Genomic DNA, 72,089 nt, shown 5'->3' with positions numbered 1-72,089 from the left:
GGCTTTTATAAGGTGAGCGGGAATGGGGTCCGAAGGACAGGTGGATGGGATGGCACTTGTGAGGAGGGAGGAGATCTCCTCTGAGGATACTGCTGGGAAGGATGGGAAAGTAGAGGAGAGGGTTGTGCGGGGAGGAGGGGTGAGGCAGAAGGGGGAAGAATGACTTTGGGGAGCTCAGACCTGATTGTGTTAATTTTCGTGATGAAGTAGGTGGCCAGATTGTTGGGGGTGAGGGATGGGTAGGGGGAGGAACAGGGGGCCTGAGGAGAGAGTTGAAAGTACAGAACAATTGGCAGGGGTGACGGACATGGACGTCAATGAGGGAAGAAAAATAGTTTTGCCTGGCGGAGGAGAGGGCAGAGTTAACGCAGGAAGGGATAAATTTGAAATGGATAAGGTTGTCTTGTTGCTTGGACCTTCTCCAGCAACGCTCAGCAGCTCGAGCATAAAAGCGAAGGAGGCGAACAGAGGCAGAGATCCAGGGCTGTGTGTTAGTGGAGTGAGAGTGGCGGAGGAAAATGGGGGCGAGTGAGTTGAGATGAGTAGAGAGGGTGGAGTTGAGAGTGGTAACCTGATCATCGAGAGTGGGAAGAGAGGTTGGGGGGCAAGGTGGGGAGAGATGCTTTGGGAGAGACGGATGGGATCAAGAAAGCGGAGGTCTCTGTGGGGGAGTAATACAGATTTGCAGGGAGAGAGAGTGTGAGAGAGGACTCAGGTGAGAAGGTTATAGTCTGAGAGAGAGATTTCAGAGTTGGTGAGGGAGGAGATAGTGCAGCGGTAAGGGATGACAAGATAGAGGGTGTGACCAAGTTGGTGAGTGGGCGAGATGAATCAGAGAGAGGACTCAAGGATAACACCAAGGATCTGAGCCTGTGAGACAGGAAGGATGGTGGTGTTATCTACAGTGATGGGAAAGTCAGTGGTAGGTCAGGGTTTGAGAGGGAAGATAAGAAGCTCTGTTTTGGGCATGTTAAGTTTGAGGTGACAGGAGGACATCCAAGTAGAGATGTCTTGAAGGCAGGAGGAGATGTGAGACTGGAGAGAGGGAGAGAGATCAGATCAGGTCTGTAAATGTAATCTTGGGTGTCATACACACAGAAGTGGTAGTTGAAGACACAGGAGCAAACGAGTGTGAGTGTGGGTGTAGATGAAGAATAGAAGCAGTGTGGCTCAGTGGAAAGAGCCTGGGATTTGGAGTCAGAGGTCATGGGTTCGACTCCCGGCTCTGCCACTTGTCAGCTGTGTGACTGTGGGCAAGTCACTTAACTTCTCTATGCCTCAGTTACCTCATCTGTAAAATGGGGATTAACTGTGAGCCTCACATGGGACATCCTGATTACCTTGTATCTACCCCAGTGCTTAGAACAGTGCTCTGCACACAGTAAGCGCTTAACAAATAATAATAATAATAATAATGTTGGTATTTGTTAAGCGCTTACTATGTGCCGAGCACTGTTCTAAGCGCTGGGGTAGACATAGGGGAATCAGGTTGTCCCACGTGGGGCTCACAGTCTTAATCCCCATTTTACAGATGAGGGAACTGAGGCACGGAGAAGTTAAGTGACTTGCCCACAGTCACACAGCCGACAAGTGGCAGAGCTGGGATTCGAACTCATGAGCCCTGACTCCAAAGCCCGTGCTCTTTCCACTGAGCCACGCAAATACCAACATTATTATTATTATTAGAAGGGGACCCAGAACTGAACCTCGAGAGACCCCCACAGTTAGGGTATGGGAGGCAGAGGAGGAGCTTGTGAAAGTGATTGAGAATGAAGAGCCAAAGAGATAAGAGGAAAACCAGGAGAGGACAGCATCATTCATTCAATAGTATTTATTGAGCGCTTACTATGTGCAGAGCACTGTACTAAGCGCTTGGGATGAACAAGTCGGCAACAGATAGAGACAGTCCCTGCCGTTTGACGGGCTTACAGTCTAATCAGTGAAGCCAAGGTTGGATAACGTTTCCAGGAGAAGGGGGTGGTCCAGTGTTGAAGACACATGAGAGGTCGAAAAAGATTGGGATGGAGTAGAGGCTTTGGATTTGTCAAGAAGGTTATCATTGGTGACCTGCAAGTGTGTCAAAAAGACACACTCAGTGTAATCCAAACCCAGAGAGATATAGAGTTGGACCATGCAGCCTTGATTGGCTATGGTCTTCTCTGGTCTGTGTAGGTTCCACAGCATCTGTGGGACAATGTTGGTGATGAAGCTGTGGTCCATGATTGAGAGGTTGGAGAGGAAGAAGTATATGGGGGAGTGAAGATGGGGTTTGAAGCAGAAAAATAGGATGATGGTCGGGTTGTCCAAGAGGGTGAAGATGTAGTAGGTCAAGATGAGCATGAAGAAGATATATTCTAGGGAGCTTGGTTGGAGAAGCCCAAAAGGATGAACCCATCTGGGGTACTCTTATTGGTGGGATTCATTAGGCCTCCTTTCTTCTAGTTAACCATTCACTGGCCATTCTGATGATGTAGTAGGAAGAATGTTAATTAAGCCTATTGTCAATCATGGGATTTCAGCCTGTAGGAGCATGGCTAGAATTCTAGTATTTTAGGTGGGAAATAGAAAGAAGGATAGAGCAGAAAAGGAAGAAAGATAAAAAGACAGATGAAAAGAGAGATGATTAGCTAGGTAGACAACTAGCTAAAGAGCTATAGATGGACAAATTTCCAGTGAAGATACTTTTTTTTTTTTACGGCATTCATAAAATGTGCCAGGCACTGACGAAACACTGGGCAGATTCAGGATAGTCAGGTTGGACACAGTCCATGTCCCACATGGGGTTCACAGTCTTAATACCCATTTTACAGATGAGGTAACTGAGGAACAGAGAAGTTAGAGACTTGCCCAAGGTCACACAGCAGACAAGTGGCAGAGCTATGATTAGAACCCAGGTCATTCTGGCTCCCAGGCCCCCTGCTCTAGCCACTAGAGAACACTGCTTCATGATTCTTGTTTAGATTCTTACATAACACTGTAGCAGTACAAGTTCATATATTAAATTAGACCTTTTCTGGTTAATCTACATACCATTATAAGTCATAATACAGTTACTCATAATACAGTTATAGTTATACCTGTAAAGTGGTTCCTAATTATCCAAATCCCTTCCCGTGTGTATGCTTGTGTGTATGTGCATCACCAAATAGCAGCTACCATGTGACTGAATCAAGGAATTTTGATGAGGTTTTAAAGTTACCCTGAGGATTGTGCTTATATACTAATCTTGGCTTCCAGGTACTTTATTGTGTGCTCAGTGTAAAATGAGACTAGACCTTAGTTATGTTAGCTAATGAATACTAGGTATCATTTGTTTATTTCGCATCATCAGCACTGCAAAAACAGTCTTTATGGCCACAGTGGTTGAGGTAATTGAGTATCTACTGCTGGGTAGAGGAGGCAGAGAAATCAGCAACAAGACTTCCCCATCTAAGCCCTTGTTTCCCCTACTCCATCTCCACTCTGCTTTCCCTATGCACTTGGAACTGTCCCCTTAAGGACTTGATATTCAATTCATCCTCAACCTCACAACACATATTCATAATTTATTTTAATGTCTGTCTCCCTTTCTAGACCATATGCTCCTTATGAGTAAGGAACTTGTCTACCAACTCTGTTGTGGAGTACCCTCCTAAGAGGCTAATACAGTGCTTTTCACAGAATAAGTGCTTAGTAAATACCACTGATTGATAGACTGATTGACAGTATTTACTCCAGTGCTTGGAAAATACTGAGCACTTAACAAACACTATAATTAGTAGTAGTAGTAGTAGTAGTAAAACTGAGAGAAGAGTACCTGGCCTGCAGAAAAAACCTCTACACACAGTAAGTGCTCATTGATTGATTGATTGATTGACTAATTTAGTCGCTTTATAGGATTTTACCATGAGTGATTTCATCTTTGAATACAGAGGGTAATTCTATCCAAATCTACTAAAGCCTTGCATATTCAGAGTCATGTATCCTAACCCAAGGGCCAAGGGATTGCCCAGCTCAAGATATGAGCTTCAGGAGACAGATAGGAAACTCATTCTTCCTTTTGTTCAGCTAAGAGTGCTTTAAAGGTGATGACCATAAGCGGGAATGAAGAAGCTACTTATCCTTTTTGTTTTGTTTTATATGTTATTTGTTATGTGTTTATTCTGTGACAAACACTGTTCTAAGCACTGGGATAGGCAAAAGTTTATCAGGTTGGATACAGTGTCTGCCCCTCATAGGGTGCACAGTCTAAGTAAGAGGGAGAATAGGTATTGAATCCCTACCTCTGTGCAGATGATTCCCAAGTCTACATTTCCAATCCTTATCTCTCTCCTACTCAGCAGTTTTGTATTCCCTCCTGCCTTCAGATATCTCTAATTGGATGTTCCACCAACCCTTCCAACTTAACATGTCTAAAACAGAACTTCTCATCTTCCCACCAAAACCTTGTACCCACCCTTTCCCATCATTCTAAATAGCACCAATCAATCAGTCATATTTATTGAGCACTTATTGTGTGGAGAGCACTTGTACTAAGTGCTTGGGAAAGTACAATATAACAGAGTTGTTACACACATTCTCTGCCACAGTGATCTTCAGTCTAGAGGGGAAGGCAGACATTAATATAAATTAATTAATTAAAGATATGTTCATAGTCACTGTGGGACTGAGGTGGTGCATGATGAAAGTGAGCAAATCAGGGTGACATAGAAGGGAATGAAAGAAAAGGAAATGAGGGGTTAGTCAGGGAAATCTTGGAGGAGTTGTGCCTTCAATAAGGCTTTGAAGGGGGAGTGGGGGAGATTAATTATCATCAGATATGAAGAGGAAGGGCATTCCAGGCCAGGAGCAGGAAGTAGGCAAGAGGTTGGTGGCAAGATAGATGAGATCGAGGTACAGGGAGTAGGTTAGTATTAGAGAGGAGTGAAGTGTGCAGACTGGATTGTGGTAGGAAAGCAGCAAGGTGAGGTAGGAGGGGGCTAGGTGATTGAGTGCTTTAAAGACGATGGTAAGGAGTTTCTGTTTGATGCAGAAGTGGGTGGGCAACCCCTGGAGGTTCTTGAGGAGTGGGGAAACATGACCTGAATGTTTTTGTAGAAAAATGATCCGGGCAGCAGAGTGGAGTGTGAACGGGCCTGGGGAGAGACAGGAGTCAGGTAGGTCAGCAAGAAGGCTGATGCAGTAATCAAGGTGGTATAGTATAAGTTATAAGTGCTTGGTTTAACATGCAAACAGCAACCACCATCCTCCCTATCTCACAAACCCATAACCTTGGTGTTATCCTTGACTCATCTCTCTCATTCAACCCATATAGTCAATCTGTCACTAAATCCTGTCAGTTCAGGCTTCACAATATCTCTGAATTCCCCCTTTCCTCTCCATCCAAACTTTTTATTAAGTTCCATCGAGTCATTTCTGATTCATAGTGACTCCATGGATATGCTTTCTCCAGAACGTCCTGTTCTCTGCCATAATTCACAACCTTTCTAATGGTTCTTCCATTACCTTTGTTATGGTCTCTAACCATGTAGCTGCCAGTCTGCCTCTTCCACATTTTCCCTGGACTTTTCCTAGCATTAGTGTCTTCTCCAGAGAATTAGCCCTCCTGATTATGTGTCCAAAATATGCTAATTTAAGTAGAGTCATTTAGCCTTCCAAAGACCACTTAGGTTTAATTTGCTTCAAAATCCATTTGTTTGTCTTTCGGGCAATCCATGATATTTGCAAAAGCCTTCTCCAACACCACATTTCAAAAGAATCGATGTTCTTTCTATTCTGTTTTTTCACTACCCAGGTTTCAGATCCATACATTGTCACTGGAAACACCATAGAGTTGACAATATGTGTTTTTGTGGCAATTGTTACATCAGCACATTACATGACTTTTTCCAGACTCTTCATAGCAAATCTTCCTAACATTAATCTTTGGTGTATTTCTTGACTACTAGTTCTTTATTATTGATTATCGATTCCAGGAGAGACAAATTGTCTACTATTTCAGTCCAAATGTGCTAAAATTTTCAGTTGTCATGATCTTTGTTTTCTTAACATTCAAATATAGGTTCATCTTTTTGCTCTGTTCCTTAACTTTTAATAATAGATCCTTCAAATCTTCTTCACTTTCTGCTAGTAGGGTTGTATCATCAGCATAATGAAGATTGTTTATATTCCTTCCTCCAGTCATTACTTAGCATTCATCTTCATCCAATCTGGCTTCTCTCATTAGGTATTTAGGGAAAAGGATGAGGCAATAAGATGCATCCTTGTCTTTGTCTTACACCCTTTCTAATGGGAAACCTATCTGTTTCTGTTCTTATTGTAGCCTCCTGTTTATCTTACAGATTCCATATTAATACAATTAAATGGTCCAGCAAGCCCATTTTCCTTAATATATTCCAGAGTTTCTTGTGATCCACGCAGTCAAAGGCCTTACTATAAACAGTAAAGCACATGCTGATTTCCTTTTGATAGTCTCTTGTCCTTTCAATTATCCAGCAGACATCAGCAATAATATCTCGCATCCCTCATCCTTTCTGGAATCCTGCTTCAACAACATCTTAACTGCTACCATGCTAATCCAACTTCTCATCGTTTCCTTGCCTCCTTGCCTCCAGTCTCTCCCCACTTCAGTCTTCATACTTCATTTTGCTGCCCAGATCATTTTTCTGCAAAACTGTTTAGTCTCTGTTTCCCCACTCTTCAAGAACCTCCAGTGGCTGCCCATCCACCTCTACATCAAACAGAAACTCTTTACTATAGAGCCAGAAGCACTCAATCTCCTTGCCCGCCCCTTCCTCTATCTCCTATCATCTCTATACAAAATGCCACCCAAATCTACATCTCCTCCCCTGTTCTCTCCCCCTCCCTTCAGGCTCGTATCTCCTCCTGCCTCCAGGACATCTCCACCTGGATGTCTGCCTGCCACCTAAAACTCAACATGTCCAAAACTGAGCTCCTTATCTTCCCTCCCAAGCCCTGTCCTCTTCCTGACTTCCCTGTCACTGTGGATGGTACAACCATCCTTCCCATCTCTCAAGCCTGCAACCTTGGTGTCATCCTTGACTCAGCTCTCTCATTCACCCCACACATCCAATCCGTCACCAATGCCTGCCGGTTTCACCTTTACAATATGGCCAAGATCCACTCTTTCCTCCCCATCCAATGGCTATCATACTGCTACAAGCTCTCATAACATCCCGGCTGGATTATTGTGTCAGCCTTCTCTCTGACCTCCCTTCCTCCTGTCTCTCCCCCCACTCCAGTCTATTCTTCATTCTGCTGCCCGGATCATCTTTCTGCAGAAACGCTCTGGGCATGTCACTCCCCTCCTTAAAAACCTCCAGTGGTTGCCTATCAACCTCCGCACAAAACAAAAACTTTTCACTCTGGGCTTCAAGGCTCTCCATCACCTTTCCCCCTCCTACCTCACCTCCCTTCTCTCTTTCTCCTGCCCACCCTGCATGCTCCGCTCCTCTGCCACTCATCTCCTCACTGTCCCACCGTTCACGCTTATCCTGAGGTCGACCTCTGGCCCACGTCCTCCCGCTGTCCTGGAATGCCCTCCCTCCTCATCTCTGTCAAATTAACTCTCTTCTCCTCTTGAAAACCCTACTGAGAGCTCACCTCCTCCCAGAGGCCTTCCCAGACTGAGCTTCCCTTTATCCTTCTGCTCCCTCTGCTCCCTCTCTGCTCCCCCTCCACCCTCTGCTCCCTCTCTGCTCCCCCTCCACCCTCTGCTCCCTCCCCCTTCCCCCTTCACCTCCCCTCACCTAAGCCTCCTTTCCCTCTGCTTCTAGTCCTATCCCTTCCCCTCCTCTCAGCACTGTGCTCATTTGTATATATTTTTATTACCCTATTCATTTTGTTAATGAGATGTACATCCCCTTGATTCTATTTATCGTGAATATGTTGTCTTGTTTTTGTCCATCTGTCTCCCTTGATTAGACTATAAGCCCGCCATTCGGCAGGGATTGTCCCTATCTGTTCCTGAATTGTATATTCTAAGTGCTTAATACAGTGCTCTGCACATAGTAAGCGCTCAATAAATACTATTGAATGAATGAATGAATAGTACAGCCCAGCCCGCACACTACACTCCTCTAATAGAGAAGCAGCGTGGCTCAGAGGAAAGAGCATGGGCTTGGGAGTCACAGGTCATGGGTTTGAATCCTGATTCTGCCACTTGTCAGCTGTGTGACCTTGGGCAAGTCACTTAACTTGTCTGTGCCTCAGTTACCTCATCTGTAAAATGAGGATTAAGACTGTGAGCCTCACATGGGACAACCTGATTATCCTGTATCTACCCCAGCGCTTAGAACAGTGCTCTGCGCTTAACAAATACCAACATTATTATTAATGCCAAGCTATTCACTGCTCCTTGATCTCATCTCTCTTACCACAGGCCCCTCCCACACATCCTGCCTCTGGCCTGGAATGTTTTTGCTCTTTATATGTTAGACATTCACTCCCCGCACCTTCAAAGCCTTATTAAAATCACAACTCATCCAAGAAGGCTTCCCTGTTTAAGCCCTCATTTCCTCCTCTCTCACTCACTGCTGCCTCACCCTTGCACTAGGATTCACACCCTTTATTCACCTGTTCCTCAGCCCCATAGCACTCATATACATATTCATAACATTTATTTAAATTTAACTTTTGTTTCCCACTCTAGACTGTAAGGTCAATGTGGGCAGAAAACTTGTCAACCATTCTGTTATACTGTACTCTCCCAAAGGCTTAGTACAGTGTTCTGCACACAGTATGCACTCAATAAATATGACTAATTAATTGAATGATAGATTGATATCATGATGGGGAGCCATGAAACAGTTAGTTGAAAGAAGCACCACTAAAATTTCCTAACACAGGCAAGTTCCCAGGGGCCTCATTAAGCCTCTGCAAGGTGAAACCCCAGATCTCCTCACCCTAAGACTTGTTAGCAAAGATAATGAACTCTCCAATCGCAGACCTGTGGGGCCTGTTAATTAGAAGATAATTGAACACTGTGTCATTATTGCAAACCAATGACCGAATCCAAATAAAAAAAATGTGCTGAAATCTCTAAGACACCTCAGGGACAGAAGCACAAACCTTGGAGGTTACCTCCTGACATTAGTAGCAGGAATAGCAAAACTACTGCCTGTGCTAGGAACACTTGGTTCAAATGTGTGATCAAATGTAATTAAAACTTCTTGCTCTTGCAAGCATGACATCAGCTCTATTGCTAAGCAATGTTGGGTCTCTGAGAGCCTTTATTACAGAAGTTATGTGAATCAAGCAGTTTGTAAGATATGTTGCACTCAGAAAGGAGCTCAAACAGTATCATTACTCCAATGATACTGCTCTCTAGACTGTAAGCTCATTGTGGGCAGGGAATGTGTCTGCTTATTATTGCACTGTACTCTCCCAAGCACTTGGTACCATGCTTTTTACACAGTAAGCATTCAATAATAAACTGACTGACAGACTCCAATACTCACAGAGACAAAGAGATTGATTTTCCCTGATATGAAGGATGTCAAGCCACCTTTACAGTATAAAAGTGGGGTAGATGGATTGGGAACACATCCCCATCTCCATTCTGTCCTAATAGGTGACACTGAGGATGAAAGTAAAAGCATTTTCTATCAAAGATGGGATTGTGGGGAGTGGTATGGAGTCAGATTGCCACCATGGGAAGATCCTGGTAATACCCCAGCAGGGGCTGGAGACAGGGCCAGGAGCTGCAGTCCCCCTCCATCCTGGCCTATGTGGACAGGGTTGCCACCCCCTGACATCCCAAAGTAGCACCATCACTGTGGAGAAGCAATGTTAACACCTAAATGGCCATTTGAGAATTCTTTCTTTTACCAAAACCAAGTTTCAGTCACTTTTGGGTTACTCCTACCCTTGGATTATAACTTTATCCCATGCAACCCAATGAACCTGCATTTTTACATCTTCAGAACAATGCTTTGAAGAGCTTGGGCCTGGGAGTCAGAGGACCTGGGTTCTTATCCTGGTTCCACCACTTGTCTCCTTGGAAACCTTGGGCAAGCCACTTCATTTCTCTTTGTCTCAGTTCATTCAACTGTAAAATGGGGATTAAATACCTATATTCTCTCTCCTAATTGGACTGTAAGCCCTCTTTGAGACATAGACTATGTTCACTCCTTATCTCATACCTACCCTAACACCTTACAAATTTGTGCATTTATTTGTTATATGCTGTTATTTTGATTGAACAGTTTATTGCATTTTTCATCCAATCAATTCATTCAGTCATATTTATTAAAACACTTACTGTGTACCAAGCACTGTACTAAGTGCTTAGGAAAGTACATAACAACAAACAGAAACATTCCCTGCCCACAGTGAGCTCACAGTCTAGATACAAGCTCACAGTTTAAAGAGCTCACAGAAGGTATTCATTGAGTGCTTACTCTGTGCAGAGCACTGCACAGAGCACCTGGGGAATATAGTCCAACAGAGTTGGTAGACTCATTCCCTGTCCACAAAGTTCTTTTCTTGATTTATTTTGATTTCCCGTTTTGTAAATATTTTTCAGTCTGCCTCCCTTGTTAAATTGTGAGCTTCTTGACTGAAGAAAACATGCTTGTTCTGCATTGTATAGTCCCACAGATTTAGTTCAGCACATTGCACTCAGTAATCATGCAGTAACGATCATTAATGCTACACTAAGACTTCTACAAGGGAGAATTCCTGTTCCTTCAGTGGGGGAGTGTTGCCTCTAATTCAGTATTTGTCAGAAAGGCAAAATCCTTCAGATTTTGTACTATTCGGGAAATATTTTGGAAAGAGCTTTCCAGTCTTTTTCCATATCCCTGTGGTTGGTGAACAGAGTGGTCTAAAGGAAGGAGCATGGATCTAGGAGTCAGATTATTTGGGTTTTAAACCCAGCTCAGGCACAGACCTTCTGCTGTTTGACTTTGGACATGTCATTAACATCTCTGTGCTTCAGTTTCATCATCTTCAAAATGTCAGTAAATGTCTACTCCCTATCTCTTATATTGTGAATCCTGCTTGGGCCAAAAACTATGTCTGTTCAGAATTTCTCAGAATTCAGTGCATATGTTATGAGGATAAAAATGACTTAAATAGTATGTAGGCATTTTGGAAATAAAAGCATATATATTAAATAATTATTATTGTTATTATTGCTATTGTTGTTTTGTTGTTATTGTTCATTCTTTTTCACTGTTACTGATACCTCCTAGGGAACTGGACCCCCTATGATTCCCTGATTCCCTCCCATCAGCAATATCACCCCAGCCCATCTCTACTAACAGACTCGTTGTAACTCCACTTGTGCAGCACACAATCTAAGCTTTATTTTACTCACCTGTGCCTCATGACAGCACAGCCTTCTTGGTTACAGGCCACCAGTGGCTCCCCAGCGGGAAGTTCCCTGAACAGCCCCTTTGAACAGCTGCAAGGGTCACAAATCATCTCCTTATATCCCCGCTCCTCCATAGCCACCTCCATTTGAGACAGCCTCTTTGATTAGCCATTTTCCCTCTAGCAAAATTAGAGCCCCCTTTTTCCTTTCTTCAGTAAATCTGCCTTGTTCATAGCATTGTTCAAATAAGACAACCATCCCATTTTCAGTTTCATCTTGGCTCAATTGGTATTCCTAGTCAAGCAGGGCAGGTGTCCCATTCTCTTGATCACAGAGGGAGGTAAACATTACGTTCTTGTTTTTATCTGGGAAACTGGCCTTGTTCAGTTCCCCAGTGTAGAAAACCAAGCAGAGGAAACATATCCTGTTCTTAAGGGCCCAGCATCACCTCTTTGTCTTTGGCTCACAACATAAGCCCTCCTGGGGTCACAGAGGACATCAACTCCTAAACCTCAAGATCTGCATCACCTCCTGCACTCCTGGAGTCCCTGAAGATCCTGTACTTTGGTATGATGAAGAGCTTTCTATGTGCTAAAGCTCTGCACTGACTATTTGAGTAGCTATGAGATAATAATAATAATGAAGGCATTTGTTAAGAGCTTACTATGTGCCAAGCACTGTTCTAAGCACTCGGGTAGATACAAAGTAATCAGGTTGTCCCACATGAGGCTCACAATTTTAATCCCCATTTTACAGATGAGGTAACGAGGCACAGAGAAGTTTGACTTTCCCCAAGTCACACAACTGACAAGTGGCAGAGTCAGGACTAGAACTCATGACCTCTGAGTCCCAAGCCTGTGCTCTTTCCATTAAGCCATGCTGCTTCAGGGATCCTCCAATATACTTGTGGCCCTTCGGGAGCTCCTTTTCCCACCCTTACTCAATCTCCCCAAAAAGTATCAGTATAGTGTTTTCTCACTCTGATTCATTCATTTATTCAATCATATTTATTATTTATTGTGTACAGAGGACTGTACTAAGTACTTGGGAGTGTACAATATAACAGTAAACAGACACATTCCTTGCCCACAGCAAGCTTACACTCTGTAAGCTTCTGTCACTCTGGGCATAACAGAAGTTTGTTTGGGCTGTTTGATAGACTGCAAGCAACTGTTCTGGGAGTGAGGTAGGCTTTATAGTTATTTAGAGCTCTTCAGATCCAATCTTAGTTGTCCCTTTTGGAATCAACCATTTATATTTATTGAATTGCTATTTGGAGAGCATTGTACTAAGCTCTTTAAGGATAGTAAAAGTAAAAGACATGTTCCCTGACTTTGGAGCTTATAATTGAATGGGGGAAACCTGAAAGATACAAATTATGGGCAAGCAGTTGAAGTGAAAGAAAAAATAATGCTACAATTCCATATAACAGAAGTGTGGTAGGGTAAGTTAGAAAGCCACTAAAAATTAATTCAAGTTGAGATATACGTAAGTTCCATGGATAAGTGGGTAGACATGAGCTCTATCTATCTTTCTTCTGCCTACCATCTTCTAACTGTGGGGGTCCCTCATGGTTCAGTTCTGGGTCCACTTCTGTTCTCCATCTAGACCCCCTCCCTTGGAGAGCTCATTTGCTCCCATTGTGTCTACCATTTCTATGCAGATGATTCTCAAATCTATAACCAGCCTCAATCTCTCTCCCGTGCTGCAATCTCTTATCTTTCCACCGAAACCTTGTCTTCCCCATGAATTTCCCATCACTGTAGACAGCACCACCATTCTTCCTGCCTCACAAGCCTGTAACCTTGGTGTTATTCTTGGCTCATCTCTCTCATGCTGTTTTAGTAGAATTTATTAAGTGCATATTATGTATCAGGCACTGTTCTAAGTGCTGGGATAGATACTAGTTTACCAGGTTGGACACAGTCCATGCCCTACACGGGGATCTCAATCTTAATCCCTGTTTTACAAATGAGGTAACTGAGGCATAGAGAAGTGAAGTGAGTTGCTCAAGGTTACAAAGCAGATAAGTGACAGAGCCAGGACTAGAAACCCAATTCTTCTGACTCCCAGGTCCATGCGCTATCCACTAGGCGATGCTGCTTTTGATTAAATCTATATCCCAGCTCTGCCACTTCTCAGCTGAGTGACTTTGGGCAAGTCACTTCACTTCTCTGTGCCTCAGTTTCCTCATCTTTAAAATGGAGATGAAGACTGTGAGCCTCATGTGGGACAACCTGATTACCCTGTATCTACCCCAGCGCTTAGAACAGTGCTCTGCACATAGTAAGCGCTTAACAAATACCGACACTGTTATTATTATATGTCAGTTCAACCTTTATGACTGCTAAAATTTGCCTTTCCTCTCCATTCATACTGCTACCATGCTACCTTGCTAATCCAAGCATTTATCCTATACTGCCTTGATTTCTATATCAGCCTCCCTGCTGGCCTCTCTGCCTCCTGTCTCTCCCCACTCCAGTTCATACTTTACTCTGCTGCCTGGATCATTTTTCTACAAAAATGTACCTCGATCTCATCTATATCGCCACTGACCTCTCCTCCACATCCTACTTCTGGCCTGGAATGTCCTCCCTCTTCATATCTGATAGACAATTATTCTCCCAACCTCAACATCTTATTGAAGACACATCTCTTCCAAGAGGCCTTCCCTGACTGAGCCCTAATTTCCTCTTTTCCCATTCCCTCTGCATTGTCTGATTTGCTCCCTTTATTCACCCCTCCCTCAGCTCACAGCACTTATGTACTTATCCATAATTCATTTATTTATTTACATTTATGTCTGTCTCCACCTCTAGTCTGTGAGCTTGTTGTGTGCAGGGAATGTATCTACCAACTCTGTTGCATTACACTCTCCCAGGTGCTTAATACCGTGCTCTGCACACAGTAGTGCTCAATAAATACATTGGTTGATTGATTGAGGCAGGTTTTCTGTTCCTACTTGAGAAATACTTTAATGATGATTCCCAGATTCTGTGAGAGATGAAAAATGACCTGCCCAGATTGGAAGAGATGGCACTCTTTGGAATCCTCTTGACCCTATTTGGCAACATAAGTATCATCTTCCTGCTAACCATGGATTCCTTACTCGGCACCTCCATGCACGTCTTCCTGCCAACCTCTTCTTCCTACATATCTGCTTCACCAGCAGCTCCATATCACATGGAGCTCAGACAAGACCATCTTGGACCTAGGCCATGCTACCCAGCTTTACTTTGTCCTTGCCTTTGTTGGAGTGGAATGTGTCATGCTGGCGATAATGTCCTGCAACTGTTATGCTATCATGTGCCAGCCTCTGTGCTACCCTGCCATAATGCTCCTGTGACTCTGAGGACAGCTGGAATACTTGTCCCTGATTGAGTGGGCTGATCACTGTATTTCCCCATGTGGGCACTGCTGATCGGGTCTCTTCCTGTGTGAGATGCCTGTGCTGATTGGAATAGCTCGTGTCAATATCATGTCACTTGTAGAGTTGGCCTTTGTGCTGGTCATTTTGATCATCCTTTCATATTCAAAGACACCACTGGTAGTGAAGTTCATTCTTGTGTGTCTGAGAAACTGAAAAGTCTATCTGGGACCCCCAGGCCCTGCCACATTGTGCATACAAAAGGCTATCCCAGAATGTGTTATTTTGGTCAATGTTTGCAGAGCTTGGCACTGATTTCTCATTCATCTTCTTGTCCCTAGTTCCAGACTAATCTTTGACTAAACTCCAGAACTTTGTTGTTTGTGACCTTGTCTTGCCACTAATAATCACTTTGACCTGATAATGATACTGAAGGAACTGTTTGAGGAGTCGGTTATAGCATCTCTGTGGGGTCCAGGTCTCACAGAGATATAACAAAGGTTGGGCGACACGCCCACTCTCTAGACCTTCAGTTTGTCCGGATCCTGATACCATGCTGCCGGCAAACTCTGTTTGTTAGTTTCCCTAAGAATGTATTGGCTTTCTTATTTGGATTCTCTATTTCCTTGTGTATCATTGTGTTGTTGGTCACTGGGCTGCCCATTTAAGAGAATTCTGTCACAGCTTTTAAGACTGTATTTCCAATATGAATTTTTGGGTGTGTATATGGATTCCCTGGTGAAAACTGTTACCTCACCTTCATTTTCTTCTGACATCATCATCCAGTAGCACCTGGTTGATTTGGTGAAGCAGTTTACAATTACTCATATATCTCCCTGCATGTGAGCTTCTAGGGCGCAGTCATCTGCATGCAGCAATTTTTGAATGACTGTTTCCAGGACTTTGGATGATTCTCGAAGTCTGTTCATTCATTCATTCGTATTTATTGAGTGCTTACTATGTACTAAGCACTTGGCAAATACAATTCAGCAGTATGAGTTGGAAGAGTTTCCACAGGTGTGAAAGTGTAGTTTAACTCCTCTAGACTGTAAGCTCACTGTGGGCTGAATGTGTCTGTTTATGGTTATATTGTACTCTCCCAAGCACTTAGTACAGTGCTTTGCACAGAGTTAGCACCCAGTAAATATGATTGAAGGAATGAATGAACACCTGTATTTAAGCCTCTAGTTACATCCTCCAGCAGGGCTGCATAGAAAAAGTTGAAGAGGTCCAGACTCCAACAGATTCCTGCTTTCCTCCACTGGCATTGTGGAATGGTTCAGACAGGGCTCCTTGTCATAAAGCAGTTTTGAATCATTATGAACTTTCCAGGGAATATTAGTTTAATAATCTCCCAAATCTGCTGACTTTATCAAATTCTTTGTTTAGGTATGTGAAAACTGTTGTGCCCCACTGCAGTCTGAAGCCACCTTGTGATTCTGGTCAATGTTATTCTGTTGCAGCTGATCCAGGAAGACTCTGGCTAGGATCTTTCCAGCAATGGAAATTATTGCTGCCATCTGATTTTTCAACTTTCTCCTTAAAGGTGATAATGATGGTGTTGATAGTGGCAACTTTGAGATCCTGTGGCATTTCCTCAGTGAAACAGGCTGAGGAAGTGTTTATGCAAGCACTTAAGTAAAGTGCCCCTCCGTTTTGATGATCTCATCAGGTAAGTCGTCTGGTCTAGGTGCCTTTACATTTTTCTTGGCTTTAACTACTGCAGTGCCTTCTTCAGTACAAATTCACATCCTATGTTTTCACATTTGAGAGGTTCTGTATGTTTTTCAGGGCCTCATCTTCAACAGTAGAAGGTGTGTTGAGGAGGATGTTGAAATGTTCTTGCCAACTTTCAGCATTCCCTCCTTGCAAGTGATGAAACTGGAGCCATCTTCACTCTTTGCTCATGTGATGGCATGCAAAGAAGCACACAATGCCCTTAGAAAAATATAGAAAATTTTAGTTTCATAGCACTGGCTCTCTCAAGCCTTCATAACCTACGAACTGTTCCTTAATTGTGTTTGCAAGTAATGGTGCCTGTTTCTGAAAACCTCTCTCCTGTCTGAGTTCTTGGACACAAGAGACTATTAGTGCAGTTGATGTTTCTCAGAAAATAGGCCTTTTAATTCTGAGTCATTTGCATCAAACCAATCTTAGTGCCTTCTCTTGGGTTTACTTAGTGTATTTATAGCTGTCTAGAATACAGTATCATAGAGAAATATTCATTCAGTATACCAATCAATCAATCATATTTATTGAGCACTTACAGTGTGCAGAGTGCTGTACTAAGCACTAGACTTCATTCTCCAAATTTATTTTGGGGCCTGGAGAACCATCCAGATGCATCTTGTTCCACTCAGGACACATGCCATGTCAGGGTTGGGGAAAGGCAGGAAACTACTTTCCCAAGTGCTTAGTACAGTGTCCTGCACACAGTAAGGGCTCAATAAAAATGATTGAATGAATGAATGTTTGAGTAAACAATTCCTAGCTGGCATGACAAAGTCCCTAGTCTTTACCTTTGGTGACTGCCCCTAGGAAGGTGGTTAAGATTCTTAAGTTCATGTTTTTGTTTTAAAGAGAAACTATTGAAAATGGAAATCCTATTTTTTAATTATTCTGTAAATAGAATTTTTAAAAATCAATATATAAATACAAAAGGGGTCATTTAAATTTTAAACAATAGCCCAATATCATGGAGTAAGAAATATGCTTTCTAATTTGTATTGCCCAAGCCTGTATATTCATGCAACCTTATTAGGGAAGCAGCCTGGCCTAGTGGCAAGAGCATGGGCTTGGGAGTCAGAGGACCTGGATTCTAATACAACCTCTGCCACTAGTCTGCTGTGTGACCATAGGTAAGTCATTTTGCTTTTCTGTGCCTCAGTTACCTCATCTATAAAATGGGGATTAAGACTGTGAGCCCCAACCTGATGACCTTGTATCTACCCCAGCGCTTAGAACAGAGCTTGGTAAGCACTTAACAAATACCACAATTACTATTATTATTAGACATGTTCTTGCCCACAAGAGTTTACAGTCTGGAGGAGAGATATGGACATTAATATAAATTAATAAATACCTTAGTAGAGATGGGGGCATTTGGACAGCTTTGCCAATTTTTTTAAAGACCCAAACAACACAGTGACAAATCACAATCTGTCTCACTTACGATAAATCCAGTTATAATCCAAAGTAAGAGAATGAAGTGAATACCAATGAATGACAACTCCAACTCCAAGAAGGCTCCACTCTCTGATGATAGTTCCCAGTAGGTACAGTAAGGTAGTAGAGAATATGGGGAAAAGAAGTCCAGTCCTTCCCCCTCTTTCAGGCTGACAGCGAGGCCTTTCCTCTCTCCTCCTCACCCCCCAACACACAAACACACACACACACACACAGGAAATGGCAGCAATGTCCATCTAAAATGGAAGTGAGGCAGTGGCTGCCCCTAGGATTCCTGCCAATTGCCAAAATGGGGGCTGACAACTCTCTCTGCACTCTTTATAATAATAATTATAATAATAATGTATTTATTAAGCATTTACTACATGCCAGGCACTGTTCTAGATACTAGAAATTTTCTTTAGTGTTTTTATTACCAGAGAGCTCTCACATTAGTTCATTTCAACCCTCACAACATCACTGTGAGGGTAGGGAGGCAAGGCAGGTATTATTATCCCCATTTTACAGATGGGGAAACTGAGGACAGATGGGAAAGCTAAGTGACTCACCCATGGTCACATGGCACTTTAGGAGCAGAACTTCAAACTTGAACCCGGGTTCTCCAGCTTCTAGACCAATACTTTGCTGCTTCCCTTCGGGATTGGTTGTGAAGAGTTCTGACCAAAGAACCAATTATGGAATTTTGAGAGGTGGCACAGGCACAGCAGGAAAACATCTGTTGAAATGTGGGCAGCAAAGACACCATGTGACCTCTCAGCTGCCTTTGACAATGTCGACCATCCCCTTCTCCTCCACACTTTATTCCACCTTGACTTCACGGACTGCATCCTCTCCTGGTTCTCCTCTTATCTCTCTGGCCATTCATTCTTGGTCTCCTTCAAGGGCTCCTCCTCCTCCTCCTCCTCCCATCCCCTAACTATAGGGGTTCCTCAAGGGTCAGTTCTTGGTCCCCTTCTGTTCTCCATCTATACTCACTCCCTTGGTGAACTCATTTGCTCCCAAAGCTTCAACTATCACCTCTATGCAGATGACACCCAAATCTACATCTCCTCCCCTATTCTTTCCACCTCCCTTCAGGCTCGTGTCTCCTCCTGCCTTCAGGACATCTCCACCTGGATGTCTGCCCGCCACCTAAAACTCAACATGTCCATAACTGAGCTCCTTATCTTCCCTCCCAAACCCTGTCCTCTCCCTGACTTCCCTGTCACTGTGGACGGCACCACCATCCTTCCCGTCTCACAGGCCCACAACCTTGGTATTGTCCTTGACTCTGCTCTTTCATTCACTCCATACATCCACTCCGTCACCAAAACTTACCAGTCTCACCTACACAGCATCGCCAAGATTCACCCTTTCCTCTCTATCCAAACTGCTACCTTGCTGGTACAAGCTTTCATAATATCCTGACTGGATTATTACATCAGCCTCCTCTCTGATCTCCCATCCTCCTGTCTCTCCCTGCTTCAGTCTACTCTTCATTCCTCTGCCTGGATTATCTTTCTACAGAAACGCTCTGGGCATGGCACTCCCCTCCTCAAAAACCTCCAGTGGTTGCCTATCAACTTTCACATGAAACAAAAACTCCTCACTCTTTGCTTCACAGCTCTCCATCACCTTGCCCCCTCCTACCTCACCTCACTTCTCTCCTTCTACAGCCCACCCTTTACACTCTGATTCTCTGCTTCTAACCTCCTTACTGTGCCTCATTCCCGCCTGTCCCTCCATCTACCCCTGGCCTAAGTTCTACCACTGACCTGGAATGCCCTCCCTCCTCACATCCACCAACCTAACTTTTTTCCCCTCTTCAAAGCCCTACTGAGAGCTCACCTCCTCCAGGAGGACTTTGCAGACTGAACCCTCTTTCCCTGTGCCCCTAGTCCTCTCCCCATTCCCTTTACTCCCTCCCTCTGCTCTACCCCCTTCCTCTCCCCGCAGCACTTATTTGCATATATTATTTATTACTCTATTTTACTAATGATGTGTATATATCTATGATTCTATTTATCTTGATGGTATTGACACCTAACTACTTGTTTTGTTTTGTTGTCTGTCTCCCCCGTTTAGACTGTGAGCCCGTTATTGGGCAGGGATTGTCTCTGTTGCCAAATTGTACATTCCAAGCACTTAGTACAGTGCTCTGCACACAGTAAATGCTCAATAAATACAGTTGAATGAATGAATGAATGAATAAAGAAGCAGCCTGGCCTAGTGGATAGAGCATGGGCCTGGGAGTCAGAAGAACCTGGATCTTAATTCTGATTCTGCCACTTGTCTACTTTGTGACCTTGTACATGTCACTTAACTTCTCTGTGCCTCAGCTATCCCATCTGTAAAATGAGGATTAAAACTGTGAGTCCCATGTGGGATGGGGCGGTGTCAATTTTGATTTGCTTGTATCCACCTCAGTGCTTAGTATGGTGCCTGGCGCATAGTAAGTCTTAACAAATACAATGAGGAGCAGTGTGGCTTCATGGATAGAGCATGGTCCTGGGAGTCAGAAGGACCTGGGTTCTAGTCCTGGCTCCACCACTTGTCTGTTGCATGACCTAGGGCAAGTCACTGAATTTTTCTGTGCCTCATTTACCTCATCTGTAAAATGGGGATTATGGCTGTGACTCCCACGTGGAACATGGACTGTGTCCTACCTGATTACCTTGTATGTATCCCAGAGCCTGGCACATGTCAACACCTTAACAAATACCATAAAAAAGGGGTAAACAAAGCAACTGCTTTCTGGGTCAGGCTGTTACACCCCAGGCTAGGTACTACTCTGTGATTGATTTGGCTGCAGGTATGCTTTGCATGTAGAAAATATGGCCATGTGCTGAACCCCTGCCTTCCTACTTGCTTTTTATATACAGTGTCTCAGCAGAAACATGATAAGCAGTGATGAAAGAGTTGAAGTGGCACTGTTCTAAATCAGAAGAGATATAAATCAATTCCTTCACCTAAGGTCTGGGTCTGAGACTGGGGCTCATCCACCATTATTGGCATGAAACTTTATCATCACCATCATCATCATCATAATGGTATTTAATTGTACCTTCAATTTATTCATTCTGATAATCATCAATCACTGGTATTTACTGAGCACTTACTGTGTGCAGAACACTGTACTAATCCTCTGGGAAAGTACAATACAGTAGAATTGATAGACAAGACTCCTGCCCAAAAGGAGCTTATCATCTTTGGATAACTAGAGCTTGTCTTGTCGTATGCTGTTGAGTCATACCCGACCCATAATGACTCCGTGGACACATCTCCCCCAGAATGCCCCACCTTCATCTGCAGTCGTTCTGGTACTGTCTCCACAGAGCATTCTCCGTAAAAATGAGGAAGTGGTTTACCACTGCCTCTTCCACGCAGTAAACTTGAGTCTCTGCCCTCAACTCTCTCCCTTGCTGCTGCTGCCCAGCATAGGTGAGTTTTGGCTTGTAGGAGATTGCCTTCCACTCACTAGCCACTGCCCAAGCTAGGAATGGAATGGGTAGGCCTCTGCTTGACTCTCCCTCTGGAAGCCGAGACTGGTAGAGTACTAGAAACTCCCCAGGAGTGATCCTGAGAGGGTACTAGTGCTACTAATATCTATTTATTAGTGGTATTAGTGGTTGTAGATATTTTTCATGTCTGCTTACCCAGTTATAGTGTGAGCTCCTTGTAGGCAGTGGCACATCTTTTGCTCTGTTGTCCTTTAGCGAGTACTTAATATAAAGCATTGTACTGAATAAGAACTCCTCAGCCTCCTCCACTTCCTCTTCCTATTGCTACTACTCCTATTAATCAATCAATTCCAATTACTGAGAACTTACTCTATGCAGAGCACTGTCTTACGCACTGGGGAGAGTACAATATAACAGTCACATTCCCTGCCCACAGTGAGTTCACAGTCTAGAGGGTGAGACAGACATCTGTCTGTGCTGTGGGGCTGGGAGGAGGAATTAATAAAGGGAGCAAATCAGGGCAGAGCCAAAGGAAAAAGGAAAAGAGGGCTTAGTTAGGGAAGAGATGTGCCTTCAATAAGGTGAGAAGAGTAATTGTTTGTCAGATATGAGGAAGGAGGCCATTCCAGGCCAGAGGCAGGATGTAGGCGAGAGGTTGATGGTGAGATAGTTGAAATCAAGGTATGGTGAGTAGGTTAGCATTAGAGGAGTGAAGTGTGCAGGCTAGGTTGTAGTAGGAGAATAGCGAGGTGAGGTAGGAGGGGGCAAGTTGAGTGAGTGCTTTGTAGCCAATGGTGAGGAGTTTGTGTTTGCAAAGATGAATGGGCAGCCACTGGAGTTTTTTGAGGAGTTGGGTGACATGGCCTGAAAAAGATCCAGGCAGCAAGAGTGAAGTATGGACTGGACTGTAGAGAGAGACAGGAGGCTGGGAAGTCAGCAAGGAGGTTGATACAGTAATCAAGGTGGGATAGGATGTGATTGGATTAGCATAGTAGCAATTTGGATGGAAAGGAAAGGGTGGGTTTTAACGATGTTGTGATTACTACGATTAGTTATTGATTCATTCATTGAATCATATTTACTGAGAACTTACTGTGTGCAGAGTACTGTATCAAGTGCTTGGAAGTACAATTCTGCTGTAAAGAGAGACAATCCCTGCCCACACTGGGCTTGCAGTCTAGAAGTGGGGAGACAGATATCAAAACAAGTAAAAGCCATCAATATAAATAAATAGAATTATAGATATGTGCATACATACGTAAGTACTGTGGGGCAGAGAGCAAAGGGAGCAAGTCAGGGCAACACAGAGGGGAGGGGAAGCTGAGGAAAAGGGGAGCTTAGTCTATGAAGGCCTCTTGGAGGAGGTGAGCCTTCAGCAGGGCTTTAAAAGGGGAAGTGTGATTGTTTGGTGGATTTGAGGAGGGAGGGAGTTTCAGGCCAGAGTTAGGATATAGGCCAAAGATCAGTGGTGGGACAGGCAAGAATGAGGCACAGTGAGAAGGTTGGCACCAGAGGAGTGGAGTGTGTGAGCTGGGATGTAGAGGAGAGAAAGGAGGTGAGGTAAGAAGGAGCAAGGTGATGGAGAGCTTTGAAGCCAACAGTGAGGAGTTTTTATGTGATACAAAGCTTGATAGGCAACCACTGGAGATTTTTGAGGAGGGAGGTGATCTACCCAGAACGTTTCTGTAGAAAGATAATCTGGGCAGCAGGGTGAAGTGTGGACTGAAGTGGGGAGAGACAGGAGGTTGGGAACTCAGAAAGGATACTGATGCAGTAATCCAGTCAGGATAGGATGAGTGATTGTACCAGCATGGTAGTAGTTTAAATGGAGAGAAAAGGGCGGATCTTGGCAATATTGGGAAGGTGAGACTGGCAGGCATGGATGATGGATTGGATATGTGGAGTGAATGAGAGAGCAGAGTCAAGGATGACACCAAGGTTGTGAGTTTGTGAGACAGGAAAGGTGGTTATGCTGTCCACAGTGATGGGCAAGTCACATGAAACGCACAATCTAAAAAGGAGAGTATAGGATTTAATTCCCCATTTTAGAAATGAGGAAACTGTGGCACAGAGAAGTTCAGTGATCTGTCCAAAGTCACACAGTGGACAAGTGGCAGAGCCAAGATTAGAACTCAGATCCTCTAACTCCCATGCCCATGCTCTTTCCTCTAGGCTGTGCTACTTCCTGCTATGTTACACTAGCGTCTTCTCCCAGTTGCTAATCAACCTATGGGTCTCAGAGGAAACAATTAGCTATGGGTGATGAACTCTGTCTAAAAAAGGGTTGGCCCCGGTGGAATGTCTTCTTCTGGCAGTGATATATTATGACTGTAGACAAGCCCTGGCATTACCTGATTAACATGAATCCAAGGATCTGCTCCAGATGGTGCTTATGATCTGGGGCATCAGCCTTTCAATTATTTGGAGTTCTGTACTTTTACTCTAAACCTTCAGAGGGGCTGGAACTAACTTCAGGACCATTTCCTGTGTGAGTTGCCATCATGGTCAAGATGACATGTTTGTACACCACAGACATTGAGATGATTGTCTTTACTTTGGCCTCATCATTGGTCTGACACCTCTTATTCTTGCTCTAGTCTCATCTATCTATGTTGCCCATATCTCTGGTGATGATTCCCATATCTTTATCTCCAGCCCTGATCTCTCTTATTTTCTCCAGTCTTGTATTTCCTCCTGCCTTCAGGAAATCTCTATTTGGATGTGCTGCTGACACCGCAAACTTAACATGTCCAAAAAAGAAAACTGCTCATCTTCCCACCCAAACCTTGTCCTCCCCAGGAATTTCCTCCTACTGTAGAAAGCACAACCATCCTCCTTCTCTCACAAGCCCATAAACTTGGCATTATACTCAACTCATCTCTCTCTCATTCCACCCCCATTAAAGCGCCACCAAATTTTGTTGGTTCAACCTTTACAACATCACCAAACCCTTTCCTCTCCATCTAAACTGTTACCACGTTAATCCAAGTACTTACCCTATCCTGATTTGATTACTGCATCAGCCCCCTGCCTGACCTCCCTGCCTCCTGTCTCTCCCCACTCCAGTGCATTCTTCACCTTGCTACAAAAATGTTTTTTTTCTACAAAACCATTCAGTCTATGTTTCCTCGCTCCTCAAGAACCTCCAGTGGTTGCCCACCCACCTCCACATCACACAGAAACTCCTCTACAATTGGCTTTAAAACACTCAATCATCTTGCCTCTTCCTATCTTACCTTGCTGCTCTCCTACTACAACCCAGCCTACACACTTTGCTCCTCTAATGTCATCCTACTCATTGTACCATGATCTCATCTATCTTGCCATCTGACCTCTCACCCCCATCCTGCCTCTGGTTTGGAACATCCTCCCTCTTCGTATCGGACAGATGATCACAGCACGTAGGTAGTCACTGGTACTTATTGTTTACTATGTGCAGAGCACTGTACTAAACACTTGTGAAAATGCAAAGCAAAATAATTAACAGATGTATCCCTGGTCATAACAAACTGACAGTTTAGAGGTGGAGGCAGAAATTAATATGAATAATCCAAAATCCAAAGTAATTTATGATATGTAATTTAAAGATAGATATATGTGTTGTGGGGTTGGGGGTGGGGTGAATATTAAATATCTAAATGCCACAGATTCAAGTGTATAGACAACATAGAAGGCAGAGCAAGCTGGGGAAAAGAGGGCTTAACCTGGGAAGGCCTCTTGGAGGAGCTGTGACCTTAACAATGCTTTAAAAGTGGAGAGAGTGGTGATCTGGTGTAGCCTAGTTCCAGGCTAGGGGGAGGTTGGACAAAAGGGGTCAGCAGAGAGATAAATGACCTCTATCGAGTGTAGAGGAATGGAGTATGTGGGCTGGGTTGTAGTAGGAGATCAGGGCAAGGTGATTGAGTGCTTTAAAGCCCCACTGGTAAGGAATTTCTGTTTGATGTAGAAGTGGAAGGGCAGCCATTGAACGTTTTGGAGGAGTGGGGAGAGGTGGACTGAATGTTTTTGTTAACAAATGATCCTCACAGCAGAGTGAAGTATTGACAGAAATGGGGAGACAAAAGGCCGGGAAGTCAGTGAGGAGGCAGATGCACTAGTCAAGGTGGAGTAGGATAAGTCCTTGAATCAGCATGGTAGCAGTTTGGATAGAGAGGAAAAGGGTATATTTTAGCAATGTTGTTAAGGCAGAACCAAAAGGATTTCATGACAGATTGAATATGCAGGTGGAATGTTAGTACAGTGCTCTGCACAAAGTAAGTGCTCAGTAAATATGACTGAATGAATGAATGAAATAGATGAGTCAAGGACAACGCTAAGGTCACAAGCTTGTGAGATAGAGAGGATAGTGGCATTGCCTATAGTGATGGGAAAGACAGGGGAGGAGAAGGTTTTGGGTGGGAAAATAAGGAGTTCACTTTTGCAAATGCCAACTGGAAGTGTCAGCAGGACATCCAGATAGATATGCCCTGAAGGCAGAAGGAGATGCGAGATTGCAGGGAAAGAATTGGAAATGTAAATTTGAGAATCATCTGCATAGAGATGGTAATTTGAAGCCACTGGGTGAATGAGTTTTCCTTCCGAGGGAGTGGGGAAAGGATGGGGAATAGAAGGGGACCTAGCACTATGGCTTGAGGGATCCCTACTGTCAGAGGGTGGAAGGCAGAGGAGGAGCCAGCAAAAGACAGTGAGAAGGAGCAGTCAGAGAGATAGGAGGAGAGCCAAGAGACGACAGTGTCAATATATCCAAGGTTAGATAAAATTTTAAGGAGAAGGGGGTGGTCTACAGTGTCAAAGGTGGCTGAGAAGTCTAAGAGAGCTAGGACAGAGTGGCGGCTGTCAGATTTAGTGGGAAGAAGGTGATTGTCTTACCTTAAAGTGGGCTGTTTCTGTGGAGTGAAGACAGCAGAAGCCAGATTAGAGGAGATTTATTAGAGAATTCTCATGTCTATCCATTTCACTCTCCCACCTTTCCAAGACGTGTGTGAAAGGAATTAACTGTGACAAGGATATTTTCCAGTTTTCTTACTGAGTGGATGTGGGTGGGTAACAGAGAGGATCTTCCACCTCCTGCATTTTTGAGAGCACCTGCTAACCTTCTCCTGGTGTCAAAGGGGAGAATTGAATCCATTTAGTAAATACTTTTTTTGGCCTGACCTGAACCCTAAAGATGCTATACAAAAGACTTGGCATGCACGATAATAATAATAATGATAATGGTATTTGTTAAGCACTTACTCTGTGCCAAGCACCGCTCTAAGCTCTGGGAGAGATGCAATAATAATAATGGTAATAATAATAATAATGGTATATGTTAAGTGCTTACTATGTGCCAAGCACTGTTCTAAGCACTGGGGGAGATACAAGGTAATCAGGTAGTCCCATGTGGGGCTCACAGTCCTCATACCCATTTTACAGATGAGGTAACTGAGGCACAGAGAATTTAAGTGACCTGCCCAAATTCACATAGCTGATAAGTGGTGGAGCTGGGATTAGAACCCATGACCGCTGACTCCCAAGCCCATGCTCTTTCTACTGATCCCTGTCCTTAAGGAGTTTACAATCAAATAGGGGAGAAAGACATTGAAATAAACTCATTTTAATTTTATTAAAATTAAATGATAGGGAGGATCAGCAGAGTGTAAGGATAATAATAGTTGTGTGGTATTCATTAAGTGCTTACTGTGTGTCAAGCACTGTACTAAGTACTCCTGACCCACATCCTACCTCTGTTCTGGAATGCCCTCCCTCCTCAAATCCGCCAATCACACTTCTCCCTTCAAAGCCCTAGTGTAGACTCACTTCCTTTAGGAGGCCTTCCCAGACTACACCTCCTCTTTCCTTAGCTCCCTCTCCGTTCCCCATCATTCCGACTCGTTCCCTTTGTCTACCCCCCTCCTCGCCCCACAGCACTTGTGGTGCATATCTAAAATTGTGGGTGCACTTGTGGGTGCATATCTATAATTCTATTTATATTAATACTTGTTTACTTGTTTCAATGTGTATATATCTATAATTCTATTCATTTATATTGATGCTATTAATGCATGATTATTTGTTTTGATGTCTGTTTCCTCCATTCTAGACTGTGAGCCCATTGTGGGCAGAAATTGTCTCTCTTTGTTGCTGAGTTGTACTTTCCAAGCCCTTAGTACAGTGCTCTGCACAGAGCAAGTGCTCAATAAATACAACTAAATGAATGAATAAGGGAAAGTACAATATAATCGAGTTTGAAGATGTGACCCCTGCCCACAAGGAACTTACAGTCTACAGGGGGAGAATGACATTACAATAAATTGCAAATAGGGAAAATAGTAATATATTAGCTATGTTCATAAGTTTCATGGGACTGGGGTGAGTCTCAAAGTGCTTAACTGGTACGCAGCCAACTGCATAGTCAATGCAGAGGAAAGGATAGATAGGAGAAATTCATTCATTCATTCAATCACATTTATTGAGCGCTTACTAAATTATAGACAAATACACATCATTAATAAAAATGAACAGAATTATAATTTTAAATATGTAAATATATATACAAGTGCGTGGGTCAGGGAGAGGAGGAGGGTAGAGCAATGGTAGCAAGTCGGGGCAAAGGGGAGGGGAGGGAAATGAGGGCTTTGTCAGTGAAAGCCTATTGGAGATGTGATTTTAGGAGGGTTTTGAAGGTAGGGAGAGTGGTAGGGAGAGTCTGTCTGATATGAAGAGGGAGGATGTTTCAGGACTGAAAGAGGATGTGGATAAGGGGTCGGTGGCAAGTTCAATGAGATTGAGTGGAGTGTGAGCATTGGGTTGCAGTAGAAGATCCGTGAGGTAAGGTAGGAAAGGAAGAAGTGATGTAGTGCTTAAAAGCTAGTGATGAGGAGTTCCTATTTGATATGGAGGTAGATGGGCAAACATTGGAGATTTTTTGAGGAGTGGGTTGATATGGACTAAATTTTTTTCAGAAAATTATCCAGGCAACAGACTCAAGTATGGACTGAAAAAGGGAGAGACATGAGGCAGGGAGGTCAGTGAGGACACTGATGCAGTAGTAAAGGTAGGAAATGATAAATTCTTGGCTCAGTGTGGTAGCAGTTTGGGTGGAAAGAGAAGGATGAGTTTTAGAGATGTTGTGAAAGTAGAAGTGACTGGATTTTTTTGACTGATTGAATATATAGGTTGAATGTGAGAGTTGAGTCAAAATAATGCCTAGGATACAGACTCGTGAGACAAGGTGAATGATGGTGGTGTACAGCGATAGGAAATTAAGTGGGTGGGTGGGAAGATGAGTTCTGTTTTGGATATGTTTACTCTGAGGTGTCTCGGTTCATCAAGAGAGAGACAGAACAGATAATCAGGTCGGATAGAATACCTAACCTACATAGGGCTCACAGTCTTAATCCCCATTTTACAGATGAGGTAACTGTCACAGAGGAAATGTGAGAGTGCGAAGGACAGCAATCAAGGCTGGAGAGGAAGATTTGGGACTCATCCATGTAGAAATTATAGTTGAGCATTCAATGTAATAATGTCGGTATTTGTTAAGCGCTTACTATGTGCAGAGCACTGTTCTAAACACTGGGGTAAATACAGGGTAATTAGGTTGTCCCACTTGGGACTCACAGTCTTAATCCCCATTTTACAGATGAGGTAACTGAGGCACAGAGAAGTTAAGTGACTTGCCCACAGTCACACAGCTGACAAGTGGCAAAGCAGGGATTCAAACCCATGACCTCTGACTCCCAAGCCCAGGCTCTTTCCACTGAGCCACGCTGCTTCTCTGGGCCACGCTGCTTCTCTGTGTATTCATTTATGGGTTCTGATTCCACTTTCTTTTCTCCTTTGTGGAGTCCCCCTGCACTCCTGGACAGCATTGTCTAAGATGCTCCCCTACCCGCTTTGCCATTTTTCTCTTACATGCTCAATAAATCCTCTCGATTGATTGATTCTTGTTTTCCCTGATGTTCCCACTATTTGTAAATATTTGATATATCAGTGTCCTCCAATAAGTTGGAAGCTCCTTCTGAGGCAGGTGATGTGACTTTGCTCCTGCTCTACTTTCCTAAGCACTTAGTATGGTGCAATATTCTAAAGGTGGCATTAAATAAATGTCCTTGATTCCCATGTCCCCTTACACATTTCACTCCTTTCCTAGAGTCACTCCATTTCTAGTTCCTCTGACTCCAATGCCCGGGATCTTCCCACAAGGCCATGTTCCTTTTCAACTGTGCCTTGTTTAACTATGATTACTTTATTCCAGATCCAGGATTAAGATCATGTGCCTACTGATCCCCACAGAGAGAACAAAACATTCCCAATCTTGAGCATAGTTACAATTTGGGGTCTCGTGGTGTTCTTGGACAGGAATGGGTTTTCAAAGCTGGCATGGGTTGAAGTTACCAGGGAAGCTGATGGTTCCCTGAGTTAATAAAGGTGGGGACTAGGAGAACAGCAGAGACTGGAGGGGTTATGGGAATGAAGACAGTACAAATTTATCTATGCTTTGACTTTGTCCAGAAGGAGACATTCTGAAAACTTTGTGCTCAGGTGAATTTATTCATCACTAGTGAGTGATGAAAGGTTTCACTGAAAAGTGCCATCCCCTCCCTGTGGACTTCCTCTCCATGTATCACCCAAGTTTCTCAGCTCTGGACACTGTGATTAGTGAAATAAATTGGCCATGTGAGACCTCCACTCCCCATTTCCTCAGAAGTCAAAAAAACTCTGTCCCAGATATTAAGTAACTTTCTGTGGGAAAGGAGATGGGGTAATATTATCTTCAGCAAAGCTTGTATTTCCCTCTGCCCTAGAATCTAAACATTGAGGAAGTATCTGGTCTCTGAAACAATGCAAGGGTATCTCTTAGATACAGTTTTGGGTGGAAAATGCACTCCTTATACATTAAATATCATCCGATCCAATTTGCTGCCCTTAACGTCTTTCCTTAAATTGGAGGGATCCCCTCTTCAATTCTTCACTTTTCATTTCCCACTATCACCTTAAGGGCAACACTCATTACCAGAAAATTGAAGCCCACTCAATATGCATTGCTAAAATTAACCAGTGCAACCATCCAGAGTTCTGAGCCTAGATCTTCTTCTCTATGATCACCACAGAGAAATAAGCTATCAATTGTTCAGGAGGAGAGAGAGAAACAAGGATCTGTCAATCTGCTGAATTGGGTCAGTTTTTCTCTCCAGGAGACAGTGGTGAATTGAGGTAGGTATCTGGGATCTGAAAATGTGGTTTCTTTGGGGGTATCTTTAGAGGGGAGGGATGGATCAAGGAAGAAATCCAATTCCAGAACAAAGTTGATATCTATTATAATTCCTCTGTTGTGATTCCAAAAGAATTTAGAATCTTTTTCCATGTCAACAGAATTTGCTTCTCCCCTCTACTGAAAGGCAGGAGAATCATTTCCATTGGTTTGTTGGGGCAAATATGATATACTCTGGAATGGATTCGAGAGAGGAGAAGGTTGTGTGTGTGTGTGTGTGTGTGGCTTCAAAGCTCTCCATCACCTTGCCCGCTCCTACCTCACCTCCCTTCTCTCCTTCTATAGCCCAGCCTCCACACTCCACTTCTCTGCCAGTAACCTCCTCAGTGTACCTCATTTTCGCCTGTCCCACCGTCGACCCCTGGCCCAAATCCTACTTCTGTCCCGGAACATGCTCCTTCCTCACATCCGCCAAACTAGCTCTCTTCCCCCCTTCAAAGCCTTGAGAGCTCACCTCCTCCAGGAGGCCTTCCCAGACTGAGCCCTTCTTTTGCTCTGCTCCTCTTCCTTTCCCCATCATCCCTACTCCCTCACGCTGCTCTACCCCCTTCCCCACCCCACAGCACTTGTGTATATTTGTACATATTTATTATTCTATTCATTTTATTAATGATGTGTATATATCTATAATTCTATTCATCTATTTTGATGTTATTGATGCCTTTCTACTTGTTTGGTTTGGTTGTCTGTCTCCCCCTTCTAGACTGTGAGCCTGTTGTCTTGATTCTATTTATTGCCATTGTTCTTGTCTGTCTGTCTCCCTCGCTTAGACTGTAAGCCCGTCAAAGGGCAGGGACTGTCTCTATCTGTTACTGATTTGTACATTCCAAGTGCTTAGTACAGTGCTCTGCACATAGTAAGCGGTCAATAAATACTATTGAATGAATGAATAGAGAATGAATGAATGAATAGAGAAGCAGCGTGGCTCAGTGGAAAGAGCATGGGCTTTGGAGTCAGGGCTCATGAGTTCGAATCCCAGCTCTGCCACTTGTCGGCTGTGTGACTGTGGGCAAGTCACTTAACTTCTCTGTGCCTCAGTTCCCTCATCTGTAAAATGGGGATCAAGACTGTGAGCCCAACGTGGGACAACCTGATTCCCCTATGTCTACCCCAGCGCTTAGAACAGTGCTCGGCACATAGTAAGCGCTTAACAAATACCAACATTATTATTATTAATGAATGAATAAATGGAGATTGTTTCTGTTGCCAAATTGTACTTTCCAAGAACTTAGTACAGTGCTCTGCCCACAGTATGCGCTCAATAAATATGACTGAATGAATGAATGATTGTGTGTGTATAGGTGCACGTGTGCATGTTTGTGTGGGTGTCATTGTGCAAATATGTTTACAATGCCAACCCTCAGTCTATTGCAACCTGCTGTGTTGAATCCACCCATTCTGAACTACAACAGTTAAGCTCAAGGTGTCATAGCTTTTCAGAGATGTATTATTAGTTTATCCTCTCTAAGGAAAGTGTATCGAACATGACACGTTTATATTGCTTCCATTCTTATCTTTCTACTTAATCAGTTTTTGAGTGCCATTGTTTCTCTTAATGGTAAGCCTCAAAATTGCCACACACTGAATCAAACTCTCTTGTTGAAGTTGCGCAGTGTCCGTAGGGCTGGGAGAAGTGAGCAGGTTGTCCAGGCACGATTTTAGGGTATGGCACGGTTTTCCAGTCCCTCTGGGTCCTGCAATCTCAGGATTTACTCTTCATAAAGAAATGACTGACTGACTGTAAGAGCTCAATATTACTAATGAACAGCAGAGATATAGAGTGTTTTAGGAATTTAAGATGTTTAACAGACTTGGGGTTTTTTTTTACTCTCTTTGTTAAGCGCTTATTAGGTGACAGGCACTGTAATAAATGCTGGGTTAGACGCAAGCTAATTAGGTTCGACAAAGTCCAATGCCCCACATGGGTCTCACAGTCTTAATTCCCATTTTTCAGATGAGGTAACTGATTCACAGAGAAGTTAAGTGACTTGCCCAAGGTCACCCAGCAGACAAATGGTGGAGCTAAGATAAAAACCCAGGGCCTCTGACTCCCAGGTCCTTGCTCTTTCCACTACACAATGCTGCTTGTCACTTTATTTAGTACCCATTCCCACCCTACATTCACAAACCAGATGCCTGCACTCACCCAGTACCTACACACAACAGAACAGATACTTAACTGGAGTGACAAGCCCCTTTATTGCAGGAATTTGTGTCTTCCGACTGGGAAATTGGTAATATCTCTAATGGCAGGGCAGCAGCTTATCAATCAGTCAATAGTATCGATTGAACACCTTCTTACTGCAGAGCACTAAATTAAGTTCTTCTGAGTATACACAAAAAGGAGTAGACATCATCCCTGCCCTCCAATAACTGTTGGGAGATGCAGGGAAGCATGATTAAAAATAATGGGAATGAGAGGAGTATAAAGTGAGAAGAATAAAGGACTTGGAACAGAACAGAACACTGGGGGATTCCCACAGTTAGTGGACAAGAGGGAAAAGAAGAGCCAATGAATGAAACAAAGAAGGTGAGAGCTGAGAAGTTAGAGGATAATAATAACAATAATAATGATAACTGTGGTATTTGTTAAGCACTTACTATGGGCCAGGCACTGTACTGAGCACTGGAGTGGGTACAAGCAAATTGAGTTGGACAGAGTCCCTGTTCCACATGGGGCTCACAGTCTCAATCCCCATTTTACAGATGAGGTACTGAGGCATAGAGAAGTGAGGTGATTTGACCAAAGCCATAAAGCAGACAAGTGGTGGAGCTGGGGTTAGAACCCATGACCTTCTGACTCCCTGGCCCGGGCTCTATCCACTTCATCATGTTGCTTCTTATACCCAGATAATCACATTAGCTAAACTAGTCTGATAGGAGTTTAAGGAAGAGGAAGCTGTCAAGAGTACCAAAAGTAGCCACATGGACAAAGATGATTGTGAGAGAAAAGACCTGGGAACTTGACTCTGAAGTGGTCATGTACCCTGCATTCTGCTCGCAGTTGATGGTTGATAGTGTTCAGTGGTAATAATGGAGTCTCCCGTTGCAACCATAGGATGAGCCTCAGTCCAACACAATTAACTTCAAGATTGAAAACATGTGACAATAAATTAATCCAGGGGTAGTGGTTTGGGCAGCACCACTCTCATTCTGATACTTGCCAGTCATGTACTCACTAGGAATTTAAGTCAGCAGGACTTACTGATACTTAAATGGGCATCTTGCCCACCTGGTCACCTTTCCCTTAGGGTAGAGTGGTGCAGGCCAGGGCCAAGGTAGGAGGGAGAAAGGGCAAGGTGGAAGAAAGGAAGTGACAAAGTGGTCTCACAGTCAGCCGGGATGGAATCTTGGTCATGGATTAACCCTGGCACCCTGATGACAGGGTGGGTGGTGGTGATCATTCATTCATTCGAGAAGCAGCATGGCTCAGTGGAAAGAGCCCGGGCTTGGGAGTCAGAGGTCATGGGTTCTAATCCCGGCTCTGCCGCTTGTCAGCTGGGTGACTTTGGGCAAGTCACTTCACTTCTCTGTGCTTCAGTTACCTCATCTGTAAAATGGGGATTAAAACTGTGAGCCCCAAGTGGGACATCCTGATCAGCTTGTATCCCCCCAGCTCTTGGAATAGTGCTTTGTACATTGTAAGCGTTTAACAAATACCACCATTATTATTATTATTATTACCATTCATTCATTCATTCATTCACTTAGTGCAGCACCAAATGAATGTATTTGCACCCAACTCTTATATTCAAACCTGCACTTGGATCTTTGACCTTTGACCTTTTGGAATTTGCTTCACCCTCAACCTCATAGCACTTATGTACATATCCATAAATTATATAATTTATTTATATTAATGCCTGCCTCTACACTGTAAGTCTGTTATGGACAGAGAACGTGTCTGCTAATTCTGTTGTACTCTCCCAAGTGCTTAGTACAGTGCTCTGTACACTGTAAGCAATCAGTATAATTGATTGATTAATTGCAAACTAAAACTACCTTGACCTGCCACAGACATGGCCCCGTCTGTTCAGCTAAACTGCATGTATGCAGTCAGCTTAGTAGAATCAGGTAACCTGGGTTCCTCTCCTGATTCCATTTTTTACCTGCTGTATGACCATGGGCAAGTCACTTCTCTGTGCCAGTTTTCTCACCTGCAAAATGGGTATTCAATCCTTTTTCTCCCTTCCTCCTAGACGGCAAGCCTCATGTGGGACAATACAACCGGCATGCTCCCCACCCACAAGGAGTTTATAGTCTAGAAGGGAGACAGACTTTAAAATATATTGAAGATATGTCTTTAACCGTACAAGAGCATCACAGAAGGTTGAGGGAGAAAATTATTTAAGTGTTTCTATTTTTATCCCTCAGCTGAAAAATACCTAACAAGTGACTAATCCCTGATTGACATGATGATAATCCAGTCAGAATTCCATATCAGTCTTGATTCTTCTTTTGTTTAACAAATACCATTATTATTATTATGACTATAATGAATCACTTCCTATGTGCCAGACACTGTTCTAAGCACTGGAGTAGATACAAGCTAGTCACTTTGGAGGCAGTCCTTATCCCACACAATAATAATAATAATTGGGGAATTTGTTAAGTGCTTACTATGTGCCAAGTGCTTTCATAAGCACTGGAGTAGATACAAGCAAATGGGGTTGAAAACAGTCCCTATCCCACATAAGGCTCACAGTATAAATCCCCATTTTACAGGAGAGGGAACTGAGGCCTAAGGTCACAAGCAGACAAGTGGTGGTACTGATACTAGAATCCAGGCTCCTGCTGTATCCACTAGGCCCAATTGCTTCTCCAAAAACTACATGAAATGACAATACCTTAAAATAAAAGTGTATATTTTCTATATGTATATACTCTTACCCTTGCCCTCCTGAGACTTGGGCTCCGGGACAGAGGGGTGCCAGGCACCTCTTGTATGTAGCCTTTGCTTTCTTGGAGTTTTTCCCCCTCACTGTTCCTTCCCTTCCCTGGCTCCAAACCCAGTATGGGTTGTGCTCTGCTGCAGATAGAAAGGGAGATTCAGCCCTCGTTGTTGCCCCCGTAGTCCAAGGTGACCTCATAGTGCACAGAGGGGGCTCCAACCTGCTGCGCTCCTGCCCTCCCCCAGCCCTTAACCCCTGAAGTGCCTGCCAAGGGCTGAGCCACCATCACTTTGAATCACTTCCTTGGCGTATAGCAGGGGTCTCTGTGCCCGCCTGCAACGCCTCCACCCCCTACCAGCATGAGAAGCTGGAAGCACGGGCCTGGGAGTCAGAAGGTGATGGATGCTAAACCCAGCTTCACCCGTTGTCTGTTGTGTGGCCTTGGGCAAATCATTTCACTTCTCGCAGCGTGGCTTAGTGGAAAGAGCCCGGGCTTGGGAGTTGGAGGACATGGTTCCCAGTGGGTCCTCCACTTGTCTGCTGTGTGACCTTGGGCAAGCCACTTAACTTTTCTGTGCCTCAGTTACCTCATTAGGAAATGGGGATTAAGATTGTGAGCTCCACTTGGGACAACCTGATTATCTTGTATCCACACCAGGGTTTAGAACAGTGCTTGATACATAGTAAGAGCTTAAAAATGTCATTATTATTATTATTATTCTCTGTGCTTTAGTTAACTCACCAGCAAAATGGAAATTAAGACTATGAGCCCTATGCAGATCAGGGACTGTGTCCAACCTGATTTGCTTGTATCCACCCCGGTGCTTATACAATGCCTGGCATATAGTAAGCACTTAACAAATACCATTATTATTATTATTATTACCAGTCCTGAGGCCTGGCTCCACTATCTGACCGGCTCCAGTGCCCAGGAACATCATCCCCTTCCCCCCAACTCACACACTCCAACACCAAGGATACACAGCGCATCCTCCAGTCCCAGCCCTGGAGTGCAGCTACTGCTGCTGCAGAACACCTCTAACCCCGCCTTATCCCAGTTGGGATTGACCCTAGTGCCCCATGTTTTCCCAGCCTCTTGGTATCTAGTGGGTGCCCCCTGGTCCACCCCCCCAACACACACACACATACACACACACACACACACACACTCCCACACACCCTAGGCTACATGACTCCAATTTGGCAGATCAGGCCACAGGTTTGAGATCATCGGACCTTTGGAGGTGGGACAAAAAGAGATGAATGGGGACAATTGGAGAACTAAGGATGCCAACTCCCTGCTCAACCAGCAATGAGAAACCCTGGCACATAACTCACAGCTTGTCTAAAGAGAGTTTGCTCCCATGAGAGCATGTTTGGGAGGGCCAAGTGGAACTGACCACGTCAGCCTGGGCCAGGTTAATGTAAATGAAAGGATGTGTTAAAGCCTCCCATGTGAGTGGCTAGCACTCAGTTCATGGTCTGCTCAGCTTCGGGGCCTGACTGTAGTGGGTTGAGCCCTCACAGGAGGGGGAGTGGGATTAAAGATGCCTGACATGGGAAGCTGTCTTGTGAATCAATGCCTTATCATGGCAGGAAAGTTTGCATATCCTGATGAAGCATAGAACTATGCCATATAGGGTAACCAATAATGGTAAGGCCTAAACTGAAGGGTCAGACAAAGTCAATTCAACTGTGCTGGACAGCAGCAGCATGGGAAAAAGTCACAGGTGGGTGATCAAGTGATCAAAACGTTGATCAAAGACAATGATAGAGACTCAAGTTTTTATTGCACTGAAGAAGGCAATGGTAAACCCCATCTGTATCTTCACCAAGAAAACTCTATGGATACACACCAAAACGACTTTATGAGAGAAGATGGGACGTTCTGAAACGGGTGTCTTCATGGAGTTTTTATGGGTCAGAAACGACTCAACGGCATTTGAAGAGAAAAAAGAGAACTGGAGGGAGGTGTTGTTTCTTTGTTTTCTATGCTACACCTCATTGGGTATGGTAGCATATTCCAGATTTTTTTTAATAGAGTGGGCAGTTGTCACCTTGGACTTAGTATAAAATCACTGTTATTCCATAATTTTCATGAATGTTTTAAAGGTTAATGCATTCTTTCTCAGCATGAACATCCGTTGTGTGTACGGGAGGTCTGTGTTGGGTATGCCAAAGCATACACACATATACACATAGTAAGCGCTCAACAAATGCCATCATCATCACATACACCTTCGGTACATGCTCTTGAAAACTTCCTTAGGGTCACAAATCCTTAAGTACTATGTCCTGTTCTTTGTTAGAAGTCTGATTACATGCTTCTTTCATATAATTATGGGGTTTATTAAATGTTCACTCCGTGCTAAAGTTTTGGGAAAATGCAAGACCATCAGACAGGACAATCATGATCCCATATGGGATTCAAGTTCATTTCATAGATGAGGAACATTTACATTGGCTCCTTTTGGGATCAGAAGAGGGAAAGAAAACAAAAGATCAGTACTGGAAGCGGGGCAATCCTCTCCTCCTTTTTGACTTTTCATATCTGTTACTTATTCCTTGCCTTAAGTCATATTATTTCAGAAATGTTCTACTGCCTAAATACCAAAAGGTCACTGACATTCATCTACACCTTGCATGGCTCTAGGAGAAAGTGAATTCAAGCTTTGCAAAATAGCCATTTTTTTGCTCTTTATGGGGACTAGCTGAGGTAGCTCCTCCATATTTCTCTCTAAATATTCCATGATGTCTATAGAAGATATATTTATTTTACTTATCAACAGGTGTCTCATGAAGGCACGTCATGAAGGTATTAGCCATCTTGTTTGGTTTCACTTTTTCCCAGTGAGCCACACTGCCTTCCTGTGAAGTTGAGATTCTTCCATTTACTTTACAGATGGGGGAACTGGAATTCCGAGAGGCTTATTTAAATTATTTGTACAAGTCACACTACTCATCAGTGGATGTTAATCATCTGATTCCCATCCTAGCAGGGGTCTCCCCCACCACCCTTTCTACGTTCCCCCCCACCCCGCCACTCCATCTGTCCTAGATAATGCTTCATTCCCACAAATAATGTAATATTTGAAAATTCTTTATTTACCAACCTCTAGGGTTGATAAAAGACAATTAGATCACACACAGCCCCTTTCCAACATGGAGATCACAGTCTAAGAAGGAAGGAGAACAGACATTTTTCAGAAGAGAAAACAGAGCAGTTAAGTCACTTGACCAAGGTCAAACAATAGGCCAGTAGCAAAGTTGGCATCTTATGACTCCCAGCCCCATGCTCTTTTCACTAGATCACATAATCTACGTTATATTTTCTTAGGCTGTATATGGAATGAAAGATAACACTTATCAGCTTCTGCAAAAATCAGTTGTGTAGGTACTGATAGGCTTAGGTGCTGTAGTGAATGAAGAAAGTGTAATGTAATTAGATTCTAAACGACGACAAATTTATTAAAGTATGGTGGTTATTTCAATACCTTTCCCTCTTCCATGTGCTCTCTTCTCCTTCTGATTCTCTCTTTACCTGTCCCTATACAAAACACATGCACTTCATATCTCTGGACTGTGCCCTTATAAAATGCAAGCCTAGGTGCCAAGAGTTCGATGTACCTAGTAGGAGGAGGACTATTTAATCACTCAATAAATATGTTTAAATGAATGAATGAATGAAGCTAAATAGAATGTTCCTTTTGAAGTATCTCATGAATCCCCTCAACTGGACTGAAAAAGTATTCATCAAGCCAAGAGGCCTCATTTTCATATCAGGATTTGAAAAGAAGCTGGCTCATGTATAGTAGCTCTTCTATCTGTTAATGTATGATCCACTCTGTGGATGTTTTCTTTCTCTCCCAGCAGGGGAGAAATGCTGAGCGGAGCCAGTGGGAGCTCTCTAACGGACTTCATCCTGGTGGGCTTCACTGACCAAGGCACCCTGCAGGTCTTGTTATTTGGGGTTATCCTGCTCCTCTGCCTCCTGAACCTAATGGGCAACAAGGCCATCATCCTAGTGTCCAGTTTGGATCCCCGACTCCACACACCCATGTATTTCTTCCTGTGCCACCTCTCCTTCATCGATGCTGCCTTAAGCACTTACATCATCCCCCAGCTGCTGTGGAACTTGGGAGGGCCAGAGAAGACTATCAGCTACAGGGGTTGTGTAATTCAGCTCTACGTAGCCTTGATGTTGAGTTCTACTGAGTGCATCCTCCTGGCCACCATGGCCTATGATCATTATGCTGCCGTTTGCCACCCTCTTCATTATACTGTTCTCAAGCACCCTGGTCTCTGCTGGTGGCTGGTGGGTGTGGCCTGGCTTTGCAGGCTCACCAACTCCCTGGTGTTGAGCACCATTGCTCTGGTTCTTCCCCGATGTGGCCACCGGCAGGTGGGCCACTTCATATATGGAGTCCCAGCCCTGATTAAAATGGCCTTTGTGGACACACGCTGGAGTGGAGCCACAGTGTTTGCTTTTAGGGTCCTCATTCTCATGATGCCTGCCTCTCTCCTCCTGGCCTCTTCCTGTGCCATCACCAGAGCTGTCCTGAAAATCAAGTCAGGCACCGGGAGGCGAAAGGCCTTTGAGACCTGTGGATCTCAGCTCACTGTGGCATCCTTGTTTTTTGGAACGATCATCTACATGTACATTCTGCCCCACACCAGCTCCTCCCAGGAGCAGGGCAAGTTCCTCACCCTCTTGTACACCACTGTCACTCCTGTGCTCAACCCCTGACCTACACATTGAGGAACAAGGACATCAAAAGGGCATTGAAGAGGTTGCTGGGTCAAGACCACATTTGTGGGGTGAACTGAGGCCAGAAACCATATAGGGAAAATGTTCTGTAACCTGCTGAGTGACCCATTGTGTCCTAGAGAGGGGAAAGCCAGGAAATCTACCTTGGATTTAATTTAAATATGTGACATCATCAATCTGCAGAAACTCCCTCCTCTTGACAATCTACTGAAAATTCTAACCAGTGCCCTAATTTCTTGGGAATTTTCTCAATATAATGGAAGTTTGTCCAACCCTGGATCTCCCCATTTCCATTCCTCCAGGGAAAGGAACATCACTGCCTGTTTCTTAGGAATGCCTTTAAGGGGTTTACAATATAATGGTGAAGGCAAAGAGACTCTCTGGATGAAAATACATTTGTTAAACAAGGTTGAAAGGAGGTAGAAATACAATAATGTTGGTATTTGTTAAATGCTTACTAGGTGCCGAGCACTGTTCTAAGCGGTGGGGGAGATACAGAGTAATCAGGTTGTCCCACGAGGGGCTCACACACTTTTAATCCCCATTTTACAGATGAGTGAACTAAGGCATAGAGAAGTTAAGTGACTTGCCCACAGTCACACAGCTGACAAGTGGCAGAGCCGGGAGTCGAACTCATGACCTCTGACTCCGAAGCCCAAGCTCTTTCCACTGAGCCACGCTGCTTCAAATGTTGGTGGATATGAAATTAACTAGTAAGTAGATAAATGAGGGGAATCTTTGACTTAGTGATTCGGAAGCCAGAGTGGGGTGAAATGGCATTCAACAGAGACTCCAGGGCTCTGGGCTGGTCACAAGAGCCTCGGGACAGGGAGGTGTTGGTCTGGAAAATGTATCTCCAGTTGCAGAGAATGATGGTCTTAGGTTAGACTTATAACCCTGAGGATATGTTCTATTCTTCTACAAGCAAAAAGACTCTCACTCATGTCAAACTAAAACTTTACTCTGAAATTGAAACCTCCTGACTCTTGCCCTGTCCTTAGTGGTGATTGTTAAGCACTTAAAATATATCAGGCACTGTACTAAGTTTGGTGCAGAAACAAGATAATCAAGCCAATCAGTCCCTTTACCACATAAGGCTCACAGTCTGATAGGGAGAAAAATAAGTATTTTATCTCCATTTTACAGATGAGGATACTGAGATATGGAGAAATTGACTTTACCAAAGGTTACACAGCAGGGAAGTGGTGGAGTTGGGCTTAGAACCCACATCACCTGACTTCCAGGACTGTGATTTTTCCACTGGGTTGTCATGTATCCCAAGGGGGAACAAAGTCAGTTTGTTCATCATAACTAATTATTATCCCCAATTTCATTCTCCCATTCACTTTTGAGCAGGCCCTGAGGGGACAAGAATTTCTCCCTGACACTGATCTAAGTTGTATCTTGGAAAACCAGATCTGCACAATCTATAGACAATTTATAGGCACTCTGTCAGTTTCCCACAATAATTAGCTGAAGGGCCTCTTTCATCCTCCTGAAGGCTTCTATTTTCCCTCAGGGTGAGGAACGAGCAAAGTCAAATCCAAAGGTTTACAAGAGAAGAGGAGATCATCCATATTATGGAAGAGTATGTTTATGTGTGAGTGTGTGTGTATATATCAATCAATAATATTTCTTGAGCATCTACTCTAGGCATAACACTTTAGTAAAATGTTGGGAGAGTACAGTAAAGTAGTATACATGATCCCTGCCTTCAAGGAGCTTAGCCCTTTACAGCCCTACTCTCTAAACCCAAGGCTCACCCACCATTCTCTGTGAAAGACTCCATTAAATCATAAAGTGTGTGGGCAGGGTGAATATAGAATCATTGTTTAGTTAATGTCCCAACAGATAGTAAATTCAAAACAAACCAAAGGAAACATTTTACAAAGTGAAGGGTAAATATTTGGAATTTATTACCACAGGAAGGAAGACAAGGCAAGGACATCATTAGGTTTCATAAGGGCTGGGATTATTCATGAATAAGCAATTCCTCCTGTGGTATTAGTGGGAAAGCATCTCTACCCATTAGGATAGATACTAAGGAAGACATCCATCACACTGTGCCTTCAATCATCTTGTTGCCCCAGTCTGAGATGAACTGCTGACATGGATTCTACAGTGGAATTACTAGTATTCTTATATTCTCTTTGCACTTTTCCAAAGCATTTTAGAGACCTTCTTTCTCTACCCTTCCCACTTCCAAAGAGCTCACCTTATGGGACCTGCAGCTGATTCTCTTAGTTTTCCATATTTCCTATTCAGGAACAGAGAGGAATGGCTGGTGACTACCCTCTATTTGGATTTTCTGTGCTCCTGGTTCCTTTCTCTACTGTGAATAATTGTAAATTTGGAGATCTGCTGGGATGGGAAAGTCAGGGAAAGGATGGGGTTTGGGTGGGAAGATGAGGAGTTATGTTTCATTCATGTTAAGTTTGAAGTGTGGGCAGGATATCCAAGAAGAGATACCTTTAAGGTAAGAAGAAATACAAGTATGCAGAGAAGGAGAAAGATCATCTGCGTAGAGATGGTAGTTGAAGCCATGGGAGCAGATGAGAATCTCCAAGGGAGTAAATGTAAAATGGAGAATCGATAGGACCCCAATTGAGCCCTGTGAGGGTCCCACAGTTAAAGGGTGGGAGGGAGAAGCCTGTGAAAGAGACTGGGAAGGGGTAACCAGAGAGATAGGAGGCGGACAAGAGAAGACATTGTCAGTGAAGACAAGATTGAATAATGTTTCCAGGAGAAGGGAGTGGTCATCAGTGTTGAAGGCAGTTGGAAAGTCAAGGAGGGATGGAGTAGAGGCCATTGGATTTGGCAAAAAGGAGATCACTGTGACCTTTGAGAGGCTAGTTTCTTTGGAGTGAAGGGGGTGGAAGCCAGACGGGAGGAGATCAAGGAAAAAATTGGAGGAGAGGAAGTGGAGGCAGAGGGTGTAGACAATTCACTCAAAGGAGTTTGGAGAGGAATCGTAAGAGGAAGATGGAATGGTAACTGGAGGGAGCCATGAGGTCAAGGGAATGTTTATAAAGATGGGGAGACATAAGCATATATAATATGTGGTGTTTATATGCAGGTTTAGATTTAGCCTGATATATTTGAATTAGTTCTCATTATATCCTCTTACCCATATGACTTGTACCTCATTTTTATTTGCCTGCTCCCACCATTAGACTGAAGGTCCTTATGGACTGGGAATATGTATTCTGCTTTTGTTATACTTTCCCATGTGCATAGCAGAATGCTGCACACTCAGTGAATCCACCTTCTGATATGAGGTGATGAGGATCATGGGAGGTGAGTGGAGTATGAGAATGTGGGCATAGTCAAAGCCCAGTTTTCCAAAGATAATATTAATCCTGGAACTGAAATGCACATTCATGATCTCATGTGCATGAGATTCAGAAGCTATTGAACAACATTAAGAAACTGTGTCACATTATTTCCTCCCTCTACAATTCAGAAGGGAAATGAAGATTATACAACATTCAACATTGTCTGTTTCCTGCTGTCTAAGGAACAGTGGCTTTGATGGGGTTTCAGGCAGGGATGATCCTCACCTTTAGGGGAACTGCTGTTCCTCTAATCTCCCCAAAAACTTGTCCCCACAAGTTAGCGACACACTGTCCCTAATTAATAAGCATCTGCGGTCCCAGAGGCTTTGAAAGAATAATAATAATAATAATGTTGGTATTTGTTAAGTGCTTACTATGTGCCGAGCACTGTTCTAAGCACTGAGGTAGATACAAGGTCATCAGGTTGTCCCACATGAGGTTCACAGTTAATCCCCATTTTACAGATGCAGCATGGATCAATGGAAAGAGCACGGGCTTTGGAGTCAGAGGTCATGAGTTCAAATTCCGGCTCCGCCACTTGTCAGCTGTGTGACAGTGGGCAAGTCACAACTTCTCTGTGCCTCAGTTACCTCATCTGTAAAATGGGGATTAAGACTGTGAGCCCCACATGGGACAACCTGATTCCCTTGTGTCTACCCCAGCGCTTAGAACAGTGCTCGGCACATAGTAAGTGCATAACAAATGCCAACATTATTAGATGAGGTAACTGAGGCACAGAGAAGTGAAGTGACTTGCCCACAGTCAAACAGCTGACAAGTGGCAGAGCCGAGATTCGAACTCATGACTTCCGACTCCCAAGCCCGTGCTCTTTCCACTGAGCCACGCTGCTTCTCTAAATAAATACAATAAACACAATACACTTAATTCCTCATTACCCGAGTCTCTCTAGAGCTTCAGAGGCTACAATGAACATTTCTTTGGAGGTGTATAAATTTTAGTTCATCATCTTATAGGCATTTCATAAAGAATAAGAAAATCCATGATTCTTGAGTAGGTAGATGAGTCTATCTTTCTTTTCAAGCCTGCCTGGAACTTTCTCATTTATTCATGCATTCATTCATTCATTCATTCAATAATATTTATTGAGCACTTACTATGTGCAGAGCACTGTACTAAGCGCTTGGAATGTACAATTCGGCAACAGTTAGAGACAATTCCTGCCCAATGACGGGCTTACAGTCTAAACGGGGGAGACAGCAGAGCAAAACAGAGCAAAACAAAACAAGACAATATCATCAAGGTAAAAAGAATCAAGAGGATGTACACCTCATTAACAAAATTAATAGGGTAATAAATAATACATACAAATGAGCACAGTGCTGAGGCGAGGGGAAGGGGGAAGAGCAGAGGGGGAGGGGAAGGGGGAGCAGAGGGAAAGAGGGAGCTCAATCTGGGAAGACCTCTTAGGGGAGGTGAGCTCTCAATAGGGCTTTTAAGAGGGGAAGAGAGCTAGTTTGGCAGACTTGAGGAGAGAAGGCATTCCAGGACAGAAGTAGGACGGGGGCCAGGGGTCGACGGCAGGATAGGCGTGAATGGGGACAGTGAGGAGGTGAGCGGCAAAGGAGCAGAGTGTATGGGGTGGGCAGTAGAAAGAGAGAAGGGAGATGAGGAAGGAGGGGGCAAGGTAATGGAGAGCTTTGAAGCCAAGAGTAAGGAGTTTTTGTTTCATGCAAAGGTTGATAGGAAACCACTGGAGGTTTTTGAGGAGAGAAGTGACATGCCCAGAGCGTTTCTGTAGAAAGAAAATCCAGGCAGCATAGTGAAACTTAGACTGAAATGGGGAGAGACAGAAGGATGGGAGATCAGAGAGAAGACTGATGCAATAATCCATTCGGGATAGTATGAGGGATTGTATCAGCAAGGTAGCAGTTTGGATGGAGAAGATAGGGCAGATCTTGGTGATGTTGTGAAGGTGAGACAGGCAGGTTTTGGTGATGGAATAGATGTGTGGGGTGAATGAGACACATTCATTCTGAGTCTGAGTCAAGGATGACACCAAGGTTGTGAGCCTGTGAGACGGGAAGGATGGTTGTGCCATCCACAGTGCCAGGGAAGTCAGGGAGAGGACAGGGTTTGGGAGGGAAGATAAGGAGCTCAGTTTTGGACATGTAAAACTTGACTTTCTAGTCTTTGTAAACCAGGGGTTCTTTGGGCAGCTATATAATTCCAAAACTATAAGATGGAAGGGATCTCAAGAGGTTATAGTGTCCCACCTTCTAACTCCATCCCAACAAATGCTTCAACCATCCAGATAATATGGCTCCCTATCTTGTAATCCATTCAAAGATCACCCATAATGCCAAATTCTCAATTTCCTTGGGAAGTCTGTTCATACATAGGTATCAGGTCAGCACCAGGGAGGAGAGTTGGCTCCATTTCACCAGTCTAAGTTTCCCTGGAAGGAGTTATCCTGAGCTCTCTATGAAGAATCTGTGTTTCTAATAGTTTTACTGAATCTATAAAGATCTTCACAGGGGGAGTCTAGACCAACACTTGCTCTGGAAACCTTGTCGACATGGCTGCGATTCAACAAAAGTCATGCATTTGGTAAGAAATATACAATGAAATCAAGTGATTCATGGAGTCCCAAGGAAGCAAATTCTATTTTCAATGTTTAAAAAATTATTCTTAATTAAACTAATTCATCATTTCAATGTGGTTACATACAAAGAGTAAAATTAAAGACTCTGATATGATAGCATCATAATATCTATGACTTCTAAAGCACCTGGTCTTCAAAGTGTGCTTTTTCATTCCTGATTTTATTTGTCCCAGTTTTTCATGTTAGAGAAAGATGGGGAAGGATAACTCTCTTTTTAACCTTCTTTCCCTCCCCTCTCTGCCCCACCACCAACCACCCTGGATTAGGGCTATGAAGGGGAAAAAGGAAATTCAAGGTAGCATCTCTACATCACCATGTTGGGAAGAATATTCTTCTATATAAAATACATAGGTTTGGGCAGAGAAGAAGGGAATTTATTGCAAGATGCACTCCAGATTAGGGCATGAATTGAACTGAATAATAGGATGTCAGGGAGTTTAACATTAGAAAGAGCTTCCAAAGGTCAACAGCTCTTGTATTCAACAGGGAATGTTTAAGATTTCCAGGTTGAAAGCTTCACACCTTCCAGGGAATAATCTCCATGATATCTAGGAAGTTCTTCCTATTGTATACACTAATTCTTTGTAGTTGCAACTTGAATTTATTTCCTCTCTGTTCCTCTGGGAAAATGGAGAACAATTTGTTCAGCATTCTGTAACTCCTCAGATTTTCCTTCTTTAGGTTGAACACTCCCATTTCTAGATCTTTAGAGTTGTGAGGCATCTTAAGGCCAGAGTTATATTCATTCTTTATTGTATTCTTCTTCAGTACTTTGTACAATATTTTGCTCGCAGTAGGTACTCAAACCACTGAATGAATGAAAGGATAAAATGAAAGGATGAAAGAATGAATGAAAGGAAAAGAGAAAGGAGAAAAGGAAAAAAGAAGAATGAAAATGAGGAAGGAAGGGTAGAGGAAGGAAGGAAGGGAGATAGAATGAATGAATGAATTTCTTTCCACTTTCCCTAAGAGCACACTTTCTAACACTTGTCACTCTTCTCTGGACTCTCCTCAGATTCTCCAAATTTTCTTTTAAATACAGAGTTCAAACCTAGGCTTTGTACTGAACTAGATCAAATGTATTGTAGAAATTTTAGGAACAAGAAAGGTACTGATTCATTCATTCATTCATTCATTCATTCATTCAATCTTATGTATTGGACATTTACTGTGTGTAGAGCACTGTACTAAGTGCTTGGAAAGTACAATTTGGCAACAGATAGCGACATAAAGGTGGGAGAAAATTGACTAAGCACAAGTACAGCAGAAAATGCCTGAGGGTTATACTTGAGCATGTGAGAAGTAGCACTCGTTTTAATTAATGGCTCCCAGTAATTAATGTTGGTATTTGTTAAGCGTTTACTCTGTGCCAAGCACTGTTCTAAGCGCTGGGGTAGATACAAAATGATCAGGTTGTCCCAAGTAAGGCTCACAGTCTTCATCCCCATTTTACAGATGAGGTAACTGAGGCATAGAGAAGTGAAGTGATTTGCCCATGCTCACATAGTTGACAAGTGGCGGAGCCGGGATTAGAACCCATGACATCTGATTCCAAGCCTGGGTTCTTTCCCCTAAGCCACGCTGCTTCTCCTAGGTTTTCCCAAATGGGGCTGAATGTCTTAATCCCTATTTTACAGATGAGGTAACTGAGGCACAGAGAAGTTAAGTGGTTTGGCCAAGGTCACACAGCAGACAAGTGGCAGAGCTGAAATTAAAACGCATGTCCTCCGACTCCCAAGTCCATGCTCTTTCCACTAAAGCAAGCAGCGCTTAGTACAGTGCCTGGCACACAGTAAGCACTTAACAAGTACCACAATTATTATTTTTACTTTTCTAAAGGCCATGCAACTGATTTTCCACCACTTTGCACATGGTTTGCAAAAGGTACTCGCTGTGGGTGTGAATTGCCTAAACTACAGTCAGTCGTATTTATTGAGTGCTTACTGTGTGCAGAGCACTGTATTAAGTGCTTGGGGGAATACAGTATAGCAATATGAGACACACATTTCCTGCCCACAGTGAACTTTCAGAGGGGGAGACAGAAATTAATATGAATAAATCAATTATAGATAAATACATAAGGGGGGTGGGGCCGGGATTTAATTGGATTATGGTTGACCCTGGGAGTCCCTATCTGATCATCCACCTAGTTGAAGGGGTTGATTTACAACACACTCATGAGTGGCTAACTCTGACTGATAAATCTTCTGATCAGTCAGATCCTGTGTACAGGAACCAATCTTCTAACACAGTAAAATCATAGTGGAATACAGAGGCTGAGACAGAGACTGTTTCTGAAAAAATCAAAATAGTATCCCTCCTCATCCCTGATGGCTTGCTGCTCTGACACAGCTCCTCCCAGCCAGGTGGAGAGGGTGCAGGGAGGCTTCGGGGGTGTCTTGCTGCAGCTACTGTCTCTCCGGGAGACAAAAATGAGGTGCAGGGGAGTTCTGGGTCTGTTGTGTCGAGGAAGAGGGACACGCAGTATGCTGTGGGTAGAGAGGCATTGGGATCACCGAATGCCCCACCCTCCCTCTTCCCCAGTTTTGCTCCTTCGTTGCTAAGCCAGTGACTACCTAGTTTAAACCACTTAGACAATGGATAAGGAGGCCTTTTATCTGTTAATCTCGAGGGGTTTTCCCAGAAAAACTGGTCTGTAGTTCAAAATGATAATCCTTTGTGGAACTGTCTCCAGTAATTAAAAAGCCAATCCTCATTAATTAAACAATTAAACAATAGTATTTTAAGCACCTTCTTTCTACAGAGCAAAGGATAAAGTGCTCGGGAGACAAAAACAAGAAAAACACACCGTCCCTGTTCTCAAGGAGTTTGAAATCTAACTCAAGGACAGTCAGTCAGCCAACTGTATTTATTGAGTGCTGTATGCACAGCACTGTACTAAGCACTGGGGAAAAACCAGTTCAGCAACTAACAGACACATTCCATGACCACAACAAGCTTACAGTCTAGAGGGGGAGATGGATATTAATAGAAATAAACAAATTACAGATGCATACATAAGTGCTATGGGACTGGGAGTAGAGAAAGTTGGCCTGTTACCTAGATTTCTGCCAGCATCACTCTAGAGCATGGGCCTAGGAGTTAGAAGGTTGTGGGTTCTAATCCCAGCTTCACCACCTGTTTGCTGTGTGAACTTGACAAGTCAAGGTCATCTGTAAAATGGGGATTGAGATTGTGAGCCCCATGTGGGACAGGGACTGTGTCCAACCTCATTTGTTTGTACCCACCACAGCACTTAGTACAGTGCCTGGCATATGGTAAACACTAAACAAATACCATCAGTATTATTATTACATCTTGAGAAAATTGGATGGTGTCAGAAGATCAGAAGTCTCTCTGGGGGAACAGCCAGATTTGTAGGGAGAAGGTGTGTGGGAGAGAAGGCAAGTGAGGGGGTTTTGGTCAAGTAGAGATATTTCAGAGTTGATGAAGGTAGAGATTGTGCTGTGGCTAGAGATGATGAGATCGATCATGTGTCTAAGTTGGTCAGTGGGTGAGCTGGGGTGAAACAAGAGGTCAGTGGAGTTGAGGGGTGATAGAAAACGGGCAGCGGAATGTTCGTCAGGAACATCTAGGTGGATATTGAAATCCCCAAGGATTAATGTAGGGATGGAGAGAGAAAGAATGTGAAAAAGGTATCAAAATGGTTAAAAAAAGTTGGAGGTGGGACCTAGGGAATGGTAGGTTACCACTGAATCTGGAATGGATGGTAGAGGCAGGTGATATGGGCTTCAAAGGAAGGGAAAGAAAGGGGTGGGGAAGGTGGAAAGGTGCAAAAGAGGTAATGGAGCACGAGTTGGAAGCCAACACCTCCTCCTTTCCCAGTGAATCTGGGGAGTGGGAAAAGATGAGTTTCCCACTGGAGAGAGCAGCAGGAGAGACCTTGTCTGCTGGGCTGGACCAGGTTTCAGTGATGGCAAGGGGCAGCAGTGACTGGTTCAGGAATAAGTCAAGGATGAAGGGAAGCTTCCCCATGATGGAGCAGGGGTTAAGGGAAAAAGCGACACACATTATTTACAAGTAGGCTAAACAATGGAAAAACGAATAAATGAATTAATGAGTGCATTACCCTTGCCCTCCTCAGGCTTAGGCTCCATGTCTAAGCCCTGGGCTACTTCCAACTCAGAGCCCCACACAAAGGGCCTCTGAGTGCCACAGCAGTTTTTCTGCTGTTTCTTCCCCTCCCCAGCTCCAAAATGTGGTCTGGGTTGAGCTCCATGGTGTGGGAATGGAGATTCAAGCCGCATTGTCGCCCCTGCAGCCTGAGGTGGCCCGGCAGCTAACAGACCGGCCGCCACCACCACTCCTCTCCCCCACCCTTTCTCATCTGTGGCACCCTCCATGGGGTGCAGCAGGAGTCTCCGTGCCCACAAGCAGCACCTCCACCCTCTACCATGCCCGGGGCCTGGCTCCCCTGTATGACTGGCTCCAGAGGCCCAGGACCAGAGCCCCCTTCCTACACACACATCCTGACAGCAAGGTGTCACGGTGCATCCCCCAGTCCCAGCCCTAGAATGCTTCTGAAGCCACTGCTGCTGCAGGACACCTCCAATCCACTCCCTATCCCATCTTGGCATTGACCCTAGTGCCCCATGTTTCCCCAATGCCTTGGTATTTTGGGGGCGACCCTGGCCTGTACCCATCTCTTCATGGCTCCAAGATGGAGGACCAGACCTTGAGGTGGAGATCATCTGACTGTTGGAGGAGGGACTAAGAGTGACCAACGGAGATTACTGGGGAACGAGGGATGCCAACTACCTGCTCAACCACCAGTGAGAAGCCTCAGAACCCAACTGACAGCACGGGAACTAATGAGGGTTCACTTCTGGAGGAGCATCTTGGGGAGGGCCAAGGGGAGCTCACTGTGTCAGGCAGGGGTGGGATTTTAAAAATGAAAGTATGTGTTAAAACCCATCCCTTGCAAGCACCACACTCTCAGTTTGTGGACACCTTCAGTGTCTGTGCTGGTGGTCCTCTGTTGAGCCCTCCAGGGGGGGAGTTGAATTAAAGTTGCCTGACTTGGAGTGAGCACTGGTCTCTGTGTTCTCTATACTACAACTCACCGGGAAAGCAAAGCAAATGACTAAGTGAAGTTTTGAAGTACACTGATATAAGCACACATTTTAAGTTAAATCAATCAATAGTATTTATTGAGGAGAAGCACTGTGGCTTAGTGGAAAGAGTGCAGGCTTGGGAGTCAGAGGTGGTGGGTTCCAATTCTTGCTCTGCCACTTGTCTGCTATGTGACCTTGGGCAAGTCATTTAGCTTCTCTGTGCCTCAGTTACTTCATCTGTAAAAATGGGGATTAAAATATGTGAGCCCCACGTGGGACATTCTGATTACTCTATATCTACCCCAGAGCTTAGTAAGCTTAGTAAGCACATAGTAAGCGCTTAACAAATACCATAATTATTATTATTATTACTTGGGAAAATTCAATGGGATTAGTAGAAATGATCCCTGTCCTTAGGGAATTGATAATTATTGGGGAATGAAAGGGAGAAGGTTGAGGCACTACTGGTGGGGGGAGAGTGATAGGGCAAAGGGTAGCATTACCAAGGTAACCAGCTCCACAAGATAATGACAATAAAGCAGATTGGCTACAAAACATATAACAGATGCCTGGAGGCTATACAAGAGGCCTCTAGGTCTGTCACCCCCTCTAGACTGTAAACTTGATGTGGGCAGGAATGTGTCTGCTTATCATTTTATTTTACTCTTCAAGTGTTTAATACAGTGCTCTGCACACAATAAGTACTCAATAAATACAATTGAATGAATAAATCTAGGTGGTACTAGCAAGAAGTCCCACTAAAATAAAGGTAAAACTAACCACCCAGAAGCTGACCTATGGGCTCACCATGATGACTATTCTTAGGTGTCAAGAGACACATGTGAATGGTCATGCCAAGAGTATATAAGATACAAGAGCACATTACATCTGCACAGTAGACTGGGTGATGGGAAAGGAAATGACCAGCATTATTCCAACCACTCAGTGATGCTCGTGAAAGCCACAGGTAATGAAAATGTGACTTTGAGTGTGGTAGAGAGCAGCTGGTAGAGAGCAGTCTGCAGAGAGAGGTCTGTGGAGAAAGGATTGCAGAGAGGCTACTGCAGGGTACCCAACCAATGAAGTTGATTGTATTCTAACAACAAATGTCTTTATTAGGTTATCGAGGTCAGTGAACTAACAACTAAATCTGCTCCACATTTGGACCTAAAACCATAGGTGTCATTGGCGAATATGGAACAGGGAGAGGAAGCTCTTGGGATCTGAGCAATAGGGAAATGACTGTTGGACTGATATGATTTGTGAAGGTGGAAATGTTTGGGGGTATCCTGTGGTGGAAATGGGATTATAGGAGGATTTGGAAGATGGGGAGATCAGTGGCCTGGAGAGGCATGGAGTTCCAGGTAAGGATAAAGAAAGACATGAGCAAGCAGTTAGAGGCAGGAAAGTCCAGAGTGTGGCAACTGTAAGATGATTCATTTGGGAAGACTGAAGTGTGCAATCTGGGAAGTAACAAGTAAAGTGAGTGTATATTAATCATATTTATTGAGTGCTTACTGTGTGCAGAGTACTGTACTAAGCCCTTGGGAGAGTACCAATATAACAGACACATTCCCTGCCCACAATATGCTTACAGTCTATAGTTTATAGTATAGTTTATAGTGCTGAAGCCACTCCTGCCTTATAGGGCTTTGGTTCTGTCTTGGCTAGAGACAGGAGAATAGACCAGGTGATCACATCAAGGACATTCCAGTTTGGGATTCATAAGGTCTTGCTGTCTCCAGTTTGCCCAGATGGTTTTCCCAGGCCAGGGCTTTTCATGTCCATCCCTCATTTTGCCTTTTCCTGCAATTTTTATGGTATTTGTTAAGCACTTATGTGCCAGGCACTTTCCTAAATGCTAGGGTATAATGTAATCAGATTGGACACAGTTCTTGTCCCACATGGGGTTCACAATCTACATGTCCATTTTACAGATGAGATAACTGAGGCACAAAGAAGTAAAAAGACTTGCCCAAGGTCACACAGCAGACAAAAAACAGAGCCGATACTGGAACCCAGGTCCTTCCAACTTGCAGGCCCGTGCTGTATCCACCAGGCCTCGCTGCTTCTCCTGCTGCTCCAATTCATACAATTCTTACATTTGCAATTCTTACATTTGGAGCTGCTCCAATTTATACAATCATCTTGCTCCTCCTCTTATCATTAATATTCAACTTCACTGCCAAGAACAGTGAAACTTCCTGTATCCTCTTAACCTCTTGGCATTAGATTTTTGTGGGATTTTAGAAGTGGGGAAAAAGATGGGAGCTTTACAGGTAGAGACTGGTGGTCTATATCCTGAGCAAGATGGGAAGGAATAATGAGAAGGAAATGGGAATGGACAGGAGGAAGGGGAGGATTACTGTCACTCTGTAGATGCATAGAACAAATGCGCATCCAAACTGAACTAGAGAGAAACGGAACAAGACAGAGAGGGAAAGAATGAGGGAGAGAAATAGAGAAAGAGTGAGAGAAAGAGAAAAGTGGCATATTGGTTTTCTATTTTCAAATTCCAGATGTCCTTGCCTCTGGGGACATGAAGTGCCTCGGGCAATTTGCAACTTCACTTTTAAAGAGGGAACCTGGCCTGGATACAGGTCTGGGAGGAGGTCTGTTCAGTCCCAGGCTCCAGGAGTGAAGAACAGCTTCTAACCTTTTCAAGGAGGCATGGAGGTCTGGAAATACGAGGGTCCCTCCTCATCAGCACCATTCATTCATTCAATAGTATTTATTGAGCGCTTACTATGTGCAGAGCACTGTACTAAGCGCTTGGGATGAACAAGTTGGCAACAGATAGAGACAGTCCCTGCCGTTTGACGGGCTTACAGTCTAATCGGGGGAGACGGACAGACAAGAACAATGGCACTAAACAGCGTCAAGGGGAAGAACATCTCGTAAAAACAATGGCAACTAAATAGAATCAAGGCGATGTACAATTCATTAACAAAATAAATAGGGTAACGAAAATATATACAGTTGAGCGGACGAGTACAGTGCTGTGGGGATGGGAAGGGAGAGGTGGAGGAGCAGAGGGAAAAGGGGAAAATGAGGCTTTAGCTGCGGAGAGGTAAAGGGGGGATGGCAGAGGGAGTAGAGGGGGAAGAGGAGCTCAGTCTGGGAACGCCTCTTGGAGGAGGTGATTTTTAAGTAAGGTTTTGAAGAGGGAAAGAGAATCAGTTTGGCGGAGGTGAGGAGGGAGGGCGTTCCAGGACCGCGGGAGGACGTGACCCGGGGGTCGACGGCGGGATAGGCGAGACCGAGGGACGGTGAGGAGGTGGGCGGCAGAGGAGCGGAGCGTGCGGGGTGGGCGGTAGAAAGAGAGAAGGGAGGAGAGGTAGGAAGGGGCAAGGTGATGGAGAGCCTTGAAGCCTAGAGTGAGGAGTTTTCGTTTGGAGCAGAGGTCGATAGGCAACCACTGGAGTTGTTTAAGAAGGGGAGTGACATGCCCAGATCGTTTCTGCAGGAAGATGAGCCGGGCAGCAGAGTGAAGAATAGACCGGAGCGGGGCGAGAGAGGAGGAAGGGAGGTCAGAGAGAAGGCTGACACAGTAGTCTAGCCGGGATATAACGAGAGCCCGTAATAGTAAGGTAGCCTATTTGGGTGGAGAGGAAAGGGCGGATCTTGGCGATATTGTAGAGGTGAAACCGGCAGGTCTTGGTAACAGATAGGATGTGTGGGGTGAACGAGAGGGACGAGTCAAGGATGACACCGAGATTGCGGGCCTGCGGGACGGGAAGGATGGTCGTGCCATCCACGGTGATAGAGAAGTCTGGGAGAGGACCGGGTTTGGGAGGGAAGATGAGGAGCTCAGTCTTGCTCATGTTGAGTTTTAGGTGGCGGGCCGACATCCAGGGGGAGACGTCCCGGAGGCAGGAGGAGATGCGAGCCTGAAGGGAGGGGGAGAGGACAGGGGCGGAGATGTAGATCTGCGTGTCATCTGCGTAGAGATGGTAGTCAAAGCCGTGAGAGCGGATGAGTTCACCGAGGGAGTGAGTGTAAATGGAGAACAGAAGAGGGCCAAGAACTGACCCTTGAGGAACTCCAACAGTTAAAGGATGGGAGGGGGAGGAGGCTCCAGCGTAGGAGACCGAGAATGATCGGCCAGAGAGGTAAGAGGAGAACCAGGAGAGGACAGAGTCCGTGAAGCCAAGGTGAGATAAGGTATGGAGGAGGAGGGGATGGTCGACAGTGTCAAAGGCAGCAGAGAGGTCAAGGAGGATCAGAATGGAGTAGGAGCCATTGGATTTGGCAAGAAGGAGGTCATGGGTGACCTTAGAGAGAGCAGTCTCGGTAGAGTGGAGGGGACGGAAGCCAGATTGGAGGGGGTCTAGGAGAGAATGGGAGTTAAGGAATTCTAGGCACCAAGGGGCATAAGGTCGGGTAAGAGGTATCCAAAAGGAATGTGATGCTCTCCAGCAGGACATCTTTCTCCTTTATAAAATATGAAGTCAGAGTGATACTGCAGTCTAGACAATAAAAGCCAATAAAACAGGAGGCCAGGAGTAAGATGGTCTTGGTGGTCCTGGTCTCTGGGGAGGACTGTGGGGAGAGGCTGATGTTGTGAATGTGCTGGACTCGCTTGTGGTGTTGGTGTAGAACCATTACCATGTAGCCACTCATGAGGAACACAAGGAGGAGATTGCAGAAAGATAGGACACTCAGAAATGCAATCGATTTTGACCGTTTGGCACCCAGTATGATAGAACAGTATTTTGTGACTTGAGCTTGTCCTAACATTGTAGCATTTTTAACAGGTCCAAGGTTTGTTAAGACTCTGATGTTGATGGAAAGGTTAATGTTCCAAAAGAAGACAAAGGAAGGAAGGATGCATTTGGGGGCTCTGGGTTTAAGTCAGGCCCACCAGGAGGTGCTGGGGCTGATAATGATGGCCTGGAAAACATTCAGGAGGCAGGTGATGCAGAGGAAAGACCACGGGAAACTCTGTATATACCCATAACTAATTTGCATCCAATATCATCCAGAATATTCCTCAACCCCAAAGCGGACTATTAGGCACAGTAAGTGCTTAATAAGTACTATTACTACTACTACTACTACAAACTACCACTGGAAGCTACCAGAATACAACATATTTGAAGTGCCTGCAGGAAGGTGAGAAATATCTAGTTGCCCTTAATAACCATTTTTACATGTCAAAAATCTGTACAATTCTGTCTAAATTCTATAAGGTCATAGCTAAATGAAATCAGGTTATATGTGAAAATTCTGATACTTTGCCAAAGGGCTGCAGAGCTGTTTCCATCCGGATGACTCACTGTTGATTTACATTTGTTTCTGCTATTTAATGCAGCCCAACCTATATATTTTCATTCATTCTTTCTTCTTTTGTCTCTCCATATCAGAACTGCTACCTCCAACATGGTGAGGTCCCTGGGATTGGGGAAGGGGGTAGGCTGAAGAGGGAGATCTGGGCTAAGTAGGCAATGTCATTTTTTTAAGATAAAAATGGATCCTTCCCACCTTTCTCTAACAACCCCGAAACCCAAATTAAACCTTGTCACCCCCAGGGCTGGCGCCAGATTTGCCCTTCCTAGTTGGAGCTATTCCACTCATATCTCCTTCTACGTCACAAAGCTCTCTGAGGCAGAGGAAGAAGCTCTGGACCAAATGCTGGGGATGTGCAGGAATGGAGGTTTTTCTTCCCCTTCAGGGCAAAGCCGAGCTTGGCAAGCCAGGGGTGACTGCTGAGCAGCACAAAGGGGCTGACCGTAGCAAAGCCATTGACCATAAACATCTTTGCACTCTAGACAGTGAAGTCATTCCTCAAGGAGGTGCCTAGGAACAAAGAAAGGACAGAGTCTGCACAGTAGAAGGCTATAAAGCAGCTCACCAGGAGCAAAATAATTTGGGTGGCCCTTCTCTCCGGTGAAGCTTTTGGATAGAGGTGGGAGCTGTGGAGATGCAGGGTCTGCTGACTGTGTTGGTGAAGGAGTAGGACCATGTAGCCACTGGAACAGCTCATGAGCCCCAGGGAGAGGGTGTTGCGGAGAGTCTTGAGGGAGAGAAACAGCCAGAAGAGGGAAGCACCGATAGGTTTGATGGAACAGTAGTTGTCACTGAATCTTCCTTTCTGGATTGTTACATTGGGGGATGCTCCAGTTTGGAAGAGAAGGTTGGTCTCTATCAGCAAGTTGAAGTACCAAAAAAAGGCACAGGCTGGGAGTGTGCACTTTGGGGTTAGGTTCAACCCAGAGGGAATTGCTGGGACTGATGGTGATGGCTTGGACCATACAGAGGTGAGAGGTGGTGCAGATGGAGAGGCTGCGGGACACACAGTACAGGTAGGCAAACATCTTACAGCCAACGTCAGTTTGGATGAACTGCAGACCCAATACTGACATTGTCATCATGACCATCCTAGTGAGGAGCATCATGGCATGGACCAGAGCTAGGTGAGTGATGATCAGGTCTGTTGTCTTAGGTTTCTGGTCCAGGAAAAACATAAAAAAAGAGAGTGCAATGAGAACAATATTGCCTAAGAGTGCCACTCCAGTTTGGAAGAAGAAGCAGATACCTAGGATCTTGTTGTTGTACACCATCTTCGTCAATTCCCTGAACTCAGACCTGCGGTTGGGATACAGCCAGCTGAGAAAGGAAATAGAAGGTGAAGGGGAGTAGTAGTTTAGTTGGGAAATTACATCATACTCAATGGACAAAATGACTATTAGTCACATACAAAGGACCAGAGTAACCAAGTAATATATCTCAGAAGTATTCTCCAAGTCAAAAAGCCAATAATTACTGATCATTCACTATGGGCCCCTCTCTTCCCTGGGCCCTGCCTAAGGAAGAAGTTGGTATCACACTTATTGTCTACCAGCATTCTGCCTCAAAGGGACGAAGGGAGAAACACAGCTGAAGCAACATAAAAAAGAAAATCATATCTACATGTACCAGCCACCTGAGCACTATCTACTCAATTTATACAAATGACAATAGAGATTTGCTATATTTTGGGATGAAATGAGAAACAAGTGGGAGAGTCCAGGAGAGTCTTCTGGAGGAGGTGATTCTTATGCAGGGTTCAGAAAGAGGTCAGGGCCAAGCTTTGGCAAAGAGGACTGCAATGGCTTTTCAGACTGGTCAAACTGTAGAAACACATCACTGAGGCAGGAGTGAATAGGCTGTGTGTAGCAGACATTAAGGGGAATTGGTTTGAAGTATTTTCCAGAACAACTTTAATTCAGGACTTGCTGTTGATAGAAGATTTATACTTTTGGTGTGTCTGCTGGAAAACCAATTCTTGGGGACTCATATTATCAACTCAAAAGCCACCTCTACTATTTATGTATTTACCACTTACCATATTTACTGATATTTATCCTCCCACTAGACTGTAAGCTCCTGCTGTATACTTACTGTAAACTTATTGTGGGCAGAGAATATGTCTACCAACTCTGTTATATTGAATTCCCTAAGCACTTAGTACTGTGCTCTGCACACAGTAAGTGCTTAATAAATATGATTGAATTTGTATCTATCCTCCCACTTCTATATATATATATGTACACACATATACATACTATATACATATGTGCGTACCCATATATGCGCACACATTCTCTCTTTCTCTCTGTATATACAATCAAGCATACACACAATCATTTTTCTCATTATTCTATGTCTAAACATTCTTATGTCTGCCATACCTATTAGATTGTAAGCTCTTTGTGGTTGAGACACATGACTCTTCCTTCTGTTGTACTCTCCCTAGTACTTTATCGAACCCACTGGGGGCTCATCAAATATCATTATCACCACAGTCAACAAACAATGTTTTGGTTGTTCTTTTCCTTGAGGAGGAAGCATTGGATCAAGTAAGGCACATATTGTTCTGGATTGCATCATCACCAATGGCCTTCATTTAGCTGTTATTAATAATGTTGGTAATTGTTAAGCGCTTACTATGTGCAGAGCACTGTTCTAAGCGCTAGGGTAGACATAGGGGAATCAGGTTGTCCCACGTGGGGCTCACAGTCTTAATCCCCATTTTACAGATGAGGTAACTGAGGCACAGAGAAGTGAAGTGACTTGCCCACAGTCACACAGCTGACAAGTGGCAGAGCTGGGATTCGAACTCATGACCTCTGACTCCAAAGCCCGTGCTTTTTCCACTGAGCCACACTGCTTCTGCTTCTGTTATTGAGTAAGAAGCTCTGTACTCAGTGCTTGGGAAATTGCAACAGAAAAAATACTTAGATTATTAGACTGTGAGTCCCATGTGGGACAGGAACTGTACCCAATTTGCCTATATTGTATCAAACCCAGAGCCTAATACAATGTTTTATACCTAGAAAACAGTTAAATAGACAACTATTAGAAGACACAATTATTAAAAGATTTGATTTTTTTGTAACTGGATGAATTTGTCAAGAGCCTCGAGTTGGATGAACCTCTTGGTGGAAACAATCCCAGCATGATATGCAATCTCGTAAGGCCTCACTCCTGGGCGAGTTGCAGGTGCTTCAGAGTGCTGCAGGTATCAATCCATCCAGTGGTATTTATTGAGTACTTACTAGGTTCTCTTACTAGGTTCTTGGGAGAGAATAATGCAGTAGAATTGATAGTCACATTCCCTCCCCACAAAGAACTTACACTATAGATGTGCTAAACTCACTTGCTCCCATGACTTCAAATGCCATCAAATGTGAATCATTTGAAATCAAATGCAATCAAATGTGAATGATTCCCAAATCTACCTCTTCAAGCCATAATCTCTCTCATTCTCTGCAGTATGATATATCCTTTGGCCTTTGGGATATCTGTTCTTGTATATTCATTCATTCGTTCATTCATTCAATAGTATTTATCAAGCACCTACTATGTGCAGGCACTATACTAAGCGCTTGGAATGTACAAATCGGCAACAGATAGAGACAGTCCCTGCCCATTGACGGGTTTACAGTCTAATTGGGGGAGACAGACAAAAACAATAGCAATAAATAGAATCAAGGGAATGAACATCTCTGCAGGCACCTCAAGTTTAATAACCACCATCTTCCCTGTCTCACAAGACTGGGATAACCTTGGAGCTATCCTCAACTCATCTTTCTCTTTCACAACCCACATGTTCAATCTGTCACCAAATCTTGTAGATTCGATCTTTACAACACTGCTAAATTCCTCCCTTTCCTCTTCACCCAAACTGCTACATGTTAATCTAAGCACTTATCCTAGCCTGCCTTGATAACTGCATCAGTCTCCTGTCTCTCTTCACTTTGGGCCACACATCACTCTGCTGCCCGGATCATTTCTCTGCACAACTGTTCAGTCCATGTTTCCCCATTCCTCAAGAACTTCCAGTTGTTGCCCATCTAACTCCACATCAAGCTGTCCATAGGCTTTAAAGTACTCAATCACCTTGCACCCTTCTACCTTCCCACCATGATTTGCTTCTACAACCCAGCCCACTCATTTCACTCCTCTAATGCCAACTTACAGTACCTCAATCTCATCTGTCTCACCGCCAACCTCTCACCCATGTGCTGTTTCTAGCCTATAATGTTCTACTTCTTCATATCCAGTGGACTGTCGGTCTCTCCATCTTTAAAGCCTTACTAAAAGCACATCTCCTCCAAGAGGCCTTCTCTAAGACCTCATTTCATCTTCTCCCACTCCCCTCTTCACCACTCTTGCACTTTGGTGTGTACCTTTTACTCACCCCTCCCTCAGCCCCACAGCACTTTTGTAAACATCTATAATTTATTTATTTATTTTAATGTCTGTCTACCCCTATAGACTATAAGCTTGTTGTGGACAGGGAACATGTCTACCAACTCTGTTATATTGCCATCTTCTAAGTGCTTAGTACAGTGTTCTGCACACAGTAAATGCTCAAAAAAGACAATGTTTTTTGTACAAAAAAGACATTTGATGGATTGATTGATATAGATGGGGAGACAGACAGTAAAATATATTAGTGATAGAGGAAATGGGAAACTATAGGAATATGAATATAATAGTTGTGGGGCTGTGGTGGAAAACAGTGTGCTTTAGAGGCACAGATCCAAAGTCAATAGGCAATGCAGAAAGGAGAGTGAATAGGAAAAATGAGGGTCTAGTCAGGGAAGGCCTCATGGAAGAGGCATGATTTTAGTAGGGCTTTGAAGATGGGGAAAGGTTGTCTGTTGGCTATAAGCGGAGAGTGAGTTCTAGGTAAGAGATAGGATGACGGCAAGGAGTTGGTGGTGAGACAGGCAATACTGAGGTACAGAGAGATAGGGTGTTAGAGGAGTAAAGTATGTACATTGTGTCATACTAGTGAAATAGTGAAGTTAAGTAGGAGAGAGCTAATTGGGTGACTTGAAGTCAATGGTAAGGAGTTTCTCTTTGATGTAGAAGTGTATAAGAAACCACTGGAGATTTTGAGGAGTGGAAAGACTTGGACTGAACAGTGTTTTAGAAGAATAATCTAGGCAAGCAGAATGAAGTAAGGACAGGGTAGGGGAGAGGCAGGGAAGCCAGCGAGAAGGGTGATGCAGTAAATAAAGTGGGAAATGATACGAGCTTGGATCAGAATGGTGCCATCTGGATCCAGAGGAATGGGTGTATTCTAGAGCTGCTGTGACAGGATTTGTTGACAGGGTGAATATCTGGATTGACTAAGAAAGGTGCACTGAAGATAAGAAGATTGTGGAACATCTGTATTCAGATGTCCTGTTGGCACCTCACATTTAACATACTCAAAACAGAACTCCTTGTGTTTCCACCCAAACCCTGTCTCCTCTGAATTTTCCATCACACTATCCCTGCTGCCTCACAAACCTGCAATCTTGGCATTATCCTAGATTTATCTCTCTCTTTCAACCCATATATTCAACCTGGCACCAAATCCTGAAGGGACTACCTTCACAACATCTCTAGGTTCCTGTCTTTCCTTTCCACCTAAATGACTATTACATTTATCCAAGCACTATTCATATCACCCCTTAACTCCTGCATCAGCCTCCTCAGTGACCTTCCTACCCACCGTCTTTCTCCTCTCTAGTCTATATTACATTCTGCTGCCCAGATCTTTCTTCTAAAATTGTATTTGGTCAGCTCAGGAGAGCAGCATAGACTAGTGGAAAAAGCATGGGACTCCGAGTCAGAAGACCTGAGTTCTAATCCTTGCTCTGCCATTTACTTGCTGCATGACCTAAGGCAAATCACTTAGTTTCTCTATGTCTCAGTTTCCTCATTTGCAAAATGGGAATTCAATACCTGTTCTCCCTCCTACTTGGACTGTGAACCCATTTGTAACCTGATTATCTTATATTTACCCTAGCATTTACTACAGTACTTGGCATATACTAAGCACTTAACAAACATGATCTTTTTTTCTGTTTCCCCTCTCTTCAAGAACCTCCAGTGGTTGCCCATCCACTTCCTTATAATAATAATAATAATAATGATTATGGTATTTGTTAAGCACTTACCATGTGCCAAGCACTGTTCTAAGTACTAGGGTAGATACAAGGTAGTCAGGTTGTCCCACATGAAACTCACAGTCTTAATCCCCATTTGTCAGTTGAGATAACTGAGGCACAGAGAAGGTATGAGGTGCAATCAATACTTCAGTTCTGAGTGAGGTATGGAATAGGTGACTTGCTTTGTTTTTAGTATCTCAGGTGCCTAGTACCGTGCTTTTCCTCAGGGGTCAATAAATACCACTGATGGATCGTGAAGGAGATTAGAGCATTGGAAGAATGGGAAGAGCACTCTAAAAAAGCTAGGCTTGGAATACATAGTGCAACAACTGGAGGGATAAGAAACCTTTTTTATGCTTGTTTAGGATTCACAAACTTTGCCTGACATTTGGGAAATTTCAGAGAGGAATGTTCTGGAAAAATGAACATTGCCTCCCCTGCCTTGAAACTGAACTGGCATGTAATAGTAATAATTGTAGTATTAGTTAAGTTCTTAGTGTGTGCCAGGAACTGTACTAAGCACTGGGGTGGAAGCAAGCAAATCAGGTTGGACACATCCTTATCTCCTGTGGGGCTCACAGTCTCAGTCCCTATATTACAGATGAGTTAATTGAGGCACAGACAAAGGAAGTGACTTGCCCAAGGTCACACAGCCGACAAATGAGGAGCCAGAATTAGAACCCATGCCCTTCTGACTCCCAGGCCCGTGCCCTATCCACTACTTAATAAGACACTTAATGGCAATTTATATGTTGGTTAGAGTTCAAATTTTCCAATTGAGATGTTATAGTTTGACTACGAGGAAGAAAGAATGTAAATACTTTAGAAAGGTTTGAGTAACTCAAAAATAGTTTACACATTTTCATTTCTTTGGGTGACAGTCTTATCCCATCTAAACAATAGGCCTGTAAATCCATATTCATAGAAGCTACCACAATCAATCATTAATTATTATTAATTATTAATAGCATTTATTGAGCACTTACTCTGTGCAAAGCACTGTACTAAGTGCTTAATCAATCTTATTTGTTGAGCAGTTACTTTGTGCAAAGCACTATAAAGCACTTAGGAGAGAACAATATAACAATATAACAGACTCATTCCCTGCCCACAAATAGCTTACAGTCTGTCACTTACAGCCCTAAGGAGGTTCTCACAGTAGACTGCTATGAAGTGTGAGGAGAGAGAAGCTGGTGCTCGTGCTGATTCTGGTGCTGGGAATGAAGGCCAGAAGGAATGAAAGAATTGATGGAAGTCTGCGGGGGAGTCTCTGGACTGGAGGGCTGGGGAAGGGCAGTGAGGGGATTCATTCATTCATTCATTCAGTCAGTCAGTCAGTCAGTCAGTCGTGTTTATTGAGTGCTTACTGTGTGCAGACCACTGTACTAAGAACTTGCAAAGTACAGCACAGCAATAGAGACCCACAATAGGCTTACAGTCTAGAGGGTTGGGGAGTAAAGGAAGCCCAGTATAGGGTCTTGGCTAACCCTAAGAAACTGTACATGCCTTCACCCAATTGGAATATAATGTTGGTATTTGTTAAGCACCTATGTGCAGAGCACTGTTCTATGCGCCGGGGTAGATACAGGGTAATCAGGTTGTCGCACGTGAGGCTCACAATTAATCCCCATTTTACAGATGAGGTAACTGAGGCGCAGAGAAGTTAAGTGACTTGCCCACAGTCACACAGCTGACAAGTGGCAGAGCCTGGATTCGAACCCATGACCTCTGACTCCCAAGCCCAGGCTCTTTCCACTGAGCCACATATGAGAAGCCATCAACACCACACAGCCCACATTTCTCATTCATTATGCATCTCCACCCTTCATCCTGTATTCATTCCCTCTACTGCCCATTTCACACTGACTGATGATCCCTTCACTATTTCCTCTACTTCAAATCCTCATCTTCTCAGCATCCACTGATGAGCCCGATTCTGACTTTGAGCAGAAGACAATTCCCACTCATAGAGCAATACCCTCAGCACCAAGTCCCTTTAGAGCAGTCTGTAGTAAAATAACTTAGAATTCAGCAAGGTATCTTCAGCAAGACTGCAAGAACAAAGACCTCAAGTTCCAGGGAAAAAAACCACCACCTTCAAATTAATAAATTCCACACTCAGAATTCTAGGGCCAGATCTTCCTCCCTGGCTCCAGGAAGATGCTTCCCAGTTCTCACTATAGAAACTAAGATATATGAGACACTCACCAGGCTGATTTCTGCTTCTGGGTCAGATCTGGGTACTCACAGTCAGGGGAGAGCACCCAGAGCAGCCGTTATAGGGAAGAATTTCATTACCTAATCTCCTTGAGGGCTATAATATTATCATCACAGAGAGGTGCCTGACACTATGGGGAGAGGGAGGGCAGAACCATGGAGTCCCCAGAGGAAAGAAACCAATCATGCAGAAGGGCAAAAGGAGTAGGTGGCTCATATATTTCCAATGAAGGGTGCAATCCCAGACTCGATGCTGTAAGAAGGGTCGGTGTGAATTGGGACACTTGAACATAATGATGTAATAAGTTATGTCTGAATGTGCTACCACTTTTTCCAAAGGGCTTTCCCATCAATTCATTTTTGTATATTGGCATTGCTATGTTTCAGGCACTGATCTAAGTGCTGGGGAAGATACAAGCTATAAACAGTTTGAACACACTACCTATTCCGTGGTCATAATCTCCATTACACAGATGAGGTTACTGAGGCACAGGGAAATTAAATGACTTGCCCAAGGTCACATAGCAGACAAGTGGTGGATCTGGAATTAGAACCCAGGTCCTCCGACTCCCATCCCCTTAATCTTTCTCCTGGGCCACACTGATTCTCAGATTTACTTAATTTGTCTTCCTAACATTCCTGGGAGATAGGAGTCGGGCATTGGTATTCTCCATTTTACAAATGAGGAAACAGAGGCAGTGCCACATAACTGCCCAGGTTATTACACAGCAAATAGTGGCAGAAATGAAAATAGAACCCAGAACTCCCAGCTCCCAGATGTTTGCTCTTTCCTCTTATAGATATAGGGAGTATAAGCCTCACTTTTTTCTGGCTCATAGGTGCTTTTTTTTCTGGCTCGTAGTTTGAGTAGTAATTGTTTACTGCATATAGACTCTTGTTTGTTGAGCCATTTACATCAAGTCAACCTGAATGGTTTTGCTCGTATTTACTGAGCACTTACTGGGTGCAGGGCTCTGTACTAACCAATTGGGAAAGTACAGTATAACAGTATAAGAGACACATTCCCTGCCTGCAACATGCTTGTAGTTTAGAAGGGAAGACAGTCATTAACATTAATATAAATACATGAATTACAGATATGTACATAAGTGCTGTGGTGATGGGAGGGGCGGCAAATAAAGGGAGCAAGTCAGGGCAGTGCAGAAGGGAATGGGAGAAGAGGAAAGGAAGGTTTAGTCAGGGAAGGCCCCTTGGATAATACGTGCCTTCAAAAAGATTTTGAAGTAGGGAAGAGTAATGGTCTGATATGAGGAGGCAGGGTGTTCTAGGCCAGAGGCAGGACATGGGTGAGAGGTTGGCAGCAAGACAGATGAGATGGTGGTATTGGTGGTTTTGAGGCCCATATTAGTAGCAGTCTTTGTCTAGGCAATTTAAATTTGGAGCATGTCAGATGATATGATAGTTTGCCTAGCATATTCCCCATCCATGATTGCCATGATTTGGGCATTGTCGAGATCTCTTCAGCACAAAGAGGTGTCACTGTATCGATCGTGGGTGGATCCAGGATGTATTTTTTTTTCTGTAGGTGGATGATGATGTTACTAATCAAAACACAATTATCTGATGCACTGACTCAGCAAATGTTGGTTGTTGCAATTGAGTTTGCCAGACCCATGCAGCCCAGTGACTTTCTTCCATCTCTGGATATCATTAACAAATTTAACATTAAAATTGTCCCTTATAATAATTCATTTATCTTTTGCTGACACTTGCTGTGATGAGCCTTTTTTTAACTTTTTGAAAAAATTATCTCCTTTATCTCAATAATTGTGTGTACTTAATCAATCAATAAAGTGCATTTATTGAGCACTCACAGTGTTCAATGCAATGTACTGCAGTACACAGAGCTCGTAGACAACAAGCCCTTAAGAGCTATGAGGGACACAGAATAATTTTATTTCTGGGCAGATTGGAAGACCTGATAATAGGGATTGGTTGCCAGTTTGAAGCCTTATGGTAGAAGGACTCCCAAAGATTCCGTATCAGGGTGGCACATTTTACACCACAAAGTCACATTATTCAAGTGAAGCCCTTCAGGTTGATATTACAATTCCATGGCTTTTTTTATGGTTATGGAGTGATCTGTGTCATAGTTAGTATTACTAGAATACCCAATCTTCTGAGCTGGTGGCAAAGCTGGGGAGGAGGGAGGCAGCACTTTCTGTGAAGCTCTAGAAGAGGGAACCCAGGGTGATCACAGGAGCTTGTAATAACAATGGTATTCGTCAAGTGTGCACTATTTGCCAGGCACTGTACTAAGTAAATGGTTTCCTCTGAAACCGAAGCGTGTGCGGGTGAACCTGGAACTGACCCTCCATATCAAAGAGGACCCCAGTCTGGACTGCTGCAGCTGGGGGTCTCCCAGCCAATCACAGAGAGCTGCTGTTCCTGCCATCATCACCACCATTGCCTTTCTCATGGCTGAGGAGAGGAGTGGTTGGGAGGGAGGGAGTCAGAGAGCTGCCATTTTGTGTTTGTTTTATTTTTCTTTACAAATAAATAAAAAATAAATCCCCCAGAGCTGGGGTTCCTTGGTTTGTGGATATGACTGGCAGGGGAAGATGATGGTGGGCATTCTTTTTATTTGTGAATGAATGAAAAATAAAGCCCTCAGCACTTTTGAGTCTGTTTTTTATCTCTCCCAGCTCCCCTCCACCTCCTTTCTGTCTCTTTCAAGGTTTGGTGATCCAAGGAGCCAAAGCAGCTGTGGGACATTTGGTGAGCCTGGCTTCTACTCCTCCCAGCCCTCCTTCTGCCTCCCCCGATCTCACTCTGTGGCTCTGAGCCCTAGGGAGCTGGGGTAGCTGCGGGTGCTGCCAGATCCAAAGGGGCATTGGTGAGCCCAGCTTCTACCCCTCCCAGGACAACTCTGGACCTGTGCATCCTGAGGAGCCAGGGTGACTGCGGGCAGCCCCAGCTCCAGTGGGACATTTGGTGAACCTACCTTCTATGCCTCCTGGGCTTCCTCCTGCTTGCTCTCTGTCTCCCTCGGTGACTCTGACCCCCAAGAAGCTGAGGTGGCTTCAGGTGTGGAGAAGTGTCGGCCCAGGATCCAACCCCCTGCAGCAGCAGGAACAAAGGGGCTGGGGATGGGGAAGGATAATCATTTTGAATTTTAAGAAACATTCTCTGTCCTTCCAGGTGGTTTTAATAAAGTTTCAGATCCTGTTAACTGGAACCAATCAGAGGAAATGACTTATAGCCTTGTTGTAAATTAATCACTTCAACTAAGTGAAGGAAGATCAGGTAGGGGCATCCAGGAATAGCATAATACAAACAGACCTAGTTTAGGCAGTTTCTACCCATGTTGTGTACCCCTCCTAAAAGGAAGGTGGATTCAGCACTTATCTCTGAAGACTGTCCTTCTTCCAGGAACCTGGTGTTGCTTAAGTGCTGTGACATCAACTCCATGCTTGACCAATTCTTGTCGGAATAAAGCCATTCTTCCTTTAGGCTGGTCACTATATTCATTGCATGTAGTGTCCTGATCTTCCATGATGCTGGGTTTATTTCCCTATTTTAAATCATTTACTGTTCTTTGTTTATGTACTGCAAATGAACAGCTCACCTAGTTTAGTTTTAGTGAGACAGGAGATGTTTAAGCAGTGTCTACCTTTTCTAGTTCCTTTCATCATTTGAGATGAGCTCAGTAGGGCTGCTCAGATATTCATGATGTTGCTAACTGACACTAATGCCTCTTCAGCAAACAAGCAACCACTATCCTGAACTCCCAACCTTTGTAAGACTTTTGAGTGGAAGTATGAGCTATCTTCCATCAATAGGACTTAGGTTTGAAATGCTTTCCATTATTGGGGATGGTTTGTGCTCTTTCTCACCCAGTTCCTTTGTAGTCATACACATCACAAGACGGTCAACTGAGGCCACAGAACAGCCTAGCTCTATGGGCTTCAACTGAGCAGTAGGCCCTGCAGTGCCCCCATTCAGTTTGTACCCTGTCATTGAGACCCTTACTTTTATTGAACCAATTACTGGGGTCTTTAAATTGAAGTTGAAATATTGCCATGATGCACGAATAAGGAAACTCCTAGTCCAGACCCAGGTTTCAGTAGTCCCTAACCTGAAAAAATTCAGTGTCTGGTTTTAATTTTTTAAGTATAGTATTTGTGGGCCCTATCAGTCTTTCAAGAACTCGAGTATTAATGTCAACTATTTAATATTTCCTTGTCTTATATCTACATTTATAAATTTATAGTTGTCCTCTTTTTTATCTGGTTTCTGTGACTCAGCCACTATATGTCACAAACAATTTATCTGAAGTGTTTAATGCACACTCAGTATTCAATGAGGGTTTTCAATAGCTTTCATCTCAGTGGCCTCAACCTCAGGCCCTAGTTCTAAACTTCAATCTCCTAATGTTATCCCAGCCTTTTTCCCAGCATCTGGGTATATTACTGTTAGTGTGTGGGCATTGTGATAGTAGTAGTAGCAACAGCAACAGCAGCAACAGCAGCAACAGCAACAGCAACAATAGTAATAGCTATAGCCATAAATGGAAGTAGTAGTAGTACTAGTAGTAATGGCATTTATTAAGCACCCAGACAGCAATGTACTAAGCACTTAGGAAAGAACAGTAGAAGCACAAGGCATTTTCCGAGCCCTCAAGGACCAGATATTTTAATAGGTGAAATAGACATAAAAGTATTAAGCAGTATCTCTTAGGCTCTGTCAGGGATCCAGTATCCATTGTTGTCTTCCTTTCTGTCTTTACCTGTTCACACCTCTTTGCTCCCGCTTTTTCCAGCTGCCTCCTGGAAGCCCTTCACCTCTTACTACCCACCCTTCCTAAAAATGAAAGGTTGAACCTCAGGAAGCCATTCTTACCACACTGTTGTACCTACTGAGGGCTTTATGGTAAGGATAAAGTAGGGCTTTATGGTAGGGATAAACAAGGGGTATGCCTTGTTTTCTTAAATAAAATAGTTATTAAATAAAAGAGCTCCTTTATTTTTTCCAAAGTGACTTCACAACAACTATTTTATCCACCAAACATCCCTGTGAGCTGTGTCCATTTTACAGATAAACTGGAAAGAGGGTCAGAGATTTGTTTGAGGTCCTATAGAAGACTAGGGGCAGACTTAGGACCAAAAACCAAGTCTTCCAATTCCCAGCCACAATCTCATTGCACTGGGCCACACTTGGACTCTTAGTGAGATCTACAAACTAGCTGGACAAGAAATCAGCTCCTTTTTCCCCTTCACCCTCTCTCCAACCCATCCCCTTAAAGAAAGGAGATTTCTATTATTAAACTTTCAGGACTGAAGAATCAGTGCTCTAGAAATCAAAGCCTTCTCCAGAATGGAGGTATAAAAAGAATCCCTGGACCCATGGAAGTTCATTCATTCATTCATTCATTCATTCATATTTATTGAGCACTTATTGTGTGCAAAGCACTGTACTAAGAGCTAGGAAAGTACACTTTGGCAACAGATAGAGACAATCTCTACTCAATGATGGGTTCACACTCTAGCAGGGAATAATTATAGTTTTAACTGCTTACTATGTGCCAATCACTGTTCTAAGCGCTGGGGTAGGTACAGGGTAATCAGGTTGTCCCACATGAGGTTCACAGTCTTAATCCCCATGTTGCGGTAACTGAGGCCCAGAGAAGTTAAGTGGCTTGCCCAAGGTCACACATCAGACAAGTGGTGGAGCCAGGATTAGAACCCACAACCTCTACTCCCAAGCCTAGGCCCTTTCCACTGAGCCATACTGCTTCTCTTATCGACAGTGGAATTAATTTTGCCCAGTTGACAAAATCTCTAATATCTGTTCTAGGAGTTGGGATGGAACAGGCTGAAGCTGGCTAAGGGCTTAGTTTACCAAATCATCTAATTTTCAGAGAATCAAGGAAATTTGTGCCCTCTCAGAGTCCTACCTGGAGAGTAGGCAGTACTCTACCAGTCTCAACTATAGGAGGGAGAGTCAAGAAGAGGTATATCCATTACATTCCTAGTTTGGGCACTGGCTAGTGAGTGTCAGGCAATCTGCTACAAGTCAAAACTCAACTATGCTGGGCAGCAGCGGCGTGGGAGAGAGTAGAGGGTGGAGAATCAAGTTGACTGCATGAAAGGAGGTCATGGTAAACCACTTCCATATTTTTACCAAGAAAACTCTATGGATATACTACCAGAATGATTGTAGATGGAGGTGGGGTGTTCTGGGAGAGATGTGTCTGTGGTGTCACTATGTGTCAGACATGACTCGACAGCATAAGACAACAACCACCACAAGGAGATTTGTGAGGACTGAAAGGGACACCGGTGGTAAGCTTCAGCTTATCCAAGACTCATATGACAGGTGAGCAGACTAGCCCCGACACATGGGTTTAGGGGCGGCAGGGGAGGTACAGAGCTTTCTCTCCTCTCAGGACCACACCAGGAGAGTTTCCTATACTCTACCAGTCTTGGCTATGGGAGGGAGATTCAAGCAGAGGCATACTTATTTCATTCCTAGCTTAGTCAGTGGCTAGTGAGTGGAAGACAATGTCCTACAAGTCAAAACTCACTGGTCCTGGGCAGCAGCAGCATGGGAGAAAGTCAAGAGCAGAAACTCAAGCTTATCTCATGGAAGAAGTCAACGGTAATCCACTTCCATATTTTTATCAAGAAAACTCTACAAATACATTACCAGAATGGTTGCAGCTGGAGGTGGGGCATTCTGGGAGAGATGAGCCCATGGAATCGCTATGATAATAATAATAATAATAATGACTGTGATATTTGTTGTGCTTACTATGTACCAGGTACTGAGCACTGGAATGGATACAAGCAAATCAGGCTGGACACAGTCCCTGTCCCACGTGGGGTTCACACTCTCAATCCCCATTTTACAGATGAGGTAACTGTAAAATTTCTGTGCCTTCTCAGGGCACAGAGAAGAGAAGTAACTTGCCCAAGGCCACATAGCAGACAAGTGGAAAATCCACGATTAGAACCCATGATCTTCTGACTCCCAGCCCCAGACTCTATCCACTATGCAATGCCACTTCCCACACTATGGGTTGAAGATGACTTGACAGCATAAGACAAGACAAAACAAAGGTTTCTAGGACACACAAACCTCTTACTTCTCAGAACCCTTCCTAGAGAAAAAACTCATTTGAATTGAATGTCAATCAAACCTAGTGACAACAGCTGGAG

At 43.9% G+C, this 72,089-nt stretch overlaps 1 protein-coding gene and 2 non-coding genes across 3 annotated transcripts; 2 read left to right on the top strand and 1 right to left on the bottom strand.

Moving 5' to 3' along the window:
* Nucleotides 1-21,300: 21,300 nt before the first annotated feature.
* Nucleotides 21,301-21,438, bottom strand: LOC114805773. The gene has a single exon (XR_003753796.1). It is a non-coding gene; the product is annotated as a small nucleolar RNA SNORA7 (small nucleolar RNA).
* A 17,980-nt stretch (nt 21,439-39,418) lies between these two features.
* On the top strand, nt 39,419-40,205 carry LOC100075449 (putative olfactory receptor 2W6). The gene has a single exon (XM_007664616.3). The coding sequence runs from the start codon at nt 39,459-39,461 to the stop codon at nt 40,203-40,205; it is 747 nt and encodes a 248-aa protein (XP_007662806.3). The 5' UTR covers nt 39,419-39,458.
* A 31,102-nt stretch (nt 40,206-71,307) lies between these two features.
* Nucleotides 71,308-71,445, top strand: LOC114805798. Its single transcript, XR_003753821.1, has one exon. It is a non-coding gene; the product is annotated as a small nucleolar RNA SNORA7 (small nucleolar RNA).
* The last annotated feature ends 644 nt before the right edge of the window (nt 71,446-72,089 follow it).

This window comes from Ornithorhynchus anatinus, chromosome 19 (genome assembly GCF_004115215.2).
Source record: "Ornithorhynchus anatinus isolate Pmale09 chromosome 19, mOrnAna1.pri.v4, whole genome shotgun sequence".
In the NCBI taxonomy this organism is placed as follows: Eukaryota; Metazoa; Chordata; class Mammalia; order Monotremata; family Ornithorhynchidae; genus Ornithorhynchus; species Ornithorhynchus anatinus.
Note: the sequence above shows the minus strand (reverse complement) of the source record. Positions and strands in the feature narration are given on the sequence as shown.

Excerpts from the sequence above, each read along its gene's own strand:
- LOC100075449 (XM_007664616.3), top strand. The coding sequence starts at position 39,459 with ATGGGCAACAAGGCCATCATCCTAGTGTCCAGTTTGGATCCCCGACTC.